Source organism: Macrobrachium rosenbergii, chromosome 34 (genome assembly GCF_040412425.1).
Source record: "Macrobrachium rosenbergii isolate ZJJX-2024 chromosome 34, ASM4041242v1, whole genome shotgun sequence".
NCBI classification, from domain to species: Eukaryota; Metazoa; Arthropoda; class Malacostraca; order Decapoda; family Palaemonidae; genus Macrobrachium; species Macrobrachium rosenbergii.
This window is the reverse complement of record NC_089774.1, coordinates 6,539,379-6,611,467: the sequence shown is the minus strand read 5'-3', so window position 1 is coordinate 6,611,467 and position 72,089 is coordinate 6,539,379. Positions and strand designations below refer to the sequence as shown.

General features: G+C 39.1%; 4 protein-coding genes across 7 annotated transcripts in view; 2 read left to right on the top strand and 2 right to left on the bottom strand.

The window, feature by feature from the left end:
- The window catches only part of LOC136856124 (uncharacterized), a 6,026-nt gene extending 3,669 nt beyond the window's left edge, over window positions 1–2,357 (bottom strand). For 3 of the 4 annotated variants that reach the window (XM_067133776.1, XM_067133777.1, XM_067133774.1), the window contains exons 1-3: window positions 2,215–2,350; window positions 839–974; window positions 251–392 (exon numbers count right to left, since the gene is read on the bottom strand). In XM_067133776.1, the coding sequence (XP_066989877.1) occupies window positions 251–392; window positions 839–964 (268 nt within the window). In that variant the 5' untranslated portion in view covers window positions 965–974; window positions 2,215–2,350. Of the gene's footprint in view, window positions 1–250; window positions 393–838; window positions 975–2,214 lie in introns of all 4 variants that reach the window. The other variant, XM_067133775.1, reaches the window with a different exon arrangement.
- Window positions 2,358–4,965: 2,608 nt separating this feature from the next.
- Window positions 4,966–15,929, top strand: Non1 (nucleolar GTP-binding protein 1). Its single transcript, XM_067133773.1, has 11 exons — window positions 4,966–5,154; window positions 7,293–7,372; window positions 8,199–8,369; window positions 8,742–9,060; window positions 9,690–9,805; window positions 11,620–11,811; window positions 12,047–12,211; window positions 12,782–12,914; window positions 13,671–13,885; window positions 14,230–14,628; window positions 14,932–15,929. The coding sequence occupies exons 2-11, from the start codon at window positions 7,325–7,327 to the stop codon at window positions 15,082–15,084; spliced, it is 1,911 nt and encodes a 636-aa protein (XP_066989874.1). The 5' UTR covers window positions 4,966–5,154; window positions 7,293–7,324; the 3' UTR covers window positions 15,085–15,929.
- Window positions 15,930–23,761: 7,832 nt separating this feature from the next.
- LOC136856122 (uncharacterized) lies at window positions 23,762–48,405 on the bottom strand. Its single transcript, XM_067133772.1, has 2 exons — window positions 46,131–48,405; window positions 23,762–25,699 (listed from the first exon to the last, which is right to left on the bottom strand). The coding sequence occupies exon 1, from the start codon at window positions 48,081–48,083 to the stop codon at window positions 46,143–46,145; it is 1,941 nt and encodes a 646-aa protein (XP_066989873.1). The 5' UTR covers window positions 48,084–48,405; the 3' UTR covers window positions 23,762–25,699; window positions 46,131–46,142.
- A 16,071-nt stretch (window positions 48,406–64,476) lies between these two features.
- Window positions 64,477–72,089, top strand: part of HDAC6 (histone deacetylase 6) — a 37,819-nt gene continuing 30,206 nt past the window's right edge. Inside the window, exons 1-6 of the mRNA XM_067133769.1 lie at window positions 64,477–64,616; window positions 67,603–67,748; window positions 68,726–68,868; window positions 69,106–69,236; window positions 70,099–70,282; window positions 71,946–72,043. Coding sequence (XP_066989870.1) covers window positions 67,637–67,748; window positions 68,726–68,868; window positions 69,106–69,236; window positions 70,099–70,282; window positions 71,946–72,043 — 668 coding nt within the window. The 5' untranslated portion in view covers window positions 64,477–64,616; window positions 67,603–67,636. The remainder of the gene's footprint in view (window positions 64,617–67,602; window positions 67,749–68,725; window positions 68,869–69,105; window positions 69,237–70,098; window positions 70,283–71,945; window positions 72,044–72,089) is intronic.

The following is a 72,089-nucleotide window of genomic DNA, read 5'->3' as shown; positions in this document are numbered from 1 at the left end:
AAAAATCTTAGAATACTTTGTCAGAAGTTAAGTAATATTTTGTTTATTGTTTAACTGCTGTGCCTGAACTGTGTGGTTGCATGCCTGACTAACTTAGATTTCAGATAATCTGAGCACTCCAACAACACTTACAAGAATTCTCAACAAGAAATATAGAGCATTTAATCCAGAACTGAAAAGTCTATTGTAACAGTGTAGGATGCCATACCTTAAACTTAGCATAACTTTAATACAATTCATAACACTGTACCAAAAATTCCCAGCGTGGTCTCCAGTAATCTTATAAAGCCTTTGGCAGCCTGTTGATCTGTCTCGTGCTTGGAGTGGATGACGCAAAAGTCCCAGTCTTTGTGTTTGAACATTCTCTTCTCGTCTTCCTCACTACTGATGACCTGTTAAGACCAATGGGTCATTAGAGAGAAAAGCAGTTATTAATTCTGTTGCTTGCGACCTTTAAAAATCAAGGTTCTGCTAAGAAAATTAGAGCTATAGGTTGCCAGGAACCTTAAGAAACACTAGGCTGGTGGCTGAAGTGATTCTGTTGCTTGTCACCTGCCTAAACCGATAGCTTAGTAAATACTATAAATAATTTTATTACTGACGCTTCCAAACCTTGTAAGATAAAGCTCTAGCATTGCCAAACCTTCCAACAACACTTAGGAGTCTGGCGTGAGTTTCACCATGGGCACAAAACCAGCTGACTGAGCAAGTTGCTGAAACGTTAGACCAATGTTGGTACTTACCAGGAGGCAAAATAATGTGATGGGTATTCTGTGCCCTTTAATAATGAAGATTAGTTATATATTCTCAGCTCAAGACCTGTAGGAAAGGAACTCACCTGCATGTAGAGGGTTAAGAAGAAACTCCTCCATCTGTGGTGATTTGGAGGAGGGGGTAACTCGACGGGGCATTCCTGTGTGGCTGTTCTGAACTGGTCATTCTCACTCATGCTGTGAAACTCCATCTTGAGGAGGCTGTTAAGAGAACAAATTGCTGTTAAGTTGCTGTTAATCGTCAGGACAGAACTTCACAAAAACATCAGGCTTTGGAGTTCTAACCCTATTTGCATTTTGTGTTATCCTTATACCATTTTTTCAGGAGTTAGGCCTAACACTCTTTCACATCAGGTCTGGGCAAGATGAAGGTATCGAATTGCTTATTCCATCATAAAAATTGGCTCCATTTCTCACACAGCTCAAAGGTTGCTCTATTAACAGTTCTAGGAAATATATATATAACATTTTAATTATTATAACGGCATAAAGAATGAATATTGAAGTCTGCAAATACAGTATTATAGTGTATGTAATTGTGGTCTCATTGGAATGTTTATTATCTTCATTTCACCAGTTTCTGCAATTTTTCTTCACTATCTGCAATAAATATTGCATCTTCTACAACAAAAACCACCCCATTCACTGCCTATTTTATTATTTCACAGCAAGTTTTCCAAGCTTCACATCCCCAGTTCATGGATGGGGTAGAAACTGACAGACTGCCTTTTAAAATAAGGAAGGCTATAGAACACATGGAAAACAGAAGATAGGAGAGAATTCTGTAAGCTGGTGTGTAGAAGGAATTACAGATTTGTTAGCCCTACCATTGAAAATGAGCAAGAACTAGTGGCTTGGCGGACCTTACACTCTATCCTGAGATGGCAATGTACTGTTCTTTGAAGACAGTTATGTCACCCTGTTGAAAATTTAATTAAATAAATAGATATATAAATAAATAGATATATAAATAAATAAAGCATTTATTAAGGTATATGCCCATATATTACAATACCTATGAAGCTGGGAGTTTAAATAATACATAATGTATTAATTTCCAAACTTTTCAATGTCTTTATTTTTTCTTTTCAAGAGTTTTGCCCGTGGCCCACTTCCTAAATTGAGGCTGGAGGTCGTATCTCGACCTTCTCTGAGGTGAAGGGGACAGTTTTAGTCGTTATTCTTCTGTTTCTCGTCTTATTTTGCTTCTATCTGAGTCTATTCTAACGTTCATGAGTCCAGCTTAAGTCTGGATACGTGTCTGTGTGTGTAATTACACTTAAACAAAGAAATAAAGTGGCCATGTCGTGTATGTATTGCATAATCATTAGCTTCCCACAGAAAGACAGCTTCAGCCAAAGGCAGTCCATATTTTCCTACAGTATTTAAGAAGAGACTCTTTGCTTCAATGCCCATTAGACTCAATAACTCTCTTACAAACCTTCTCAGAACTTCCTCAGCTTCTCCATCAGCTCTCTCTCACTTTTTCTCACCTTCTCTTGACAGTACAGCTGAGAGAAAAATGGTGTGAGAAGGTCTCACTTCACCAGCTCACCTTGCACTGATCAGAATGTGCAACAGTATGTGTGTAGTCCTGCCAAGGTCAGCCAGCTGCTAGTGGAGGGGTTCCAGATATCCTCCATTTTTTGTCTCCATTTGTTTATTTTTCAGGGGAGACTGGTTCGTTTGGTGGAAAGTAGGTTTTCATGCGGTTTTAAAAGGTGTACTTCGCTTACGCTCATTGAATTTGATGGTCACTTGCAGTATAGGCCTATAAAATAGGTTATTTTAGATTATTTCGTTTAGGAATTATGCGTATAGGCAGTCTTTGGAATTAAAGATTATTCAGTGCAGGTTTGAAGAGCAGGAGATGAACAATTTGCTAGCCAAGAATTGTATATTACTGGCCATAGGCCTATGTGTAAAATGTTTGTTTGTTTATATATAGATAAACGCACTTGATCCCGAACGTATAAAGCAAGATGGCATTCAAACTCTAGGCCTACGAGAGAGAGAGAGAGAGAGAGAGAGAGAGAGAGAGAGAGAGAGAGAGAGAGAGAGAGAGAGAGAGAATACTGTAATGATGATTTTACTCCGGGAGAATAACTCGTACGCTCAAATGACCAAGAAGTTATATTGAAGAGTCTCCTTATCGGTCTAGGATTTTGCTCAGATTAAGTAACAAAAACATATTTATCAACAGCTTAGTGTGGCTGACTCCATTACCCTTTGGGAACGTTCATGTAGATTTTAATTATATATTGACGCTTAACTATTTGAGAAGCTGTTTGTAACTTATATACACACAGATGAACTCGGTTTTGAAAAGTGTTGGGACATAACGAATGTTTCTTTTGCACCGTAGTGTTCGTTCGTATGTTCAGGCATTAATTCATCATTCTCGGAACGAGCCAAGTAATAGATTTTAAATTCAGTTATTTATAACTCGTATATTTTTATATAACCAAGTAGATTGGTCAGCTAAACATATATTCACATTAACACAACATTACGTAACCGCTTGAAAGTGCTTAGTGTACCACCTCATAAAGTGTTGTTGTTTAAGTTTATTCCCGTGCACATTGATATTTTGCAAATGAAGTGTGATATATGTAAGTTTAAAATTATTTCTGTAACCCTTTGAAACGTATGAATTGCAAAACGGCATTTTTTGTGTGATTCACATCTAATTCTGATGGCGTGTTTTGATTGTGTTTACAAATTGTGTGGATGAAGATTCTGCAACATTAATCATATTTTTTGCTATTACATGCGATCCTATATGAATTACTAATTCAAATTTACATTCTTTATAATAACAAAGATCAAGACGTAAAAGTTTTAATAGGAATGATATGTTTATATTTTTATTACTGGTTTAGAGAAAAAAAAAGTTTGGTGACACGATTCCAGTCATATTTCAATACAATTTGAAAATGTATTTTTTTCTTCTTCAAACTTGCTTAATGTCACTTAAAGGTTACACTTACGCATTCGTGAATATAGATTCTCATTACTCCAGCTATTACAGAGATTTGTAATCATTTATACCAATTTTTTCATTATTATTTGCTTTGATATACGAATATGCCGATAACTTTCAATAGACTAAACTTCAAGACATTTTTTATCATGACACCAATTTCAACCACGAGGACAGAAGCACCAGTAATAACAAACGGAAATGCAAGTACTTTCTTTTTACAAATTTAATGGAAAACACATATAAGTTAACTAAAATAAAATAAAAAAATGCAATATAAATGATTGAGAGTAAAAAGCGTCGTGGACCAAAGGCGTGAAGACAGGGAATCAGAGATATGGTGGGAGATTTCGGTGGAGAAAAGTGGAGTGGTAAACGTCAATACGAGATGGAGCCCAGGTACTAGTAGGGAATTAAAATTTCCACTGCATTACAACCTAACAAGTTACTGATTGAATGAGGGAGATTAAAAATCATTGGACAGGTAACGCAATAGACAAAATAATAACGAAAATTAAGAATGGACAAGAGTAAGGAATAAGTTACAAAAGAAACTAAATTTATTTCACTAATTACGCTTTCTCGTTACAACAAAAATTAGGTGTTTCAACATATATTGGTTTTGGAGACGTTATAAATGCTTTGATGATCATCATCTGAACGAAACAAAGTTTTTTATCGCAATGAAAAGAAATAAAAGAAGAAGGTGTGAGGTAAAACTAATACTTTTCATTAGAAGAAAGCTTTGAGAACTAAGTATTGTAATCTAGGAGCCAAGGTATCATAAGCAACCCGAAAAAGAAGAAGAAGCAGGTCCAAATTCATAGATACAAGCAAAATAAAGCTCGTAAACAATAACACCGTATGATGAAACGGTTGTTGAGTACGTTGTTTCATTTATGAATTTATGTGGTCATTTTTCGTTCAGTATATACTTTAAAAATACATATAAGTTTTATTTCAACTTACATCTTACGTTTTTAATCGATGCATAATTTGTTTTTGTGACGCATAAACAAGCATTGCGTATGCGCATGTTTACATGTTTATAGAGGCTGAAATAAAAGCGATTGCTTTATCTAACCACCATTTAAAGCCTTTAATTGAAGTAAACATAATAAAAAATTACATAAAACTTACAACAATCACTTAAATCACACTTAAAACCTCTTTTAAACCTATAAAACCAACCCCAAACCCCAAGATGGCGGCGTCATTTCCTCCCATCTTCCACAACACCGCACATCTAAACAAATCTCACCTCTATGAAAAGCACGACAACACGAGGTAGTCGTGGTGGTTCGTCTGCTGACACGGAACCATTTATTTAAGTGTTTTAAGTGATGTGCTGAAGTGAAAGTGCTCAGTAAGTGCTTTTTAAAAGCCCGAATTACTCTGGTGAGTTAAATGTACAGATCTCGTTCTGTAGGTGGTCCTTTTCTGCCGAATTTTGGGGGGGCCTGTTGTCAGGGGTCGCAGGTGGGCTTATTTTTAACCCTGGGGTTTGTTTAGGTCTCCCCGGGGATATATTATTATAATTAAAGTTAATATTAAGTAATTTAAAACGTCTAAGTTCTAAAGGAATTTGTTTAAAGAGATAAATTTTTTTTTGGGGCTTAGCTTTTAAAGGGGCCTATCGTATGCTGCCTTATGCAAGGGGGCTACTTGAACCCTATAGGGGGTCATAGGTTTGGTTGGGCTTGCCCCTCCCTCCCCCCCCAGGGTAGGTTAGGTTAGTATTAGCTCTACGTCAGGTATTATTTTGGAAATTGACTTTTTCTGTAGTAATTTGGTTGCTTATTAATTTATTGTTATTTATTGTCTGTCGACTGTAATTAACCTTTAATTAACCTGTAATTAACCTCAGAACTAATGTATTTTTGCTCTCGCACATGCGCAGTGTCATAGGGGAACTTTTGGTAAAAAGTCTATTTTCCTTCATGGGGGTGTCTGCGCCCCTGGCTAAGCAACACAGCTTACTAGGTTAGGTTAGGTTAGGTTAGGGTTCGTAACATTTTGAACCCCAGCACCACTAGTCGCAAACCTAAAATTACTTATGAAATTAATTTATTTTAAGAAAACACAAATTTTCACTTTTCCGTAAAAATCTGAAACTTTTCTAAATCTCAACTTCATCTTAACCCCACCTGAAATCGCTCCTTTGTATGCGTTTGTATGTGTTCGTTGCAGGCTGTCTGGCTGAAATTCCGCCTACTCGCTCAAATTGTCCAAAGAATGTGATTTTTTTCCATTAGGCGCGTTTTTTGAAGTCCCTCCCAGGCTGTCGAATTCCCCCAACGGTTTTGAATGATTTCCGATGACAAGATACAATTGGCTTTATATTAGGCCTGTATTGCACTTTCATTTGAATTTTTAGATCAACGTTAATCTTGAGTATGGCTGTTGTAGAGGGCAGCATTTTGTAATGGTTGTCCTTACGATCGGTGGCTTTCATTCGCAGTTTCCATTCAAAAGTGAAGATTTTATTGAGTATTTCCAGCTCACGGAGTTTTGCCCGACAGAGTAAGTTGCCCTAATTGCAACGATATGAAGTTTTAACCTAGATTTTTTAAAAGAGCTCTTCATCAAATTATGACTTAGAAGGTAAGACAATACCGCCCCATAGCTAATGCAGGAAAATTTTAACCAGTAAACACCCCTGTGTTACGTGGCATTATTTTGTATCGGCAACTTATAAAATTTTACTCATTTTTGAAAAGAGCTCTTCATCAAATTACAACTTGTAAGACAATACGAAATGGTAAATGTTATATGCTAAACAAAAGGCAGGTGACTGGCAGGAACCAGGCCATGGTAGTAGTATTTACTTATTGTATTTTAATTCCATAACTGGACATTATGCAGATGGGTGGGTTATGATTCACTATGGGAGGGGGGGTGTGTTAGTTTTGAGGCTTGAAGACTACCTGCAATCATAAGCTTAGTCCTTATTTCCAATCTTTATTGTTACTTAGGGGGCCTGGCAAGGTCAGGGCATGGTACCCTAAGTAAGGTTAGGAAGGTGAGGTTAGGACTGGTCAGGTCAGGACACGGCATTATCGACTGGCCCCATTATGATTTATCTTTATCTTTACACGTCATATTGCCGGTTGCAGTCATGTTGGGGTATTTGATAGAGGGGGCATTTTTTTTTAAACTGTCCATTATGCTAGGCAAGAAAGAGATAGTTAAGATGTCATATAGCCCAGGGTACCTAATTGTGTAGCCAAATCTAAGATAAGCAGGCCATAGTAGTATGTTGCAAGTACTAAAATATATAATGATTTCAAAATGGATTGGATAGGCTGTTGCAGTACAGTATTTGATTATAAATATCAAGAGGGTAGGCCCCTGACCGCTTGCAGGCAGTAAAATGCAAGTATGTGATCGGTAATGATTTATCAAATGTTATTTTATATATAGGCTATAGTTTGATGCCTTTATTAGTGCTTTGGAGATGAAAGTTGCTACAAGAAGCTCAGTAGCGTATATTCTATCTGTGCGATGTTATACAAACTCTTAATTTTATTTTTCAGATATATCTGGTTAGGTGCGGAACATCGCAACCATGTCTCACTACAACTTCAAGAAGATCACAGTCGTGCCTAGTGCAAAGGTAATGATAGTTTTCGATTTTGTCGTGGAAATTTTTATGTTGTCCATTTCCATATTTTTATAGTCCCCCTTTACTTCTTTGTATAACTTAATACTTTTTCTCCACCTCCAGAAACTATAATTTACTGGTACCTTTATAGTACATACTATATAATTGAAGTTGGGATAAATAACTGGTGAATGAGAACTAAAAGAATGTTTACTGATGGCTGAAATTGTTTGTCTCATTAATAGGTGTTCCTATTTCCCTTCATGACAAAGACCTTTAATTATGAATGCTAGTGTTACCGTACTGTACTCTGTTTTTTTTTTTTTTTTTCCAGTATGAATTCCTTTGCTATTTCAACCTTTTTGTGAGGGGTCATAGAGGCCGAACCTGTATCACATTTTCGCTTATGTTCTTGGTTACAGTAACATCACTTACGTCATATCCTTTATGTTAGCATGCAACAGGTAACTTGTGATTTTTAGATAAAGATGGGAGATCTTTTTAAGTAAGGTGTAGGGTACCATACTCTAGTGATTAATGAAGAGAGAATTCTGTCAGTTTTTTGAGCCCTTTGACAAACTTGAGAGCATGGAGTTTGTGGAGTTGATGACTAAAGCTTTATGTTTTAAAACTTGACCATATATCTGTATAGTGTTTTTTCGTTGTTGTTATGGGAGGCCCCATCAGTTCTCACCTTTTGATGAAGAATGATTCTGGCTGGTTTCGTTCACACTGTCATTGCTGATTTATATGTTGTGGTTCAGTGTCTATATTTTGATGTTACCAAATACATATATTTTATTGTTGAAAGATATCTAACAGTGATTTATTCTTCCAGGACTTCATTGACATCATACTCTCCAAAACTCAGCGTAAAACACCTACAGTCATACACAGGCACTTCAAGATATCACGCATACGTAGGTTTTACATGAGGAAAGTCAAGTTCACTCAGCAGAACTTCCATGACAAGTTGACAACCATCCTCAATGATTTCCCAAAACTGGAAGTAAGTGTTAATTATTTGAGGTTATTTTTACATATGGATTTTATCTTTTGAGCTAATGTTTTAAAAACTGATAATTTTGGTTGAGAAAATGTATATATGTTGAATAAAATTGTTAAAATGTACTCTTGATTACAGTTTCGCTATCTCATTACATTAGGGAACTAACGCACAAACAGTGAAAAAAGTTGTTGTTGTTATTACTTTATTGTAACCATTTTATAAGTAACACCATCATCGGCTATTGAGAATACTATCCTAGTTTTATTAAGGCATAAAAAGCTATGTAGGTAGTAAGAGACTGCATTAGTAATACAGAATATAGTATCTCATCGTAGGGCTATAAAATTAACCTTCAAAACCTTTCGCTTTCAGGACGTCCACCCATTTTACGCCGATCTCATGAACACCCTGTACAACAAAGATCATTACAAGCTTTCGCTAGGTCAGATAAACATGGCCAAGCACCTCATCGACAAGGTCGGAAGCGATTACACCAAGCTCCTGAAGTACGGCGACAGCTTGTATCGATGCAAACAGCTGAAGAAGGCGGCTATGGGTCGGATGGTTACCATCATGAAGAAGCAGGCTCCTCCCCTCAAGTACTTGGAAGACGTCCGCCAACACATGTCCAGGTTGCCGTCCATAGACCCCAACACCCGAACGCTCTTGCTTTGCGGTTGTCCAAACGCTGGTAATTTACGGAACTTGGTTCTTACTTTGTTTAATATTTTTGTGCTGGGAAATCTATGTATGGTGCAATGTCTTGTAAAATAATGGATGTTCAGCTTTTAAAATTTAACTGTACCTTGCTCCAGTTTGTAACCTTCATTTAAAATAGTTCTTAAGACCAGCCATATTTTAGAATACTGTAAGAATAATTTGAAGTAAAAGGGGAAAATTGAGCAGGATATACTTGAATTTAAACACTTGGATGTGATGGAACAGGTAGAGATGTGATACATCTGAGATAAATTGTTTTGATTAAACATTGGTAAATGGGTTAACTAAGCTATTGAGTCACCTATGGCTGTGCATATATTTAAATGAGATTCTTTACATTACTAGTAACAGTTCAAGAGATATGTGAAAAGAACATACGTAAATTGGTAAAAGTTAGACGAAAGAATCGATGTAAATAAAGCCGTAGGAACTATGAAATTCAGTAAATTAAAATGAGTCTGTCAGTCATTTTAAAGTTATTGATTTATTATTCACGTTTACATCTGAATGATCTTGCTTTCCAGTTGCTGGTTTGACCTAAAAGATTGTAGACATGCTTAAAGAGATAAGTTACTACTCACCCTCATTCTTTCCTCACAGGTAAATCATCCTTCATCAACTTGACTACAAATGCAGATGTGGAGGTTCAACCCTACGCATTTACTACAAAATCATTGTATGTCGGCCACACCGATTACGAATATCTTAGGTGGCAGGTTAGTATAAATAGTTTAGTATATTCTGTTTTGATTATTATAAGAAACTGATCACTATATGACACTGTTTGCATGTAGCGTGTGTTGAAATATTTGCCAAGTGCTTGGCATTAATCATACCATAAGGTATTACAAGGTTCTTGCATGCAAAGCTGCTTTATCAAGAGGGCCAGACGTTTGGTGTTGGATACTGTATTTATACTAACCCAATTCCCATCTATAGAGAAATGCAATGAAACTTAAATTTCAGTTTACAGCAAATGATGAATACGGTTTTGGGTAAAAATTTTGCCTGAATCTTCAGCATTTTCATTCTGTCTGAATTTAGTGACCCCTCAACTTACCTGGTGCCATGGGGTCGGGCTTTCCAATCAGGTAAAGGCCCAATAGTGTACCCTACACATTTTCAGGATATCCTGTAGCTAACAGCAATTCCACAGTTTCTAGCATAAATTGCGTTATATTTTTAAGTGTTATGCAGAAAGGTGTTGTTATCTCAAGAGGTCCCCTAGCAAAAGAAGGTAAAATCATATTGTTGTTATCTCAAGAGGTCCCCTAGCAAAAGAAGGTAAAATCATATTGTAACTGTTAGGTACAGAATTCTCTTAAGTTGAGGAGTTTATAGAGTTCTTATGAGGATGCTCTGTAATCACTCAAGTTTGATATGGGTCACTTGATTTGATTTACAAAGACAAATCCTTTTGAACCTGTTCTATGAAAATTAAGAATGTAAGATGTTGATAATTAAACTGTTCTTTAGAGGCCTGATGGACTTTGTTAAATAAATGATCATGCACAAAATCTGTACCATTAAATTGGTATTTATCACACACTCATTAATCACAAAATTGTCATTTCCATTTGATTCTCATCTTGTTTGTGATGTGCTTTTAATTTTGTGTGTTGCAGTGAGTATTCTTTCAGACAGCAACAGACTTTTTGCTCTGCTGTTATATTTGAGTAACCTACTGCGCCTGTTTAATTTTTTCAAGTTTTCCCTTACCAAATTATTTGTTTTTCCTGCCGACATAATTTCTAGTGTGGAGCTTTTGCTGACCCTATGTGTGGGCTGTTAATATCTTTCTCCCCCTTTTCTTGTTTTGACTGGGACACATTGTTTGTACTGTAATGTTTGCTTACAGTATTCACCACCTTTTTACCCTTTACTGCAAAGGTTACCTTTGGTTTTCTACTTCTTCTCAGCATGTAACGTGACTTTGTATGCTGTGTATTTTATTTTAGCATTGTCATTCTCATTGTCGTTATGCCTCTTGTAGGGGCCAAGTTTTTACTCTTGACCTCGCATAGTTTGCATGAATTGGTCTGTTGAGCAGTGGTTTAAGTTAGGGAAAAATTGTGTGTACCAATACCATTCTCTGCTGAAGAGTCGTCAGATTCTTGTAGATAGATCACAACAGCTTCCTTATTGACCATGCTGCCTCCTCCAACTATTAGGTCATCTTGCCCTCTTAATAAGACTTTTGGCTATTTCTACTCCGAATCTCCTCTCCGGAGTTCTCACCTATGTGGTGGTCTTCCTCTCTCAAATGTTCCACATGCTGGCTATTTTATAATTAATGGGTTTGTAGAAAAACTGTTTATTCCTAAATGAATACAGACCTTTCTGTATGATCCTTCACCTGTCTTTTCTGATAAACAAATTGAAGTAACGTATCAGTTGCTACCAGCTTTTGTAAGTACAGGCAGTTGACTTAATACTTAGAATGTAAGGCTTAAATAGTTTTGGGGTATTCACGAGTGTTTGGCCTGAATAATTTATGAGGTATTTGTTTTCATTGTCTATTTCTTCACAGGTAGTCGACACTCCTGGTGTCCTGGACCGACCCTTCGACGAAATGAACACGATTGAGTTGCAGGCCATCACAGCCCTGGCGCATATCCGTTCTGTAGTCGTGTTCATTCTGGACATCTCGGAAACTTGTGACGTTGAAATCGAACAGCAAATGAAAATCTTTGAGAGCATCAAGCCTCTGTTTGCAAATAAGGTGGAGTACATTAAACGTTTGTCATATTTTATTACTCGTTTTGATGTCGAGGTATAGATGGTGTTATCCCTGCATAATTATACTTGTAAATGACTACTCTTTGGAATAATTGTGTTGGAGATATGATATCATTTAATATCCATCTCTCAAACATTAGGAAGACATAAATGAATCAAAATAACACTAGGAAAGAATCAACAGAAATAAAGTCTATTTAAATTTTATTTCCGCACAGCCTTTGATCGTCGCATGCAACAAAATTGACGTCATGAACTTGGACCGGCTCGGGAAGGAGTACCCGGCAAAGAGGGCGCTGGTCACCGCTCTGGAGAAGGAGAACATTCCTGTTCTGGAAATGTCGACGCTTACCCAGGAAGGAGTAATGGATGTCAAAAAGCAGGTAGGTTGTATTTCTGTTCAAGTTTATATTGATACATTCTCTTCAGGCTCTTTTTTTTTTTTGCTTTGTGACCCTGTGGCTTTAGTTAATACAGGTCCACTTGAGGGGTTACCGTATGGTACCAAGGAATCTTTGTAGCATCTTGGCACCGTATATGTTGCGCATTTTTACTATTCATCTGTTTCCACTGGTATTGTATATTACAACTGCCGTCCATCTTCACCTCCTGTAAAAGAGCAGTTAATTTCGTTAAACCATTTTAAACTAATGTACAATAATAAAATATGAACACAGATCTTTGCCTAATGCACAGGTTACATTGAGTTAAGCTGTGTATAATAGGCCCTAACATACCATCAACCAGTTTTCATCCTCTTATACCCACCCTAATCAGTTAATGTAAATACCCTCTTAGAGTAAGTATAAAATATGAAAAAGCTTCTGCAATACTTTATAGAGTACATTAGCAATCTTTGCTTCATACATAGAGGATAAGAATAATTTTTTGCGGCTGTTCTCAGCCATGATATTTTAATTCCAGTTACATTAAGTTTTCATTCGTCTTTTTAGGCTTGTGATCGCCTGATAGCACACCGTGTGGACGGAAAGCTCCGCACAAGAAAGGCGGATTCCATCTTGAATCGGGTTCATGTAGCCATGCCTGCACAGAGGGACTTCAAAGAAAGAAAACCGTTCATTCCTGGTATGACATATTTACTGTTTTAATATTTCAATCCTTATAACAAGGAATACCCATATTGGGCCCTGTGTTGCTTATTGTAGAGGCTACTTTTATAAAGCTTTCTTTTGGCTGGTGCTTCAATACTTTTTGCCATTTACCTTCAATCTTTTGCAGCTGTAATTTTCACAGCTCACTTGAAGCAAATTATACTCCAGTTTCCTCAGTTCATTCAAAACAAATGCTTTTGTAATTTTCTCAGTTCATTCAAATCAAATGCTATAGCAATTTTCTCAGTTCATTCAAAACAAATGGTATTGTAATTTTCTCAGCTCATTCAAAACAAATGCTGTTGTAATTTTCTCAGTTCATTCAAAACAAATGCTAATGTAATTTTCTCAGGTCATTCAAAGCGAATTCTGTTATAGTGAGTTTCACACACAATTCAAACCAAATCCTATTCCAATTTTCACAGCTCATTCAAAACTATCTTGTGCTAATTTTCACTCCCTATCCATAACAGATCCTACTTGAACTTATACAGCTTGTTCAATTCAAATCCTGCTGTAATGATCACAGGGCATCTAAAACAAATCCTACCCTAATTTCTAAAGTGCATTGCAAAGCAAATCCTACGCTCTGCAGCTCATTCAAAACAAATCCTATTGGATCAGTCTTGTGAGTCAATTAGTGTGGTAGTGTGGTTCAGTGGCTCTGATAAATATTTATAACAATCATCAATTGATTTTCTTCATCTTATTCCCTCTTGACATTTTGCAGTGGCCGTTAAGAAGGCCCGGGAGCAGAAGGGCGAAGCAGAGCCGAAGCCTCTGAAGAAGTTGGAGAGAGACCTGGAAGAGGAGCTCATGGAAGACTACACTCTGGATCTGAACAAGAACAAGGACTTGGAAAACGACGAGTGGAAGTACGACGTCATCCCACACATCTGGAACGGACACAATATCGCGGACTTTGTCGACCCAGAAATATTCAAGGTAAGTGTGAGGCCACTTACGTGCTGTTTTTATCTTGGCCAAATCCTGTGTTGGGTCCCTGTCCACAGTGTTCATTTTTATGTACATTGTAGAAGGTCAGTATTTTCTCAAGAATACGTAGAGATGACCTGCACCAAATGGAAGTTCAGATCAAGAGTGCAGAAGATTAATACCCGTTTTACTTTAAGTTAAAGGAATAAGATCTATGTGCTTATCACTATACAGTACATGTCACTTGAATTGCTTTTAGCATTTTATACCTTATCTCAGTTATATGTCGGTTTAATCCTTTCATTTAAACCCCAACACTTCCATATACTATTGACGCCTCATTTACATTGCAGAAGTTAGAACAGCTCGAAGCAGAGGAAGAAGAAAGGTTAAAGAACGGATATTACGAATATGACATTCAGTCTGACACGGAGATGGACAAGGAGATTGGAGATCTGGCCAAGCGAATCAAGGAGAAGAGAATCATCAACGCCATTTGCCGCAGGGTCGACAGAAGAAAGGAGAAGAGAGAGATATCGCGTGTCTCCAGGAAGCGCGAGAGATCCGTCTCTCGTCTGCGGTCAGAGTTCGAGGAATTGGGCGTGGACATGTCTGACGTGAGAGGTGCGAACTTCACGAGAACGAAGAGCACTTCGAGACCGCCTCTGAAGAAAGCCCGCACAGAAAGCGAAGCTCGGTCGAGGTCGGCTTCAAGGACGCCCCGTGATCAGTCGGGAGTTAGAGATGTTGAGGTGAGGATGCTAGAAGTTTTTACCTGTAGATGTGGATTTCTTGGAGGTCTTGAAAGATTTTCATGTATTAGAAAATGGAAAGATCTACAGCGGACACTTTTCAGAAGGTTGTGTCAAGATTTGGAATTTTTTCTGTTATTCTTACAGTCTTGCATCTTACTATGCTTTTTCATTTTTCCCGTGTGCATATATATCACCAAGTGCCTGTAGCCTAATATGTAAAGACTAAAAGCATTAATGTTCATTCATTGCACAGCGCATTTCTGTCTTAAGCAAAATTCCACATATCCTTTATTTTCACAGATGGCATCAAAGATGAAGAAGATCGGTGAGAAGTCAAGGACCACACTCACTAAGGTCGGCAAAGTTTCCGAAAGCGATAGACGTATCGTCGACTTGAAGCCTAAGCATCTGTTTGCGGGGAAGAGAGGTCTTGGTAAAACTAGTCGGAGATAATGAGTTAAAATTAATACTGTATATTTGTTATCGTTTTTTTCAGATAGTTACCATACTGTTGATTAATTCAGTATTGGTGAAAGACCTATATATTTGTAAAAGGGTTCGTATGAAGTTTAAATGTAACTAGGGTTTGGTACTTGTAAAATTTTGGGGCATTCATGTGTATGCCAGGAAGCGTTCCATGGATGTACAAAGTACTGTACTGTACATAGAAGAGACCAATTTTAAGTGAAGGGTATCTAAGTAGTACTTTTGAGTTCTGTAACCAAACACCAACCATCTTTTCCGGGTGATGTTTAAGGATTAAAAGAGTAGCGTATACCATCCTATGCTTTCAAATGTCAGAATTTTGGCCCTTATACAACTGCATATTGTGCTTCAAGAGGCTGTGTAATTACAATTTGTTACATACTATACATTTGACATTTTGAAATACATTACTTTAAATGGAAATAAGAAAGTTCTGTAGAAAATTATTATGGCTGTAATTTTCATCTTTGCTATGTATAATATAACTTGTGACTGGATTTTGTTCTATTAGATAAAAGCTTCTATGAAATTGTTATGGTATTGTACAACCATAAGAGGTGATGCGAAGATATTAATTTATGCAAGCTTTTGATAGTGGGTTTATGTAACTTTAAAACCACAAGAACTGGTGAAGACGAGGATTTTTCAAGCTGTTTTTGAAAGCCTGTATATTAGCCTCCTTGCTTGTTGAGCAAAGGTTTAACTGAATGCCAAATAATTCTTGAAGTTGACCAACATCTAATTTCTACCAGATGTAGCAGAGTGATGCAAGAATCTGTAATATACAGGAAAGAAAATATATAATATTCATATTCGGTGTTTTATTTGTTTACGATCAGGTCTGGACGTTTCAGAATGGTGAGCTTTCAATTTCATGGTAAAACTAGAAAATGCATTAGCCACTTGTGAATTACTAGTATCAATAAATATTCAGGTGTTGATGAAATGTGGTGAATCTTGTAACTTTGTATACTACTGTGAATTGTACTTGTAAAGTATTTTTTGTCAAGATACATAAAGAATTGGCTTTGTGTGAAAGATAAATAGGAAAATATCAATTCTGCGAATGCAGTCAATATAAAAGTTCCGCGAATGCAATCAATATAAAAGAGCTAACAAACACTTGAGAAATAAATTTTATTTCCAATTGATTTTTATAAAGTTTGGAGCCTACTCCAGGCTATTAGAAGTTGGGTAGCATTTGTAGTTGATATTTTCTCTCTGGTGGGTGTACAATCGTAAAACGGGATTCATGTATTGAGAAATTTACAAGAACCATTGAAAACATTCTTCAGCAGCTGAAGAGTCATATGTGTAAGTAAAAAAAATCAATGAAGAGCAAACGCTCAAGTGCAGAATAAACCAAAATTAATAACCTCCTTATTAAGATTCCAGAGAACAGACTACCCATATGAGGAAAAAAAGATTTAGCGAAATATGCAAATATGTATGCAAACAACTTGGTAAAATAGAAATACCAGGGAAAATATAATTATGAGAGAAGAGGAATGTACTGCAGTAAGATTAATAACACTACCACTTCCACAAGAATATGGCCTGATTGTAGCCATGTGGGACCTATTATCTCTCGTCTGGCCTTTCACCTCCATAAACCTTAGGTGAGATGCTATTCTGTCCAAGTTGAGCTTCAGCAGTGGCACTACTTGTTGAGCAGCCACTAAAGGTTTCAAGGAGAAAGTATCCAGGGACTTGTGGGCTTTGCCCCTTGAATAGTTGGGAGTAAAGGTGGTCTGGCACTGCCAAGCACCTCAGTACCTGTAACAAAAAGTTCCTCCTGAATGCTAGAAAGAGAACAAAGCCCCTGAATTTATAGCCCAATTCCATGGGAGTGGTGCCATCTGCTCACCAAATGGCTTGTATTCTTGAGGACTTCTTGAAGCCAGAATGAGATGGTGCTCTTGGGCACTTCCTTTTCGTAATTGGTGGTACTAACAAACAGTTATTGATCTTAGGTCTGGGACATCAAGTCCTGTTCAGGTAGTACAGCAACACTCGCACAGGACACAACACGATCTTGTCAAGATGATCTTGACAAGATGGTGGTGTCAAGAAACTGATCTGCTGGAAGAGGGTTCCAACCGCAGAGATACCCCTCTGATGACACTAACCATGTAGGATGGCCAAATTTGCTGAGTAGACATCTGTCAAACTCATAACATCAGCTGACATCTCCCAAGCAACCGTGCGAGAAAAGCCTCTCACAAGAGATATTGTAGTTTCCAATCATGAAGTGCAGGAGACTCTACTGCCCGGTGGCACCTTGACAAGGAGGTTTAGTAGACCAGGATACCTCGTATGATTAACTAAGCCTGCCCCTGCTCAGGGGATCATGACATGTCTAGAACAATTCCCAGACTCAATAGTGACACTCTGAGGCCAGTTCAACCCTGCTTGTACACATTTTAGACAAAGTGCATGCACAGCTTATCCCATGTTAAGTAGATCTGAGCTGTGTAACAAGCTGGGTTGACACCATGCCGTGTACGCTATGGCAAGGATGCAGTCCAAGAATGTTCCTGGCTGGCACTATGCACAGGAGTGCAGCCTTGCTCATGACAATATGGGCACTGATCGTGAGAACATCCTGGGACGTGCATAGACAGCTCCGAAAGACTAAAACAGCTCAAGTACAGGATGTTGACTCTCTTCCAAAGTTCCAAAGAAACATCAAGGAGCGACTGGGGTCATGCACTGGGGACCTAGAATGAGCAGACTCCTGCAACAGAGGTCATGGCCACTAGGCTTCTGGACAGAAGAGAAAGAGAGGGGGAGAAGAAAAACCAGTTACCCTTACACCACCTATGAACCTTAGGCTTTCTGCCCAATAGAGTAAATTGCTACAAAATTTATTGAAGAATTTGTGGGTGACATCTCTAAGGTACAAAGAGAAAAAATGGTCTGATAGCACCAGACACCACCTATTCCCATTGCTTTTGCCACTAAGTAATTCATCTTGAGTGCAAAGGATGGGTTAATAACTGACTTCATTGGCCCTTGCCCCAATGAAAAATGGTGTTCTTGGACACAACCTTGTGCCTGCCAGTACAGATGAACAGTCTCTGACACTTGGACCCAAGATGTGGAATCCTTCGCATAATACTCATGGGGTACAAAAACTTCTCGTCCTGATCCTCGCCTACAAAGTCCTGGGGGGACAGGATTGAAAAGCCCTAAAATCTCTTGTCAATGGTGAAGGATTCAGTTTTTGTCACAAATTTTAATGAACAAGATCAGGAGGCATCTTCAAACTGTATGCTGAATTAAGTCTGAGAGGCCACAAAGCTCACATACTCTCTTCACTGATCTAAGGCCTGACACTTGTTCAGCAGCACAAAAGTCCCACCCTACTCTGGAGACCTAAGTTTACAGGATAGGCAAGGCTGCTCGAAGCTCCTCATGAACAAGGACCTCTCAAATAGAGAAGAGAGGCTCATGCCCTAAAATAGGAACACAGGGGAAAGGGCCAACCAACATCCCTTTATTGCAGAGATGGTGAAGAGTTTGTCTTGTTAAGTGTATGCAAAGAAGTCCTCAACTAGCTGAATATTAGGTCTAATCGGAGAGGTATCCCTTTCATGACCTCAACAAGACGATGGTCCACTTCTGCACAGGTCTAAAAGAAAAGATACTCTTGAACCTCTTGCAGGAGCTGTTGGACAGTCTCCAGCCAAGAAGCGCAAGCTACTCCACAAACTGTTTGTACCTCATCAGATGGGGTAGCCAAAATTGGGTATGCCATGGAGGTATCTCTTGGTATCTTGATGAGAAAGCTCAGCATATTTGGACACAACTCCCTTTGTGACCAACAAGGAGCCACCAGGGTCAACCTAAAACTAGGAGTGATTTGCATATGGTTGATCACTCGATGAATCAGGCTGAATTGGGGGTAATAAATAGATCAGAACACTGGAAGCTCTCTGTTTAGCTACATGATGAGCACATTGATCACCAGCGATGCCCAAACCATGAACAGTCTTCCAGCAACGTGCAGATCTTGGGACCACTCCAGCCATAAGATGTTCAGCCACTACATTCCAGTGTCCCAGAGTGTAACTATGGTAGCTGACAGCTGGACAGCATGGAAAACCAGCCACTCCTTCACCTGCCTTGCCAACTTACAAACAATGAAGTGCATCAATCCTTGAAAGCCCTGTAGTCATCCTGAAGTTCACAGACCTCCACCAGTTGTTTTCACATTTCCTAAACGTTTAACAGGCATCCCCTACTTACGGCAGTGGGACATGAGAAATGCCTGACTCATCATCCATCTTCATTCCTCCCTTTACCTGCATTTCAGGTTGAGGCCTTACAATTTGGTTGAAAAGGCTGGGATGACACCTGGCCCTATCTCTTGGGATATGTAAGGGGCCTGGCCTTTTCCAAATCATGATGTTGATGGGACGGCCACCCTCAAAAGGCTTAGATGCGTCCGCTTCACAGACACCAAAGGGGCTTTGAAGGATACCACATGGTGGATTAAGATGTATCGCATGTCAGAACTCTCTTCTCCACAACTGTATCAACGTTACTCTTTGTAAAGAGTGAGGAGCCCAGCACATCCATTCTGCAGATACAGGACTTACTTGACAGCTTTCTCCAAAGGACCTATTCCATGCTCCCCAATGACAAGGTTGAGGCAGGCGTTCCAAAATGAACAGGAGTCACAGTAGAAGCTGCCAAAGCAGCAACAGTGGTCCTGGCAGAATAGGCCACTGCTAAATTAGGCCATCTGCTGAGGCCAAAACAAAGATAGAACTCTTGGCCATAGCAAAATGCTTTAGTAAGGCAACCTTGGATGGAGCTCCTGTTAAAACCAGAGAAGGCCACAGTTCCTTCAGGAACTCCTTGGTCTGTGGGATGCCTCTGGTTAGTGGGCAATGCAGTACAGACAGACAAAAAACAGGGGGTTTGATGACTGTAGTGGGGACAACCCCCTCACTCTGGGCAATGTCTTGACCCTGGTAGAGCAAGTGAATTGGTCATCAGCCTTCCTTTCCCATAAACCCCTGGACTAAGCCAGAGGGGAATGGTCTCAAGAGGTAGACGCTCCATGATGGGATGTCAGGAAGAACAGAGGAGTGATACCTTGACATCGATGAAGCCTACTTGGATCTCTTCCTCTTGGACCCAAAGTTCTTCCATTGGGACAAAGATCAGTGCATTTTAAGCAAGTAGAAGCCAGCAATCTTGACCCCTTCAAAAGGCATAAAACTAGAATTAATATGCTTGAGTGACATGAAACATCGAGTTACCATGTCATGCCCTGAACATCTACTGTTAGCTGATCACACTTCATAAAAGGGGAAACAGTTGCCATCACCTGTGCCGCAATCACTCTTGTTACTATCAAAACACCATGGTTCAGTGCCAAAAGTCCGAAAAGGATAAAGTAATTCCAAGTTCAACAACATTCATGTGGAAAGGGTTCAACAGCAGTAAAGACGTCTTAACAGGAGTTTGGCATTGGAAAAGCGAACTCTTATAGTCAAAGGAACTGTAGTACAGCACCCCCACACACCTCAGTCACCTATTACTGGTTAACTAACCTGTTACAGAGCTTCAACAACCAAACCAGCTTGCATTGCATGTAAAACCACATAAATGAAGAAGCTTTACATATTGTATGAACACACAAACAATCTAAAATAATTGTGGGGGGGGGTACCTAACTTTGGAGGTAAACTAATGAATTTGTAAATTAAACAAAAATTCTTTTTTTTTCTGCCAAGTTGAAGATGAATGGCTATGACTGAGGAGAACAAGAAGCTGTATACCATATAATTTTTAGTTCCTTCTGGCTACCAGATCACCTCATTTGCCAAGACTAAGTAATCGTCAAGGTCTGTGTGAGGTCAAGGTCCTCGGAAAATGTATTGACATTATAAATTACTTAAGGAGACCACAAACTCCCATATCTTAGACAACCATAAGGTCTGTCAGGATGGATCATTCGTAAGAGAGATCTTAAAAACTGGAACAAGGTTGTGTTGGAGTTGGGCAGCTAGGTGGGAAGTTAGCATACGGAACAGCGAAAAGTAAAAGGTACAAAGCCACGTCATGGGCACTAACCTCTAATGCCCAATATTGGTTCCAAGTTACAAGAAACATTAGGTGATCTAAGTAAATGAGTCCTACTAAGCAAAAGGTCCCCACAAATAACTGTCATAAAATCTTAAAGAACAACCTTCACGGCAACATAAAATACTCAATACAGTTTATCAAATTTATTTTGCAATTCCAAAATCACTTGAATATTGCAATCATTTCTGACAAGACATTTGCACTAGTTATAGACCTATATATAACTACAGTACCACATGTGCTATACTGCCAGTCATTCTGTCCGTGAAGCAATGTTGGGCTTGATCAGTGCTTGCATGGGTGGCCAAAGATGTCTCAATCTATGACGATAACGAATAACGGTTCTGGTCAGTGCTTCAGAGACCATAGGAATCTGAAAGTTGGGGCAATGGGTTACAATGGGGTCCCTAGAATTGACAGGTGGACAAAAATTGGAATTGGGAGAATTCCAGAGCTTGGCAACGGAGGAATCAAAAGAGAACCTTGCAACAAGCCTTAGTGGTCTGATGCAAGGGGTACTGGGTCAGAATGAGGCCTGAAGGCCATCTTAGCAGACACGATAGCGAGAGGCTACAGAATCGCGCAAAATGAAAATTAGGTCAGCTGGAACATGGTAATATCAAGAGACATTGGACAGTTAGGCCTAAATGGGAGGCGATGAGAGATAATGGGCAAAATTTAAAAGGCAAAAAGCATTGCAGCTAGAGGCATTAGAAGGGCAGCTGCAAAGAACCTTCAGTGATGTGGGTTAATGAGTGCAAATAGACGTTGCTAGCAGCTCGGACTAGCCAGGGAATGCAGCTTACATAACCTTGCTGGCAAGAGGCATCTCCGCACCAGCTGAATTTTAATCGGACCCTGGGGTGCCGTACTGAATCTCAATCGACCGCTGGGTTATCAGAAACTAACCCCGTGGGTATCATATGAATGTACCCGTTGTGCGTGCGAGGCATTGACTAAAAAAAATACCAAGTACTTATGAGGATTCTATATATGACATTCTGATGAATAATATGACTCTGAATGACTGAACATTCCTGAATGAATAATTACAACTGAAAAGTCTGGAATGAATGACATTGAAAATTGGAGAATGAAGAGAATGAAATATGGAGAATGAATGAAGGTGAAAGAGAAACTGCAGAATGAGAATGAAAAATGAAGAATGAAAGAGAATGACTAAAAATGAGAATGAATAATTAATTTGAGTCAGAGTCGTGTCCACAAATGGAAGATAAATAAATGAGGTTAAAACTGAGTAAGAATGAATGACATGAAAACGAGTATATATAAATGAATGAAGGCAGGGCATTGAAAGCATTTTGGAATAACAATATTCCTAGTGCATTCCAGCTCAAGTGGGAATCGAACTTTGGCTTTTCTTGATAGAACTACTTAAAGACACGTCTATTTAGGGTGGGCTACTTCTTAACCTAACCTGCCAAAGTGGCACCAAAATTTAAGTCACGATAAAAGCCACAGAAACCAAATTATGGGACATTTTCATAATAAATAATTACATTTTAAATCCTGATTAGTACAATTTAAAGTTAGTGGCTTCCTGTCTTACCGTGTTTTGTCTAATTCCAGAGATTGACGGAAACATTTCAGTCCATCTGGCAATGTTTACACTCTTACTAGCCTGACAGAAGTCACGTGACATCTGTCAAACTCGAAGTCACGTGACATCTGTCAAACTAAACGATCCTTGGTTCCTCTGACAAGTTCCAAAATATGATTTTAGGTTTTATTTCAAGGGATTAATAATTTGACGTCATTTTTTCATAATAAAAATGGTTAAATGGTGTATATTATGGCGCTCAAGATCTTAATTAAGGTGACAACTCAAAGCTAAGAGTTGCTTTCGAGATACCCTTAATTTTTTTTAATTAAGAAACTATGAATTTTATCCGATAATAGTGAAATAATGTGATATATTATAATGAAATGTAAAAATAATGCACGAATTCATTATTATTTCTTGTCATTAACAATTTTTATTTTGAAATCTTAAATTCTTAAAGTAATTATGAATGCTGACAAGTTTGACTTCCCGGCAACAATTTATTCGTTACTTCTTGTTCTTACTACTACTACTATACTACTACTACTACTACTACTACTACTACTACTAACAATAACAATAATAATAATAATAACAATAATAACGATATCAGGATATAATAAAAAGACATTATTTACATTTCCATACTTTATTCCCTAAATAGTACAGAAGGCTATACACAAAAGATTCAATAAACACTTATATACTTGGCCAAGATACTTTATAATAAAGGATTTCCGTTAGTAATATATTGAAATAAAAAATACAAACCAAAAAAATTAATATATACATTGAGCTTCAAAGGGAAAAGTCGAGGAAATGAAGGGTTGCCAGATGTACGTTGAACTATACAACTACACGGCGTTGCCAAACGTGTTTGTAGGCTGCATGCGATTATATATATATATATATATATATATATATATATATATATATATATATATATATATATATATATATATATATATATATATATATATATATATATATAGAGCTTATAAGGCGTCTTTATCTTATATTTTTTGAGCAAGATATCTCGTTAATCAAAATGCGCCCGATAATCTTCAAACCAAAAATTGCTGAACAAAAAATATATATATTTTAAAGCTTGTTCTACGTCTGTTTAATTGAGTAGTCACTTAAAAAATATACAAAGATCTCTATTGCAAGTTACGGAAAGAAAGTATATGTGAAAAATGTTTTTAAAAATGTAAATATGGTCTTTAGGCCTACGTAAGACCATGTTGACATTTTCGGCTCACGAAAGATCAGAAGAGATTTTATGAGTCTAGAGTCTATATATATATTCAAGTATTTATTTCATTTCCACTTCAATTTTTAAAACAAATTGAAGGTGCAAATTACTGCTAAATTATAGAAGACACTTCAAGATAAAGGTCGAACTTCTAAGTTGAAAATATCAAAAACAACTTGATTGGATTATGCGTATGCTTCAAGTTAGTTCACTAATTACTACCCTCATTGGCCTAATATCATTAACAACGTACGATACAAAGAGAGAAAAAATACATATTAATATTATTATTATATATACAGCGCAATTACAAAATCGACATATACGTGCGAGCCATTTTAAATTACAAAATAATCGGGCCTAGTGGCTCTCCTGCGCCATATAAGAGCCATAGAGTCCTTTCGAGTTCGAGTTCTTACGAAGGCTCGGAACGCTTCATAGACCGAACCAACCATGATTTTTTATTTTATTTAATGAATTATGAAAAACTGACTTTTAATTTGTAACTGTAGATGTATTTGTTACTTTAATATCAATTTCGATGATTACTGAGACGAAAATAACGTTATATTTATATGATCTTTCTTACAACTCGTTAAGCCTCGAACCAAAACCGAACCATTTTGGTTCAACTAAGACTCGTACTAGAAGTAAATTTCTTAATATTAATATAAAAAATGTAGTTATATGGGACAGGAGAGCAGGTTGTTAAATTAAATGGCACGGAAACTACCATAACTAAATAACTCAGTTACTCTCTAGAGTTTATTTATAATAATAATAGTCCGAGTGAATCAAAAGATGGGAGCCGATGTCGAGTGCTAAATTTTATTCCTATAAAATTAGACCCAGGCCGAATTAATTAAATCTGCTATCCTTAAACATCCTGAAATTAAAACCAAACACATTTTAATGCGCTTTTTTATCGACAAGCCTCGATCCTCCATTTAAATACATAATAAAAAAATGTTTAATCTTTTTTATAGGTCTAGTTGCCGCCATTACCGAGTATGAGGCATTTTCCCATGATACCACAACCGGTATCGGGGAATTTCTATATGAATAACTACTCTTGGAATTCATCTTTGTGGCTGGGACAAAGGTGAACCTATAATAGCTATTCTACAAAGTTCGATTTGTTAGAATTTTCTTAGTTTCGTTGCTATGGTCTAACCATACGAGATGTTCCTGATAAAGTGTACTGCTTCTTTTGCACCAAATTGCCATATTTTTTCCAATATGGCGCAAAATATTTATCATATATGCTTTAAGTGGTGATATCACACAACGAGGAATGTTAATTTTTGCACCAATATGAAACAAAATTATTATTTGACGTAACAAATGATGATTGGTGCCAGCAACTTGAAAGCGTAACTCGGCTATTCTCTGAAAACTACAAATTTAAAAGAAATTACAAAGTAATTACGTCTTCCCATTTATCTATTTCGTCTCTGACCAATTCTCCATCTTTCGACACACTCCATATTCACAAGGAGACTGCATTTAACAATCTCGTTTCGCTTAAAAACGATATACATATATAAAATAAAATCATTTCATGGTTTGAGTAGGTCTACTGGTAGACCGTTGATTGTCATAGTAGTACTGTAGTAGTAGTAAGTGGTTCACTCTATGTCGGCTCCCCCACACATTAAATTCTGAAAATGGAAATGAAACTATATTAGTTTTTTATCAAAAGCGACATTTCATGTTATGTAATGCGTCAAATTAATAAATTAAGTGTGTATCAAAGGGTATAACTGTAGGATATTACAAATAAATAGATATACACCAACAAACATTAGATTTATATAGTGTACAAACAAATACCTTTGTTATAGGCCTAGGAAATGTAAAATAACACTTGCTAGGAATACCGTTACGTAATTCCAGGAAAAAGGAATAGAGAATTTCGTTATATAATAGAGGGACGTTGAAACAAGCATTATATTAGGCCTATTATATTGTTTAAAGGTGTTTTTTCCAGCTAACAAGCGTTCTAGGCCTATAGGCCTATGTCACAGGCACAGCGTACGTCAAAACGAATGTGGATGACTTCGTTATATAACGCAAAGACAAAAAAAAACATTACAAGAAGCGTATTATAGCCTATAAAGTTGTTTTTTTCTGTAAAGACCGTCTTAGGCCTATGTTACAAGCACAGTATATGTCAAAATGAATAAGTGTATGCCACTGTTAGCCTTCAGTGTCACAAGACTTTCAGAAAAAGGCCTGACGTGTTTTGTGGGTATGTGGCTCGTGTGAAGAAAGTAGTTAACCTTGGGCACTGTTAAAACTGTGTACGGGATTTTACCCATGCCCACTGCACCCCACACTCCTGTACCCCCAATGCCAATATCCCTGCTTGGACTCTTTTTATGCGTTTTGTTTCCTCTGTAAAGTGGGAGAGAGAGAGAGAGAGAGAGAGAGAGAGAGAGAGAGAGAGAGAGAGAGAGAGAGAGAGAGAGAGCATCAATGTCGTTAGGCATATCTGTTTTTCCTGGTCATAACTGTATAAATACAGCTGATTTTTGGTGCAGATAAAGTGCCGTTATGACAACTGGGTTTAAAATTACAGTAAAATTGCTACTTCCTGTTGTGATAACATTTCAATTATATTTTAAATTAATAATAATTAATATTATTAGAGTTTACAGTAAGACTAGGTCTGGGTTAGAGTATAAGTCCAGTTTCTGTTTAACATTTTGTTTCCTTTGAAAAATCAAACTCTTGGAGGACACAGTAAAGTCCCTGGTACTTCTATGAAGCCAGATTTTCCTGGTATCTTGTACCTGATTTCCTTGGTGGTGATATTTGCAAATACAAGATGCAGTTTTTGGACGTTTTTTTATTCGTTTTTTATCAACAAAAACTGTTCAAACTGTTTTGTGCATCATAGTACTATAAAACTGTTTTGTGTTTCATAGTACTACACTCTCTTTTGAACTGTTGTTTATTTAAGGGATGTTTTATTTATAATAAATAATGTAGTAATGTGATTGTTCCTCTGTTTTGAAGAGTATGAGAACGCCAGTGAATAAAATCTATAAGAAAAATGGCCAAATCATGTTAAATCGTTACACTGGCACCATGCGAAGATTCCTCTAAACTGTTGCTTTTTGACAGCAAAACCTGAACTAAAATTACACTATTTTGCCTCTATTAGCTTAAATTTCAAGTTACATAAGCACGCCCATGAACAAATGCAGCTTTCCCACCCATACTAGGGTACACGGTACGAAGTAATCGCAACAATATATACTTAAAAAAACAAAAAAGAAAAGTGGAGTCTCACACATCTGAGAATCTCACGGCCGTCAACTTTATAACAGGAGCCACCAGGTATGTTGCTCATTATCATTCTCTGGCGAAACGTGCTGCCCCTCCCCCCCACAAAAAAAGGCAGAGCAATCTAGATTAATGCATTGCTTTGCAAACCACGTTCTTTGCATTATGGCAAAGGGGGGCCAGGGGGGGGCATGGGCCCCACAATCATAAGAGTGGCCGCTAAGAATGGCGTTCGAAGACCTATACCCCCACCAGGAAGCTACGTACCATTGTTAGCAGTTAGTTTTTGTTAAATTGTTTGCAAACAAAGCTTTGAATGGTGGCTTTGTTAACTTCAAGGTGTGCGAGTTAACCTGACAAATAGTCTTGTTACTACTACGATCCATTATGGCTGATATACGAGGAGAAATTCTATAATAAAAAAAAAACATGAGTCTAACATCAAAAGAAAGGCCGTTTCTTTAAGCATGACCTCGGGGGCTCACCTCTTCTGCCGATCCCTCCCCTTTCGTGTACTGAAATAAGGAGAGAGAGAGAGAGAGAGAGAGAGAGAGAGAGAGAGAGAGAGAGAGAGAGAGAGAGAGAACGCCTGATTACACCTGGGCAAAAACAAACATGAAAAAAACATTTGCAAACACGCTAAGTGAAAGTACCATTTTGGTATAATGGTCAATCGTGCTAGATTTAGTCAGGGGTCAATTTTCTCTCAAGGTCAATCGAGGTCAGTTATCCAATACAGTTAGACAAGACGCTGCTTGAGTCTATGTAGGTATGAAGGGTTTCCCCCTCGCTCGGAGAATCGAACCCTGGATTATTTCAAACACCATTCACGTAGACAGTACTAAAAACTCTCTCTCTCTCTCTCAGAAGAATTCCTAACTCTGTACCTCTACACACACAAAGATGCGCATTAATTCCTCTCTCTCTATCTATCTCTCTCTCTCTTCCAGTTGTAAAGAAGATTGGATATGGTCAAGATCTTCTGGGAGGTAAACGAAGAGAGAGAGAGAGAGAGAGAGAGAGAGAGAGAGAGAGAGAGAGAGAGAGAGAGAGAGAGAGAATGTGGTTCAAGTGGAATCACCTGTATTTGGGTCTAAGCCAGCCCTCAGGTATGCAGAGAGAGAGAGAGAGAGAGAGAGAGAGAGAGAGAGAGAGAGAGAGAGAGAGAGAGAGAGACCCAGGCGGCAGCGGCAGCAGACATTACCGTTATGATTCTTGGGAGTTATCTCTCTCTCTCTCTCTCCTACCTGCATCCATGACTTTTGCGTGCTTGCGCGCTTGCTACTTATAGACGGAAGTAGCTTGTAGCATGCGCTCCGAGAGAGAGAGAGAGAGAGAGAGAGAGAGAGAGAGAGAGAGAGAGAATTGTGCGCGTTTGTGTGGATGTGATTAGACCAGTCCCTTACGTAGGCCTAAAACCATACATAGCACAACAACTGTCTATTGATGGTGCATCCTAAATACTTCCTCTCTCTCTCTCTCTCTCTCTCTCTCTCTCTCTCTCTCTCTCTCTCTCTCTCTCTCTTATGCCGACCTTTGATGTGAATGTCATCAATGGATAACTGTTTTTCGGTCGCTAGATCAGGTGTTGCGCTGAGAGTGGCACCTGGAGGAGGAGGAGGAAGAGGAGGAGGAGGAGGAGGAGGAGGAGGAGAACAACCAGGTCCCCTCCAAGCCCATACCAGGTACCTACCAGGTCCCCCCCTCCCCTTCTCTCTCTCTCTACCCGAAGAACTTCAAGAGTCACCCTTTCTCGCCCGCTCCTCCACCTTACGGAGAATATACAAGTCTCTCTACCTCTCTCTCTCTCTGTCTCTCTCCCTCAGGCCCTCCCTCAACCCTTCCCGTGCCTCCACCCCGTCCTCAACCACCTCCTCCTCCTCCTCCTCCTCTCCCTCCTCCATCTACACACACACAAGAAGAAGAAGAAGCAGCCATCAACATTGTTATGGTGTGTTGCGGGGACCGTCCGATTCTTCTTAGACCATGCTGCCTATATAACTTCCCAAAAGCTCTCTCAATGGGGTGGTAGGGGGTTTCTCTCATTTAAATATGTGTCCCAGAATACTATATAAGATATTGAAGGCGTCTTTTATGTGTCTAGAAGCGGTTTATTCATATTATTTAATATTAAACTTAATATTTTATTTGTATAGATTCACAAGAGGTGAACATATGAGTCTAAAAGTATTTTTGGGATGAGGTATTTGGGACAATGCCCCGTTCAAGGGGAATTCTTTGCCACATGCCTGTGGTATTCCATGATGGCTACCCATCCAAGCATTGACCAGACTTACCCACCAACTGTCAGATTCGCTGAAAGGATGACCAGTGACCCAGTATAGCTGAATTAAGTGGCATTTAATTATTATAAACTATTAAAGGATAATTACTTATGGTGGAGTTGAAATCACCTGATAGGTGTTCCAAGCCCTTTGCTACCCAGGGTAGGAGAGAGAGAGAGAGAGAGAGAGAGAGAGAGAGAGAGAGAGAGAGAGAGAGTCATGGTACAAAAATTCTCAAGAGGAGAGAAAGAGAAACAACACTCACTCATGCCATCACATCACGTGAACTTTTTTTTTTTTTCCAACTCCAAAGGTCAAACCAGGATCCTCCAGAGAGGTGTAACCCCTTCAACTGAAGAGCTGGTGTTATATCCTGTATCGTGAGGAACAACAACAAAGAACAACAAGGAAAACAACAACAATAACAAGAAAACAACAGATTCCATCGTAATCATGTCTAAATCTCACGGCTTTGGTGAAAAACAATCTTCGTTGAACTTTAACTATATCTTCGTATAAAAATAAACTAACTGACATTTGTTTGCATTTGCCGAATCAAACGGTCGAAGAACAACACAAACAAGAACAAGAACAACACAAAAAACGGAAATAAACAACAAAAAACAGCAAATAACGGAATAAGACAACAGTCATGCCTAAACCTCACGGCTTTGGAAGAGCTCAATCTTCATAGATATCTCGTGCAGATCCATTGCCTGTTGACATCTCCAAGCGTCCGCCATATTGGATACTGAATCATCAAACAGCTGTGGCTCGTTGTTTGCCACGCGGGAAGACCAGAAACATCCGGAATACTGGAAAATGAACAGAGATCTTTGAAGGGAAGATGTACAAAACGAGCACCGGGCGGGGAAACTTTACCAAAATTGAATGACAGTAAAAAGTCGTATGCCCACTCACGCGGAATTCTGGGTCAAGGCTGCACCCTGCAATGCACTTTGCAACGATGACCCAGAAAGCTTCGTTAACGTGACCTTGAAGAGCCGAATTTTAAAGGGGGTGGGGTGGGCCATGATCTTAAAACAAATAGACTAAAATGTAGGCCTAATAGTTTCTCTCCTGGTTTACAAATGAAATCGCTAGGCCTATTATACCCGCCCAATCTTGCCCCTGACCCCCCAACAGATGCACACCTTAGGTCAACAGAAGCCCAATCTATTCTTCAAGAGAGAGAGAGAGAGAGAGAGAGAGAGAGAGAGAGAGAGAGAGAGAGAGAGAGAGAGAGAGACGGGCGTGTCAGGCTAGGTAAGGTCACCCCCAATCAGTAACAGAGTCTTCTTATGCAATGCCATTCTCTCTCTCTCTCTCTCTCTCTCTCTCTCTCTCTCTCTCTCTCTCTCTCTCTCTCTCTCTCTAAGCAATCGTCCGCAGACCGATTTCCCAAGTGCTGAGGCCTATTGCAAAATACAAAAAAAAAAAAAAAAACACGCACAAAAACGTGTTTTTATTTTAGCCACGAGCAGTTTTATTGCTCAATGTTTATGCTGCACAAAAAACGCATGTTTGTGTGTGTGTTTGTGTGTGTTTATTAGTTTGTAAGTTTGTTTCTAACTGTCATTGGAGTTTAGTTCATAAGTTTATGACGATTTTGTATACGAAGAAACTTTATATACAAGTGTGACAGATAGCAGATGCATTCACTGCATAAGAGCAGTGTCGACTATGGAATGGTAGATTAGGGCACGAAATACAATCATGGGTCACAGCGAGGCATGAAACTAAAGGAATCAGCCATAACGGGCCAAAATAACACCCCCCCCCAAAATCGCACTCCATTGGCTGGGGGGGAAACCAGATTTCGGAAAACTTCAAAAGGTCAGAGGAATTATGGGTCTGTAACGTCATGGCATCATAACAGCGCAATGTCACGTGGGTTGCGACAGGTATGATACGAGGAAAGGAGAGAGAGAGAGAGAGAGAGAGAGAGAGAGAGAGAGAGAGAGAGAGAGAGAGAGAGAGAGAGAGAGATTTTTTCCCAGTGAGGCCTCAAACAATTGTTCAATTTGAGGAAAAAATGATTCTCTCTCTCTCTCTCTCTCTCTCTCTCTCTCTCTCTCTCTCTCTCTCCAGGCAACCATCATGCATAACAATAAAAGAGAGAGAGAGAGAGAGAGAGAGAGAGAGAGAGAGAGAGAGAGAGAGATTCCATTTCTGGCAACGTTCATGATGAACAAAAACAATTGTTCAATATGCAGTGGAGAGAGAAAGAGAGAGAGAGATTGTTTCCCAGTCAGTAAGGCCTTAAACAATAGTTCAATTTGAGGGAAAAAAATGGGGATTTTCTCTCTCTCTCTCTCTCTCTCTCTCTCTCCAGGCAAGAATTACACATAGCAGTGGCTTGAAACACCATTACGGTGCAGAAAATAGGCAAAAGATGACGTAACGTGTAAAGGTCATAGGAGAGAGAGAGAGAGAGAGAGAGAGGAATTCGACATCCTTACAAAACCTGATTTCGATTGAAAAAATAAGAGAGATTTTGAGAGAGAGAGAGAGAGAGAGAGAGAGAGAGATTATTGCGTCGTAAGAATTCGACATCCTTACAAAACCTGATTTCGATTGAAAAAATAAGAGACGATTTTGAGAGAGAGAGAGAGAGAGAGAGAGAGAGAGAGAGAGAACAAAACCTGATTTCGATTGAAAAATAGAGAGAGATTTTGAGAGAGAGAGAGAGATTAATATCCTACTTGGCAACCGTCCAAGATGTACCCTTTATTTCCCTGGACGTTAAAAACAAAACAAACAAATAAATGGGTCTGGTTATTTTCCGGATGGGTTACCACGGTAATTCTACGTTTTCGAGTAAAGTAAATACCATTTGTACTGTTTATGCTGGTTACAGGCGAGCCTGTATGTTAGTGTACACGGGTCCCAGGAAGCATGACGGAGCACCAGCAGAGAGAGAGAGAGAGAGAGAGAGAGAGAGAGAGAGAGAGAGAGAGAGAGAAGGAAAATTGGTATTTTTCCCTGAAATTCATGGAACAAAAACTGTAATTTTTCAAGCAAATCTTCTCAAACAATTCCTGAACTACACAACAGCAGAGAGAGAGAGAGAGAGAGAGAGAGAGAGAGAGAGAGAGAGAGAGAGAGAGAGAGAGAGAGAGAGAGAATGCGCATTTCCCCCCTCCAATTCAAGGAAAGAAACGGTACTTTTTTAAGCACATCTCATTTTTAAACAATCTATTCCCACTTCCAACCGATTCTGACCTCTATTCTGGGGTGACATAAGGTCCTTTTTCACCCCAAAAATCGCCTGACAGAACCAACCGCAGATATGGCAAGTGTAGACACGCTAGAATGATCTCTGAGAAATTTCTGCATTTTTGGCAATTTTGGCCCATAACTTTGCACCAAGAGTCAATTTTTCGTGTATTGGTGGCAAAGCTGTTTCTCATTTGTCTTTTCTTGCATAAAATAACATTAATTAAGATTTATTATTTATATTTTTGGGCTAAAGTTGGGAAATGATAGATATATTGGTGTTGCATTTGACTGGCGATCACACCAGCTCACGTGACGAAAACTTCCCAAAAACGATCGTCTTCTGGCCCTATGGGCAGGTTGGCCCTAGGGTCAGGTGGGTCTCTGGGTCGGGGCAAGGCCCTTGGCACTTTTTGGAATACCCTCCCCCGGGTAGTGATGTCACTGGGTACCTCTAGAGGCAGTAAAACTGCCAAAAACATTCCCCAGGGCGTGGGAAAGCCAGAACAGAGTTGGCATGCCAGTCACGCCTTAAGCCCCATTGTGACCCATTACCATCCGTAATGTTGTTGTTTTTATTAAGCTGGCTTTATGCTAGCACGGGCTCTTGCTCATGCAGCAGCCCGTGATGCCACTGGTATTTGGACACTAAGGTTTGTTGCAAGCTACAGAGAGCCTTTCCACATTGCTACCTAAGACACAGCTGACTGAATACCAAGTACATAATTCATTGCTGGAATCAGCAGAGGAACATCTTGTCAATTCAGAGAGAGAGAGAGAGAGAGAGAGAGAGAGAGAGAGAGAGAGAGAGAGAGAAATGCCTTTCACAAGGACAGTAAGAAGGTGAGAGAACTTCTCTTGCAAAAACAACCCATGGGAATATTCATGACCTTCTTCAGAAGCTCCGTCACGACAGCATTTCCCCTTCCGAAGGTCAAAGAAGGTCAAAGAAGGTCACGGGTTTGAAAAACTTTCAAAAGATAAATTCCATGAAAAACTATTCGTTGATTTTTCGCGAAATTTTAATATGATTTTGATATTTTCTCGGCACAAAGATGAAATTGTCTATGATGTGGACTCAGTTTTCCGATGAACCCCAATTCAGTTGGGACTCTTGGGTCCCGTTTTAGTGGTATGGCTGTTAACTGACTGTTGAGGGTTACAGCAGCTTTCGCTGTGTGTGTGTGAGAGAGAGAGAGAGAGAGAGAGAGAGAGAGAGAGAGAGAGAGAGAATTGTAAGACGTATATGGTCAGTATTTCTTCAGGATGGGGCCATCACATAACTAGAAAAAGTCTCCTCCTCTCTCTCTCTCTCTCTCTCTCTCTCTCTCTCTCTCTCTCTCTCTCTCTCTCTCTCTCTCTTACACGCACGCAAGCACGCAACAGAAACACCGCCTTTTCCGCATATTTTCAAAGAGAGTTAAAAAAAATGAAATATTTTTTGTACGCCGGTCATTTCCCAAAATAGACCCGGGCCATATTTGACTCTTTAACCAGCCACGCCTTTCCTTCCCTGCTTTCTCTCTCTCTCTCTCTCTCTCTCTCTCTCTCTCTCTCTCTCTCTCTCTCTCTCTCTCTCTCGTAGCCAGGCGATTTCAACTCCATTGTAAGTAATTATCCTAGTCCCGTCAGTGAATTTGACAGTTGACGAGGCTGGTCAGTGCTTGAATGGGTAACCATCTGAGAATGTCTTACGGCAGTCAACTGTATCAAAATATTTTGATTATTTATCAAAGTCTAGTGTGGACCTACGGTTTTTACCCGACCCAAAAGAGACGACGGTACGTTTCACACTCACGCCCACATCAATCATGCGGAAGAAATCGGCTGCACCGTCGAGCCGTCCCGTATTAATGTCTGACCGCAAAAAAAAGGCCTTATTGATCTCTGTTTCGAAACTTTCAAGTGCTGTTCGTCAATCAAAAGTGTTTTGCAACTTCAGAGACATAAATCTCTCTCTCTCTCTCTCTCTCTCTCTCTCTCTCTCTCTCTCTCTCTCTCTCATGACTGTTTAATGACAGATAATATTCCTTTATGCAAATGGCCCAAAATTCCGGGGTACCTGACATTCTGGGGCTAACCTGGAAACTGGGGTCAGACCCTTAATTTTTATGACCCCTGGGACCACATATCCTTCTCTTTACCCTTAGGATAACCATTTTCCTTCTTTGGACCAGTGGTCCTTAATTGGTGGTCCATGTTGAGTGTTTGGGGTCCACAGTACGTTTACTGTACCTAAAAAGATGGTCCACGAGTTGATAACCTCTGATTTGCGGCACTTTTTGGGGTATTTCAAACTCGCCTGGGGGTTTATCACCTCTTCCCTAACCCCTGGGTGTCCTACACAATATCCTTCACCCCTAGGGTAACTCCTTACAACCACTGGGTGTAGCTCATGAGTCTAAACTACAAGAAAACAAGAGTCGATACAAACTGCGGGTAAGCAAGCCTGTGTCAATAGACCCATTTCAACCCCCAATTTCCTCCACCCCTGGGGGGCCTAATTCCCCCTATCCCTCACCCCCTACAGTTCCCCTGGGGTCTAACCTAGTGGCCTCGATTCCTTAAAACTTCGGAGGAAACCACAGCAATTGCCTATGCGGTCTCTCTCTCTCTCTCTCTCTCTCTCTCTCTCTCTCTCTCTCTCTCTCTCACGTAACAATAGAGGAGCAACTCGTCTCGGCGATTTCCTTAGACTCTCGTGATCTGCATTTTATTTTTCTCTCTCATTTTTTATTCTTTAATGTTATTTTTTTCTCACAGTTACGTCGTGTCGAAATGAGATTACGTCGCAAAGCCTTCTCTCGAAATTGCGTTGCTCGATTGATACAACGTCGCAAAAATAGTGCTGCTTTGGTACTGACGATTCAGGAATCATACGAGTACATTGCCTGCTAAGCCTGTATCTTCATAACACGGCTGTTTTACGGAATTACATCGTCTAAGAGTAAAATGACCTTACAGCTACATTTATCTATTAAATATAATCGTCACTGCATCGTCCAGAAACGATGACATAGCTACAACATCTATAAATAGAGGTCCACTTCTCAAAATAGATTGGCGTCGCACCTCGTCACTCTTATAACCATTACACGTCGTTTCTCACGGAATTACGTCATTTCGAAGTCGTGATCGGACGCGCCATCGGTGTAATTCCTCGCCTGTCATTAATACGCTCCCCATAAAGTGAAAAAAAGAAGAAAAAATGAATATAACGTGACTCAGCATCTACGAGAAGAAGAAGAAGAAGAAGAAGAGGCACCGGTGCGCTCAAATGTAAACAATGGTGTCTCGTCACTCCTTTCAGTCAATCCTGTATTTTCTGCTCATGACACAACCCTGGAATGTGTTACAGTCTGATTCAGAAGCCCGAGGCCGTGCTGGTATAAGGCCAGCTCAGTCAGCTACAACGAAAACAACAATATCAGATTGTTGTTGTTGTATATGTTGTAGAATTCTTATAAGAAGGTTGTGGAAACTATACAGTACACATTAAGTTTTCAGAAATTGAGAACTTCAGTAAAGCAATGTAACCTACTATTCAGAGCCGATGAAACACGGTTTTTCGGCAACAACTTTTTACAAAAGCATCGAATAAATGTGAAAGTTGGCATAAGTATATTTTATAACACTACCTAGTTTTTGCAAGTGTTATTCAGCACCTAAGTTCGATAGTTTTGATATATATAGCGTCAAATGAAGTCGCCGATGCCGAAACCCAGAAAATCACAGACAAGAATCCTAAAACAAATCGTGACGTAAACGCAATATGACGTCATGAGGCTCCGCCCACTCACCAGGTAGGCGGCGAATGGATAATGCTGATGTTTACACAGTGTAGGCTTCAACAAATTCGATAATGGCCGGCAGGATATGCAATTGTCCCTTGGTTGCAAGACTGCAGTTGTGCTTACAGCTTGCCACTTTGCATACAAGCGAGAAGACTCGAGGCAAGATTTGCTATAGCGTGAATAGGTAATTATTCCTATAGTGGGTAATAGTTACTTGGCCAACCCCAGAAGAGTGACGATGAAGACATTTTGTAAATAAATTACGTATAGTGTTAGACGTTTTATTTGTACATCTAAAAAACATATTTATTAAAACACAATGATTATGACAATATGTTCCTCATTCAAACTAATTTCAATATATTTTCCTTTCCACGTGTTACATTCGACTGATATTAAGTAGGTGAACAATAGCTTGCCCTCAAAATCTTGACTCCTGCCATTACATTTTATTTGCAGCGAGTAGGCTATACGAGAGCTTATTAGGGTGCTGTATGATAAAAATAAAAAAAAAAAATAGCAATGGTTTACATTAACTGAAATAAAACAATTGGCGTTGAACCTTTACACCTCTAACAATTAAAAGGAAATGAGGTATCATTGCTTTTCGTTTGAATAATACCTCTATAAGAAGTCGTAACCTGAGGTAAAACAAAACGGATGGTCTATTCGTATTCCCGCCCTGAATAAATGTGGATCTAACAAATGAATTACAGAATGGTTCATTATGTGGATGAATTACATACATATCAAGAAAATGGAAGAATTTAATCCCAATGAAACCTCCACAAATAATAATAATAATAATAATAATAATAATAATAATAATAATAATAAAATTGTCGAGAATGCTCGCCATCATTGATATCGCTGAAACCTAGGATGGGTACTAATATTAGTGAATATGTCATCAGCAAGTGGGCAGAGCCACAATGGAGAGACGTTTTCTCCATATGCAAACTTCTCTTCAATGTGGGTGGAGCCTCATGACCTCATAGGTTAACGTCATTATTGTGTTCAAAAACCTTCCCTGAAGTTTTGATGCCTCTGGCATAGGAAACAAACTTTTACACTGATAAGTACCAGTTTTACTCTGAAAAGTACCAGAACTGTTGAACTTAGACACTGAATAATACTTGCAAAAATTAGGTAGGGTTATAAAATATACACTTGCCAACTTCCACTTTTATCCGATGCTTTGATAAAAAGGTATTGTAAAAACCCTTTAAAAACCAAACAGAGAAAGACTACAGACACCAGGAACTGTAAAAACCCTTCAGAAACAAAGCTGTGCAACTGACTACAGATACAGAAACTGTACAAGCTCTTGAAAAAACAAAGCTGTGGAACAGACTACAGATACAGAAACTGTACAAGCTCTTGAAAAAACAAAGCTGTGCAACAGACTACAGATACAGAAACTGTAAAAACCCTTGAGGAAAAAAGTAAGACATTGAAACATAAGTTCAATCTTTTACGAAATAAACCAGTCTTAAAAGTTTGTATGAGATTAGCAGATGGTTCTGCCCACTTCTTTCCTTACTACTGTAAGCATTTTCCTTTTCCATTCCCCATGTTCTTACTCTTAATCAGCCGACTGGCTTCAAGCTACAGTTAGACAGAGCCAGGTTGAATCTAGACCTAAAAAATCCAGTGAACTTGACAAACTTAGAGATTCTTCTACAATTAGAGCCAGGGCAGAAATAGACCTACAAACTGAAAACCAACTATTCAGCCTACAAAACACAAACCAGGAAGTGTAAATAAAAGCGAATAAAGATAAACAACAACAAAAACAGCTAGACTTGAGGAAACTGACCAAAAATAACGACCTGTGACAACCAGCAATCTCAATTAGTCAGCTGGAGTCAGGTACGTTCCAAGGTAATTGCCGAGTGACCTACCAATCTCCATTAACTGCTGCTGCGGAATTTTCGTGTCCTGCCACATTACGTATTCGCCGGATCCCCATTCGCAGTACGCATGCGTAATTTAAATTCCTCGAGAGCCTGAGGATTGGCTTAGCCAAGCACCGGAGTCGCCATCTTTAAACATGGCTGATTCCAGCTTTTGACGGAATTTACCGATTTTATACAGATAAAATGAGACTGTTTTGTATACAATTTATATATTTAGTTCGTAAACCAAAGACCTATAGAACAGAAGAGAGAGAGAGAGAGAGAGAGAGAGAGAGAGAGAGAGAGAGAGAGAGAGAGAGAGAGGCCTAACCACGCGGGAAGTGACAGGCCTATCCTTTGAAAATTCGTTTTATAGGGTGATAAAGTTGGGCCTGTGTCCGCGAGAGAGAGAGAGAGAGAGAGAGAGAGAGAGAGAGAGAGAGAGAGAGAGAGAGAGAGAGAGAGAGAGTTTTATTCAGCCATGAATTATGATTCGTAAACTGGATTCTTGAGCCTCATTTTGACCTATTATAGCTAGCACCAGAATCCCAAGGTCTGATGCACACTCAGCAATTAGACTGGTGTTTCTTACTGATTAATAATAATAATAATAATAATAATAATAATAATAATAATAATAATAACATTGGCTATCCCACAAGCCTTTGCTTTTAAAAGACAACTTCCAAAGATTGCCTGGAAATGCCGATGGTTATTCTGGAAGACACTGGACCACAGCGTAGGCCTATTTGTTGCTAACCAAGAATTTTATGCTCCTGTAACCCCTCTCCCCGCTCCCTACTCAAGAGCAGAATTCTGGAGGCCACTGGAACAGAGATTAGGGCTGCCTGGAAAAGCCTTTTGGAAGCAATATCTCGCCCTAATTCCATTCCAGAAGTCACTGCAACAAAGGATAGGAATTTCAAGACTTTTGGAAGCAATCAGTCTCTCCCATTCCATTCCAAGGACTTTTCTTTCACGGAATTTTGGAATCCTTTCCCTTCCAGAAGTCGTTGGAAGAGGTTGGCTTTCATGCAAAGCTTTCAGAAACATTCTCTCTCCCATTCCATTCCAGGGGCATTTCCTTAGTGGGATTCTGGAAGCTCTTCCTTTCCAGAAGTCGCTGGAACGGAGGAATTGACTATCTAGAAAGGCTTTGAAAGCATTCCCACTCCCTCTCAATCCTATTTTGAAAGTTCCTTCCCTTCTAGAAGTCGCTGGAAAAGAGGACAAGACTTCCAGGAAATGCCTTTGGAAGCATTCTCTATCCGATTTCATTCCAGGGGCCCTTCTTCCATGGAATTTAGAAAGCCAGGTCCCTCCAAGAAGTCTGAGGAACAGAGGAGAGGACTCCCTGGAAAGTCTCTTGGTAAAAACAATCTGAAAGCCAGTTGACCATCCTCATAAATACTCCCTTGAAGGCCTGGAAAGTACCTTGAAGTCATTGAATAAAATACCGCCTGTCTCTTCCAAACTCCCAAAGAGTCAGGTCCATTTCTTAGGCCTGGAAGGAGCCTGGAAGTCACTAGATAAAATACTTCCTCTCTCCCCCTCAAATTCCAGAGAGTCAGGTCCATTCCTAAGGCCTGGAAGGAACCTGAAAGCCACTGGATAAAATACTTCCTCTCTCCCTCAAATTCCAGAGGGTCAGGACCATTTCCTAGGCGCATTTCGGCGTAAAGAAGGCCTTCCAACATGGCCTGGATCCTGGAAGTCACTGGACCACCCTCCGAAGCGGGTGCCAGTCACAGGGGAACTCAAACGACTGAACGTAACCGTAACCAGTCGTTAAAATAAAAAGGTCACTTACGACTGACGTAACATTTTCACAAGGACCTGAGGACTCAATTCGGTCTATCCAGTCCAGGAATGGCGTGTTAAGTCTGTCTGTAAATATACTGTCCTCTATTTGTAAACGTTTCATTGATTCATGGGATCTTACCCTGTGAAAAGGGATGATAATAATAATAATAATAATAATAATAATAATAATAATAATAATAATAATTATTGTTATTATTATTATTACCATCTTACCAATCCAGTCAATTATTGACAATTTTCTCCTGTCTCCTTAGCTAACAGAATTCACAGCTCAAAAGAGAGAGAGAGAGAGAGAGAGAGAGAGAGAGAGAGAGAGAGAGAGAGAGAGAGAGAAACAAATATGACTCAACGAGGACAAAATCTGCAGTGTCATTTGCTAAAGACAATGACACCCAGAAAACAAGGTCATATCAGTGGAAAAAGTGCTAGGTGCAACTTGGAAAAAGTGCTAGGAGCAACCCTCGAGAAAGTGCTAGGTGCAACTTCGAAAAAGTGCTAGGTGCAACTTGGAAAAAGTGCTAGTAGAAACCCTCGAGAAAGTGCTAGGTGCAACTTGGAAAAAGTGTTAGGTGCAACTTGGAAAAAGTGCTAGATGCAACCTCGAAAAAGTGCTAGATGCAACCCAGAACAAATGGTAGGCACACAAACCATAACAGTCCAAAGCACACAACCAGGTACCACCAGGTATAAGCTAATTACAGGTACACCTGGGACGACACAATCAAAAGTCCCAGGTAAGCCAATTAACATAGATACACCTGAGTAAAAAGGGGGGAGGGGGGGGTGCCCAAATTTGGCAAGAGGTCCCTGAAGAATTTGGTAGAATTCTGAGCGGTTAAGGACTTATCAGAAGCTACGGGCATTATGGGCCATACCCAAGGGCGTGGCTACTCTTGCTAAAATACCCAAAGAGATATGAAGACACCAAGTACCTTGAAATGGTAGCAACGGGCATTCAAGGGCATTTAAGGGCGTGCCCTATTGGCACAGTCTTGCCCCTGTGCAATGGAAGTGCCCAAAGGTTTTTTTAAAAATAAAACTGATAAAATGTTTTTTGAAAAATGTCTAGCTTAAAGTACTGATTTGAATTTCAGTGCATTATTATTATTATTATTATTATTATTATTATTATTATTATTATTATTATTATTATTATTATTAGTCAAAGTAGGTCTATGTACTTAAAATTACTATTATCTTCTTTTAAAATTTGCTTCTAATGATGAGTTTTTGTTACAGTAAAAGATTTTTTTAAAAATTACAATTTTTTCCCAAAAAAGTCTATAGTTGTTCCTTTAGTATAGATTTTAATTTTAGCGCATCATCATTATACAAAATAGGCCTATGTATTTTTAATTTCATTATATTGTCATCATTACCATTCAAACTTAGCCCACAGACTAAAAAGTCTATAGGCCCACGTACCTAAAATTACTGAAGAAACTCTATATCAGAACGACAAATGCCACAATAAAGTGGAAGAAGAAGACGCCTATTTCCGCCCCCCGAAAAACGCCGAATCCAGCCGAGTCTGGGTGAGTGAGAGTGTGAGAGTGAGTGAGTATTCCGACAGGCCATTCACTCACTGCAGGGAGAAACTGAATGAAGTCTGGTTTGACCTACATAGGTCTAGCCACTCTATGCGGCTGAGAAAACCCAAGACCAGATTCTTGGCCCAGACAAAGCTGTTTGGTTCGTTTAGTTATTCACTAATAGCAGTTAGTATTAGCGGCAGTTAAAGTAGTGATAGCAGTGGGCTAGTAGTCTGTTAGAATACAGACTACAGAGCCGTCTGCGAGTGTGTATGTGTGTCTGCGAAGAGCCATCTGAAGTACAGTAGTATACAAATCTGGAGCAACCGCTGACCTGGTAAGTAAGTCTGTGTCTGCCAATAGCTATGTAGACAGACAGACAAACAGAGAGATATTTATACAGATAGATAGATTAACAGATAGATTAATAGACAGGTAGATAGATAGATTATCTGCTAGAACACTCTGTCTCGTTATCTCTTTAAAATGAGGCAGTTTAAAGAGATTAGGCCTAGGCCTAATTTCCTGTCAAGTTTTGACAAAGCAGACTCGATTAACGTTGCCGAAGGCTGACAAAGTAAGGCTTGTCAAGTGACACAGTTTACGTGACACAGTTTCAAGACAAAGTTCGTGAGTTCTGACAAAGAAAATAGGAAAAGTAGACAATAAACTGGAACAAGGTCTGACAAAGATACAACTTAACACAACATAAACCGACAAAGTTTAAGCAACATTGACAAAACACAAAGCCTGTCAAAGAGAATATGGCATACAATACAGTCTTATAGGGCCCACTGTAAGCAATAGCAATCTGGATCATGATTATTTGATATAGACCTAAAAAAACATCTCTGGAAATCATAATATTATTATTTCAACGCTCTGATAAGCGTGTATGTAAGTTAATATGCTTTCTATTTGCATACGTTTAAGACACCTTTCTCTCTCTCTCTCTCTCTCTCTCTCTCTCTCTCTCTCTCTCTCTCTCAACCGACGAAGAACCGCTATGCAGCCCAGCGGAAGGAAAAGAAATGGACCTTTACCACTGACCTACAAATTACTTTTTTTTTATTTTATCTTTTTTTCATAACGGTTCAGTGAAAGTTTCCGTCCAGAAGAAGAAGAAGAAGAAGAAGAAGAAGAAGAAGAAGAAGAAGAAGAAGAAGAAGATAAGACATAACATTACGAGAATAGATAAATTATTACATACACAAAATGACGTATCTAGGCCTATCACAGTCTCTCAAAGCAGTTTGCGATTTTTTTAGAATGACGCAAAACATTACCAGTGGACTTAGACGAAAATTTGGCCAAAAGTAGTCCACTTGCTTAGAAATGATTCATTAAATTTTGGGAGAGATACGACTGTAACTTTTGGGGGAAACGGGGCTTTCATTTGCAAGGGGGCGTGTTTCTCAGCCTTGTCGGAGATTTGCTGTCTCGGCAACCCTTCCGATTTAATATAATTTAATTGAAATTATTAAATAATTCTTCTTACATGACAAAGAAAATATAATATTCTTTGATATTGCAAAGATCACAATTATAATTGGTTGTTGAGATGTGATATTCGGAGGTTAGAAAACACAGCAGCTCGCGATGGTCTGGGCATGCAGAGAGAACGGAAGAGGAACAACTCGTCAGAAAATTATACTTCTAGGCATTTGGAATGAGGCTGCTAGCCCATGCACTTCCAGCCACAACCTACAGTCCACAATAGTCGACTAAACCTTAGAGAGAGAGAGAGAGAGAGAGAGAGAGAGAGAGAGAGAATTCCAAACACCGGAAGTGCATGGTACGGAAAATTAATCAAACAGACTGACCCCTCTCTTTGTGACGCCTTCAAATCTAATTTAATGGTGCTTTAAATCATATTCTCAATATAGCAAACCCTATTGTTTATATATATATATATATATATATATATATATATATATATATATATATATATATATATATATATATATATATATATATATATATATATATATATATATATATATATATATATATATATATATATATATATATATATATAATGTATAATCAAGGCCACCGAAAATAGATCTATCTTTCAGTGGTCTCGGTATAATGCTGTATGAGCCGCGGCCCATAAAACTTTAACCACGGCACGGTGGTGGTATGTCCTATATCGTTGCCAGACGCACGATTAGGGCTAACTCTAACCTTGAATAAAATAAAAACTACTGAGGCTAGAGGGCTGCAATTTGGTATGTTTGATGATTGGAGGGTGGATGATCAACATACCAATTTGCAGCCCTCTAGCCTCAGTAGTTTTTAAGATCTGCCTCATTAAAATAAAAAAAACTTTTAGGAAACCGAGAATAAAACACGTGTCTGATGAAATACTAATAAACATCTGTTAGACATCTGTCGAGCCAATATTAAGGACCCTTAAATTTAAATTAAGAGGAGAATTTGGTTAAGAATTGTTTGGCTAAAAAGCGGTTAAGAATTATCTAAAAACTGGTTAAGAATTGGTTAAAATTGCTTAAGAGTTGGTTAAGGTTAGGTTAAAACTGGTTAAGAATTGGTTAAAATTGCTTAAGAATGGTTAAGGTTAGGTTAAAACTGGTTAAGAAATGGTTAAAATTGCTTAAGAATTGGTTAAGGTTAGATTAAAACTGGTTAAAAAATGGTTAAAATTGCTTAAGGATTGGTTAAGGTTAGGTTAAAACTGGTTAAGAATTGGTTAAAATTGCTTAAGAATTGGTCAAGAATTGGTTAACTGTCTAAAAATTTGTTAAAATGTGTTAAAAACTGGTTAAGAATTGGTACAAAATTGGTTGGAAAATGGTTAAGAATTTGTCCCTGTCGGCTAGAGCAGACCCACTCACCTGTAGGGAGCACCTGCGACCCCCCCCCACCTCCATCCCCTTCCTAAACCACCCACTTGTAATCCCCAGGACCCGCTCTCGCTAATCCCCTAAAGAATCCTACTAAAGAATCCTACTATCCTACGACCGCCACTCAGGACAGGTCGAAGAGTCCTAAGGCTGCTGCCCACTTTTCTTATTCCTATTAAAGTGAATTAAAGTGCTTTGACACTTTTTTTCTTTGTTGTTGATCTTACTGACAGCACTTGGGTAATGACACTTGCTGTGTTTTACCAACAGCACTTTGAGATGATGGATCTTTTTGTTCCCAAGTGGCATTTGAACACTTTGGCAAAGTGCTCATGTCAATAGCATTTGTAAGAATCTCTCTCTCTCTCTCTCTCTCTCTCTCTCTCTCTCTCTCTCTCTCTCTCTCTCTCTCTCTCTCTCTCTGGCCAGACCTTCACTCAGGTATGTAAACGCACTGCTAAGGAGAGAGAGAGAGAGAGAGAGAGAGAGAGAGAGAGAGAGAGAGAGAGAGAGAGCAAAATCGAATTAGTTATTTTTATTAAGAACTAATATAGCAACATTGGACTAAGCGTCTTAGGGACGGTACATAACATCCCTAAGGAAAAAACTGCAACGTCACATCAGTTACAGTTGCGACGAAACTGTCAAACTGTCAAGCACTGACGTCGATCCATGTGACGTTTGACAGCTGTTTTTGACAAGCGGTTCGAAAGCATCTGTCAAACCAATGGATGACAGTCGCTTGTATGTATGTATGTATGTATGTATGTATGTATGTATGTATGTATGTATGTATGTATGTATGTATGTATGTATGCATGTATGTATATATGTATGTATGTGGAGATAGATACACAACAACGAATACACATATACATACATATAAGAAAGAGAGAGAGAGAGAGAGAGAGAGAGAGAGAGAGAGAGAGAGAGAGAGAGAGAGAGAGAGAGAGAGAGAGAGAGATGTCAGATGCTTTTCAAACGTAATAACCAAAACGGAATACTCAAAAAAGTATTAAATCAATTAGGCCTCTGGTCCCAATCTATATAGCCTATCTATACATCATCCATTACAAGCCCCATTAGAACCCTTCCATTACACTGATAAAAAAACTCAATTAAAATCTTACAATTATGGTAGTAAATTATTCATTCATTAAGTCCAGTGACGTCAATGTTTGCCTGTACTATTATGTAGATCGTATGCATTATTTAAAGTCTTTTATTGCTTTCTGGAAGAGATTGAAGAATGAAATCTGTCTGGATAAGAATATCAAACGCTCGTAGATCGGGTGACCTTCATTCAAGACGCTCATTACCCGAGATTACCTGAGATTACCTGGTGACGTGGCCCTCCCTCCCCTCCTCCCTCCCTCACTCACCTGTATACTTCATTATCGGCGTGAGGCTCTCGACAGCCTGGAAGTTATGGTGCCGGAAGCCGAAAGCCGATCGGAGTGGGGCGGCCGGTACACGCCGGGCCGAGCCTCCACTCTCTCCAACTCATCGCCGCTCAGGTCCAAGTCGGCCACCATCTGCAAGATCTCCCTGTCCTTTTTGCTCATGGAGTCCTCCCCGATCCCCGCCAAGGACCCGTAGGACCTGGACCTGTGCTCCTCCCGGATGCTGTAGGAGAAGGCCCTCTCGTTCAGGTGGCCCTTCCTCCCGTAGATGTCCTCGTCCGACTCCTTCTTCCCGGAGGAGGACCCACCCTTCTTCTTCTTTTTGTGCTTCGGCCTCCCCGTCGTGGCGTACTGTTGCATGAGGTACTGCTCGTGCGGGAAGTGCCCCGGTTGGTACGAGGCCGTTGGGCTCAGCGGGCGGGACGAGGGCATGTAAATGGGTTCCTCCAGCACCCGAGAGGGTGGGCGGCGACCTGGCCCCGAGGGCATTGGGCCATAGGGCCCCAGTGGGGGCGACATCATGGCGTGTGGAGGCGGACCAGGCGGACCCATCATCTGAAGAGGAGGTGGGGGGCCGTGAATTGGCATCATGTGTGGCGGGGGCATGGGACCCATGGGCGGGACCATGGGCGGCGGGGGTGCCATCGGTCCGTGGAATGCTGCAGGAGGCCCTGGCGGTCCAGGATGATTATGGGGCCCGTGGGGACTCGGGGGACCCTGCATCATCATGAAGGGAGGGGGCCCTCTCATGCCTTTCCCCTTTCTGTCGGACAAACTGCTGCTGCCCTGGATGATGCCCTTGGGAAACTTGCCTCCTTTGCCCTTGGGAGGGGACCCGTGCCCGTTCATGTGTCGAGGGAGGCTCCCGTTGGTGTACCTCATCCCCCCGTTGGCACCGTTGACCAGACTTCCAGGTCGAATGGGAATGCCTCCGCCGTTGGTGATTCTGCTCATCTCATCGTCGTCCCTGCGGGTTTTCCCCTTCAGGAGCTTCTTGCCCTTCTTCTCCTTTTCTGGCTCAGAGGGCGGGGGAGGCGCTACGGAGGGCATGATCATCTGGCGAGGACGGGTGGGGCGCCTCCCCCCCGTCGTCCCGTAGAGAGAGGAGGTAGAACGAGCCGACCGAAGGGTACCGGAGGAATAATCGGAGTAGATGAGTTCCGTCTCCGATTTGTGAGGTCCTGCCCACACCTTGTGGTTTTCGTCTCCGTTATAGATGGAGATCTCGTCGCCCGGGGAGTCCTGGGAGGTGGGAGAGGCTGGCACCTCCTGCGTGGGCGACGACCCTATGGAGGCGGGGATGATTTCCGAAGCGGAGCTGCTGAAGTCCTCGATTTCGATAACCCTCTCCTCCGTGGCGCGCCCTCCGTAGACGGAGCCGTACTGGCTGTTCGTCCCCCCGCTCTCCAGGCTGCGGGCGTACATGGAGTCGGCGTAGGCGTGGAAGCAGCACCTGACGAGGGCGTTGGCGGGGGTCTCCCTCTTGCAGATGAAGGCGTGGCACTCGAGGACTTTGATGCCCGTCGTGCGACGCATGATGCAGGCGAAGAGCGGCGGGTGGTTGATGTTGGGGTTGCGGGCGAAGGGCGAGTCGAGGGGCAGGAACCGCGGGACGGTGGCCCCTTCGCCGCCAGCCACCACCACATACCTCACCGCGGCGCAGTAGTGGAGGGTCTCGATGGGGAAGAATCGCGTCACTTTCTTCTGGTTTTCGTCGACGTTCTCCAGAAGCAGGCCGTTGGACCAGACGGAGAGCCACGAATCGATGCCACGGGCGCTGACGGCTCCCTCGGCTGGGTAGAGCTCCCTCAGGGGTTCCTGGATGCCCTGCAGGCCGTCTTTGGTCACCTGGGGCACGGAGGACCCCAGGTAGAGCACCCGACAGCGGCAAATCGGCGTTGGGTCAGCGCCCCCTCTACGGGCCATCTTCATGGTGATTTCGATGCACTGGCAGAAACGTATCCAAACAACAAAATTTATCACTTAAGAGACTCTTTCCCGAAAATGCTCCTGCACCGTAAAATGAGATTCTCTGTGAAGTCGTGGCCAAAGAATATTTCAACCACCAACCACGAACGAAGCTTTTTAAGGCTTCAAAAGCCTCGATCACATATTGCACTGGCTTCGACTGCTCTTTTCCAACCTCTGCCTGGTTTCTCGTGATAAAATCCGACGCATAGAAAAAGATATGCGGTAAAAATATGGAGACGAGCGCTGGAAAGCGCCTTCTCCTTGCGAATACACTCAGAACACTGTCTTCAGGTGAGGAACTGCGAGAAGAGATGGTTCAGATGGCGGGAACAAACGTACGAACGAACACATCTCTCTGTCACACACACAAACACACGTACACACAAACTTTCAGAGTTAAGGTATGCGACTCGTCACTGAGCATGCTCGGCCCCCATCCAGAAACCGTCCCCGCAACACACATGGTTCGTACACACAAACACACACACACACACAAACACACACCCTAGACGTGGAGAGGTGCCGCTAGTGGTAGGAGAGAGAGAGAGAGAGAGAGAGAGAGAGAGAGAGAGAGAGAGAGAGAGAGAGAATACCACCTCAGGGCAGAGGGAAGACTGTGGCGAGATTCGATCATTCGACGCATTCCCTCTAAGAAACTGGGTTATATCGACGGCGTTCCATTCGACATCGGCCCTCTGGAAACGACACACACGTACATACACGGGGTCTGGACAGAAGGTCGAACTTTTGGGGGGGAGGGGACAACGAGATGACCTATCACGCTGCGAACAAGTCCAGAGAGCAATCGGTTTTTTTATTATTATTTTATGACTCCTTCTACAGCTATCTAAAATTACTTTCTTTTTTATTATAAGTTCCGTAGTTTCTCAAGATTCCGGTCTGTTTTGCATTCCATATGGTTTAAATGCTAAGTTTAGTTTCTGTGGCGATTTTAAATGCTTTTGATTACTTTTCCATCTAATAGTTTTCAAATATTTTTGTTGACAAACATTTCAATTGCATTCCTTTATTTAAAAAAACAAATAACTTTAAATATTTCTGCTTAATTTCCCATTCAATATTTTGAATGCTTTTCATTTTCATTACTGTAGTTAGATTAAACGCTTTTTTCTTCCATTTCATAATATTTTTTTAGCCTCGTGTTCTCTTCATATTTTAAAGGCTTCTCATTTTTGCAGTCCATAGCTTCCAAACTTTAGCTTTGCCCGGTATAGATATTTTAACAAGTTTTCTAAGCGTCTATACCTTTTTTCAGTTTTATCCCTTATCTTTCAAAATATCTTTTGACTGAATTAAATACAGAATTTTGGCCAGAGGCCAAGCTATGGGACCCAAGAGGTCATTCAGCGCTGAAACGGAAACTTACAGTAAAAAGGTTTGTCAGTTGTTAGTTGAGGGTGGAAAGTAAGATGGAAGAAGGAGAATATGAAAGGAGGTACAGTAAAAGGAATGAAAGGGGTTGCAGCTAGGGGCCGAAGGCACGCTGGAAAGAACCTTAAGTAATGCCTACAGTGCACCGCATGAGTGCACTGATGACACTAGCCCCCTATGGTAAAAAAAAAAAAAGCTTTTTCAAAACACTTCAATTTTGATTTTTTTTATATTTTTAATTTTTTTGGCATTCCATGATTTTTAAAATTTGTTTCTTTCGATAAATGTTTCAATTTTGATATTTTATACCTTCTAAATATTCTTTTATTAATTGATATCTATTTTGAACTGAATAACAAATGAATAACAAGCAAAGCCAAGCCATTAAATAATTACATTTTATAATAAAACACAATGTGCATCATATGTCTCATTTTCTGTGTGTAACTTCAGCTGTCCAGCCCGGGTGGCTACGGTTAGGGGTGGAGACAGGTAATTCATTGACCTTTAGTTGTTCAGCGCTTGTGGGATGAGGCTGATAGCCCCATTCCCTCATATTTGTGGCCCTGGTTGCGGCTACAACAACAATCGTCTAACTGTCAGGTATCTAACTCATTCCGTAGGTTAAGCAAGGCATTTTAGTGAGAGAGAGGGAGAGAGAGAAAAGAAAAATTTATGTCAATTTCGATCCCTGGCAAAACCAACTTTCGCCATTCTAAAATCTACCAAGAAACGAATTAGGTAATTAGTTGGTTTAGATTAATCTGGCCTTATGTCAGCATAGGTCCTTATCTGGTGTGATACGTGTGGTCAGGCGTGAAAAGGAAGCAAGAGACCTGGTGTGGACCTATGAACTCTGATCTGACAACGGAGACAAAAGGATTTAACAGCTAGGGTGCATGTGGTAGCTGAGGTTTCAGAGGAATTTCCGGTCGAAGAGAACGCCCCCGTGTAAACAAACAGATGCTCTGTTTTGTATTCACGACTATATATGGGCGTAGTGGTGGTGAGAGACGTGATTTTTCTACAGTAAGTGGTTTCCCCCTGCCAAGGGGTGGCGCCGGAACATACACAGGAAACGATCACTGTCACATTCACATTTTATCTGGTGAATCGTGGATGAACCCTTGGGCAGAATATGTCCACAAAATCTGCCGTTTTATACACCTACATAAATGGCTTGTTAGACCATCCTAATGTTTTTTTATTCTCTCCTTCCTACTAACTCTTCTAAATTATACACTTTTGATCTGAGGCCCTCGATTCTTTCCACATGACCACACCATCTCAAAATACTGCACTTAACATTTTCACAACTTCTGACTAAGTAAGCATTTCTCACCATTTCCATCGAACTTCTTATGTCATGTATTCGATGCAGACAATTCAGCATTACAAGTTGTCGCGTTTCTTTCTTTCACATTCAACATCCATACATCACCGTCACAGAGGAGAGTTGGCTCAATAAACCCTTTACAAATTCCACTCTCATCTTCCATTCTTTTGCTCACCTTCTCATCTTTCCTTCCTCACCTCCTGTGTGACTCACGCCCTCTCACTTTCTCCCGTCAGGAACAAAGGAGTCGATTGACAGCACACTTTGCTTACCTCTTCGTGGATGTTATTTACGTCACGGCAAATTGTTAAGAAAACTCAGTATAAAAGCAATTCTTCAGTATCCCATGTTGAGACTGTAGTCTGTTTGGGCCAAACAACTACAGGATTGTGTGTACAAACAAAATAGCATATATATATATATATATATATATATATATATATATATATATATATATATATATATATATATATATATATATATATATATATATATATATATATATATATAGTGGCGTTCCTGAGGGGGTGTTTGAAATCGCCCCCGGCCCCAAAGTGAGGGGGCGCCAAAATGCGAAATTTAACCATTGCTGCTATGATAGGATAAGCTAAATTTCTGAAATTTGCATTTACAAGTGCCTTGAAAATGATCCTACAATTGCTCATATTCTAAAAATTTCCCCCGACCCCCCAACTGCTTTGGCTCGCTTCTGCTCGCCCCACCCCATAAGAGGGCCCCAAAATGTGACTTTGCCCCGGGCTCCAAAATGTCTAGGAACGCCTGATATATATATATATATATATATATATATATATATATATATATATATATATATATATATATATATATAAACACTTGTTTCAGACATTATAAAAATGCCAAAATGTAGAAAACAAAGTATCATTTATGTGGATTTCACTATACCTTGGGAAACACTTGCATTTTTGGATGTAAAAATATTACCGGTGATATTTGTGGCTTAACATTTGAAAGTATAAAAATTCACGTGTATAAGTGATATATATATAATAGGCTATATATATGTATGTACAATCACAGACCTATTCATTTCCATGTCGACAACATGTCCCAAACCAGCATCATGATCAAACTGACAAGCCTGTGTACGTTAAGAGAATGCAAAAAAAATGTTAATAAATCTGATTTGAAACTGGCTACTGTAGCCTACTTACACCATAACGATTGTTTATCTATTCAACTACTAATAGAATATATATTCAATTTTTGACACTTAGGTTGTTAGCGGTTGACGTACGCGAATAATGAGCCTATAAGCCCTATGGTTGAACTGATTACCTATCGATACCCTAAGTACCAGAAACCTTATAAATATGAGTCCAGTACTCACCATATTCTCCCTTAATCAGTTTCTTTTATACATACGCCATAAAATCACGCTCCAACAGAAGCACTACACCTATTTCTACAACACACTGCACTATATCATATAAAAACATTGCTATTCAACGCGTGGAACTCATTTAATAGTGCTGAGGAACCAGGAAGTACCGACGTAAACAAACAGGGACGTCACAGCATGATACGTACGGGAGCGGTCTTTACGACTTTTTTTTTTTTTTTATAAAATATTGCCAAAATTTAAAACTTCTTATTATAGAATTATACTTAAATTGAATTTATGTTTTTAATTAAATCTCTAATATTAAAATGATCTTAATTTCTGTTATTAATCACGAGATATTTATGAAATTGCGCTCGTGAGCAGAAATATGGCACCATGAACGAACGGTGCGCAAGAACATCGTCGATGCAGGCCTGTTTTCACAATCATTTGCAGCAGAAGAATGCTGTAAAAATAACAGCTTCGTAACAAGCTGAGTTTACAGCGTAACGGATCGTACTGATTGTGATTTACTTGTGATTTTCTTTAATTAATAACGTTATCAACTCAATACTTACAAACGGCACCTTGCCAGGGAGAAGCCTGGCTTCAAATCCCGGGTTAGTCCTGAATTAGTATCACTGTAGGACCAAGTGGTGAATGAGGCAATATCTGGTGGTGGATGACCGCCCGGGGAGAGATGGGTATGAGGCTAGCAACCTCATCCTAGAAATAACGGGATTAATAGAAATAATTGCTGAAAATCGGAAGTCACTTATCTTCGGGAAAATTATTATTATTATTATTATTATTATTATTATTATTATTATTATTATTATTATTATTATTATTATTTTTAAGGATTTGCAATAATAATAATAATAATAATAATAATAATAATAATAATAATAATAATAATCACTTACTCTGGCGGAAAAAATAATGGGGGTCAATTTATCTCTCTCTCTCTCTCTCTCTCTCTCTCTCTCTCTCTCTCTCTCTCTCACACACACACACAATCAGGAAAATTAAAAGGCTCGTTCATTCTCTCTCTCTCTCTCTCTCAAAACGAGTTCCCCCAAGGCTGTTGCTATCACCCCATCTTGTCTGAGACCTTTAATACTTCTACTACTCTGCTATCACAGAGAGCAACGTTACGCCATACTATAAGTCGATCTGGGGTCCGTTCTCTGTCGATATTCGATAAAAACTAGAACTTTCGAAGGATTTGTCTCAGGAGTGACCCCGTGGAGTGGTAGCCCATAATTCTGGCTCTGTTTATGCCCGTCAGAGTAGGGTAAATATTCTGATTTTGGGTGGGCCATCTTAGGAGATTGAATTAGAGTTAGATTTTGAAGGGAAAAGTGGAATAGGAGTGATATGGCTTCAAGACGTGGGCAGAATTTACTCTTCCTCAACATGGTCTATAGAAATGTCGCTTCTGTGAAGACAGCAGTTCAGTTATAGCCCCTTGGCTCTGTCTGTTCGTGACTGTCACAAGGATACGACTGCTGTCTTGACAAATCTGTCTGACCAAAAGTGTCTCACAGCAAGACGTCTAGTCTTGTACACCTCCCAAAAAAAGTAGAGGCCGATTCTCGCACTTTTTCGAAAACTTTTTCAGAGAGGCGCCGTTAGACCTATGTCATCTGGTACGCTACAGAGTGCTTGAGTTTTCCTTTTCACCAACTTTATTTTTAACTCCGTCCCTCGTCACGATTCAGATTCGAGGTTTTAGATGTTTCCTGGTGTTCGTATCTCGCTTTTTCTTTTAGTTCTTCAAACTTTTTCTGGGTCGGGACGTTTGTAACTGACTCACACTCTTCCTGTTTGTTGCGGAGGGCGAGATTCAGGATGGTTTGGGGACGGGAAGGGTGTTAAAATGCCTTGCAGATCTGGTGCAAGGGGCAGTGATTGACACTGAGGATTACTGAAACTTGCTATCGACAATGGGTGACAATAAGGCATGACTCTGTGTCCTTACAATATCTATATAATTAAACTATAAAACTCTCTATTGAAAACTTTTTATAGACAAATTCAAATTTTCGTCTTTATATCTTTCTATTCTTGAAAGATGAGAGACTTCACAAACAAATAACCTTCATTTTTTATATATAAGAAAAATCATCATCTTATCACCCACCTTAATTTTTGGTGGCCCCCACTTGGCCCATTTCGTGGGCCACCAATTAATCTGTCAATACTAAGCCAAAGTTATTTGAGATAATTCTTTCTCTCTGTCGTAACTTGTTTTATATTGATTAGAATCTTATATGTAAATGATTAATAAATCATTTTTACAGTATAAAAGATTGGCAGGTTCATTTTCTTAATGAGAAAATGGAATATTTTGTTTTTAGGGTGAATATTTATTTTTTCTTATTTGACAAGTTTCTGATGGCCAGTTCAAAAAAGGATATGGCATACATTATATACGTTTAAAATAGGTGTATTTAATGAAAAAGTATATTTAATGTTTGGCTGTTTCAGCAATGTATGTATTAGTAAATAAAATTTACATATTGTTGTATATTTAAGTAAAGGTATTTTTATTCTGTTACATAAAAAAACAGTTTGAAATATTTTTAATACAAGCAGAAATGATTAAAATAAAATAAGCATAAAAGTATGGTATATATATATATATATATATATATATATATATATATATATATATATATATATATATATATATATATATATATATATTAGTCATGGCACTAATAGACACGTGCTATTTTAAGAGTATCTGCCCTGGGCAGGATTCGAACCTGTGCCCTTAAAGTTTCACATAGAGGATTCAGTGACAAAAAAGTGTTACAAACTTACCAATGGGTTCGAATCCTGGCCAGGGTAGGGATACAAATCTATAAAACTTTAAGCATAAGGTATCCCCCAAGGTAGGCATGAGTCTAGACGGGAAATATCTTTAGTTATGTGAACATAGACCATTTAGCTTTCATCCCTTCAAGCAAACGGGCTTGGCCTCTGCATGGACGGGTGACCTAGCTTGCACAGAAGCCCCCTGTGTCCATCCAGCTGTCAATTGAGGAGGCGGGAAGGGGCATGACTTGGGGCAGCTGAACATACTGGGGATAACAGCTACGCCGGAGTCTTGCCTCTTCCGCACCAACTCTGTGTCTTCTTCTTCTTCTTCATGAATTCTGGACTAGTGATGATCCTCCTTCGTTCTGCAATGAAGATAAGAGTGTTTAGAGGTTGTTCATTGACTATTTTTGCTTATTTTCGCGTTGATAACTGCCCAGACATTAAAGGAATAACTTGTTTGTTCAGAGGAAGTTATTGTAAACATGCACACATGGGCTTAAAATGTAGTGAAAGTCTATAAACTCATTTTGGTTCCATATTGTCCTGACTTCCCTACATTGTGGGATACAAGGCATTGCAAAAACTAGCAACAAACCTAAGTGGTCTGGTACAGGTGGCAATGGATCATAGTTTAACTGCAATTTCAAGGGTTTTTCTGTGCTTTCAAGAGTTTTCCTGTGCTTTCAAGGGCTTTTCTGTGCTTTCAATGCCTTTCCAGTGCTTTCAAGGCCTTTCCAGTGCTTTCAAGGCCTTTCCAGTGTCTTCAAGGGCTTTCCTGTGCTTTAACTTACACAAATCTCCACTCACCTCCAGCCTCCCTTCTTAGAGTTACCAGCCACATAGGTCTAAGTCTTCTAAGCCTACTGGTGCTCACAAGAGACAAGCTAACAATCATCTAGCTATGGAACGTCCTTAATGTATTCTTTAAATTACTTCTATCTCTATCTTGCCATCTGACTCATAATATTCTTCTTAAAAGCTTTACTCTCAAACTGACAAAGTCTTTTATATATATATATTTATTATAAAACAATGATTCATGGCCGTATAGCAACACAGATCGTTCTAGGCTTATATTGCTATTTTCAGTCTATTTTTTCCCCTATATCTTGTTCAGCCTGTCCATTGTTAGACTGTTCGTGTGTGTGTGTGTGTGTAAAAGTCTAAAGTCTACTTCTTCTACAAAAGTCTAACAATACACCAAGACCAGAGGTTGTTGACAAGCGTCTTCCCCGAAGTGTGAACACCACCAGCAATCAACTGGCTCAGTGTCAAAGTTACAGCTGTAACGGTGACCGCTGTAACGGCCAGTGTGAACCGCCTGCTTCAGGAAACTGACTGTAACCATCTGTAACAGACCATACAGTGCGTTACAGGTAGGTTAAGTACAGGATACATTAGCATTGTCTGAGGTGTGAGTCTAAATGCAAGGGAAGCCTAGACTCATGTGTTGCAAGCTCTCTCTTTCTCTCTCCCTCTCTCTCTCACTCTACAAGAGTCTCTGGTCTTACTGTAACCCATAGCCACTTGCACTAGACTCCCAGTGTCTGTTATGTACTATTTCACTCATTCCAGAGGCTCTTTGGCCTCACTGTGACTCACTGCCGGTGATACCAAACCCCTGGAATGAGTGAGCAAACTTGAAACTTACTAAGGAGTCTTTTACGAGATTTAATAGTTTACAACAGTCCCTGGAACGAGAGAGAGAGAGAGAGAGAGAGAGAGAGAGAGAGAGAGAGAGAGAGAGAGAGAGAGAGAGAGAGAGAGAATTTTTTTATTTAAATATTTGAATGGTAACTGCAACGTCATTCCTTCAATTTCCAAGACACAGGTCACAAGCGCATGCGCGGTGGACGTGAGAGATGTCATGGAATAAATAACACTCGTTTTTCTTAATTGTTTTAATTAATATAACGTGGTTAGTATATATGTCACTGATTTATATTGTTATTTTGATTTCGTTATTAATAATAACACTCACTGTGGTTATTTTCATGCCATAACGGGATTCGTAGGCTGTCAAAATATAAAGAAAAATGTCAAAATATCGACGCCAGTTCCTTCAACGACTTTCTAAGAAGAAGAAATCAAAACAAAGCTTCCTGACAGGAGGGTTTAAAGAGGCTAATTTCTCACGTGTTTATGCCGGGACACGATTGCGTTGCCTCGAACAAAGAACGTATTTTGTTTAGTTTGTGTCTTTGTTAGAATTCAGTTTGTTTGTCAGAATTCAGTTTGTATGTTAGCTGAATTCAGTTAGAGTTCCATTTGATCATTAGCATAATTCAGTTAAGTTCCATTTGCTTGTTAGCTGAATTCAGTTAGAGTTCCATTTGCTTGTTAGCTGAATTCAGTTAGAGTTCCATTTGCTTGTTAACTGAATTCTTTTAGAGTTCCATTTGCTTGTTAACTGAATTCTTTTAGAGTTCCATTTGCTTGTTAGCTGAATTCAGCTAGAGTTCTGTTTGCTTGTTAGCAGAATTCAGTTAGAGTTCCATTTGCTTGTTAGCTGAATTCAGTTAGAGTTCAGTTTGCTTGTTAGGAGAATTCAGTCAAAGTTCCGTTTGCTTGTTAGCTAAATTCAGTCAGAATTCCGTTTGCTTGTTAGCTAAATTCAGTTAGAATTCCGTTTGCTTGTTAGCAGAATTCAGTTAGAGTTCCATTTGCTTGTTAGCAGAATTCTGTACCTTTGTACCAGAATTAGCCAAAAGGTTTTTTGTGAATTCTGACCAGAAGTGGACCTTGTGGCTTAAACAAATGAGCAGAGATTCGGGGAGTCCCGATTCTAGACAAGGGTCCTTTTGTGTGGGTAGGACCCAGGGATTTGGTACAGTCGATCAGCCTTGCTGGAGGTTTGCGGTCTCTGACATTCTTCTTATCCATCGCATGCACACATACACACACATACGAATACGCGTATGTGCAAAGTCACTGATACGCGTGATAATATATATGACCGCGTATGTGTCCACTGACAAACATCACTGCAAATATAATAGAAAATTATATATCATAACTTCACCAAGGAAAGTGCCCGAGATCAATCCCCCAGCGGGGCAGAGTGATTTGTATCCGGAGAAGGCCTATTGCGCCTCTACTGACCTAAGTAGTGACTTTTGTACCTGATGGTTAGTCAGCTTATGATGGTAATTTCCTTACCAGGGGGAAGGGTATAGGGCTAGCAACTTCATCCTGTAATGCAATGCATATTTAAGAATCTGGGTGTGGTAATGGGTAGCACTGAGGCTTAAAAGCAGGCAATATACATTAAGTGTTCAAACTTAACCAGATATTTTTGTTCAGTGGGTCTGCCCCGTCAGTCAACTTCCTGCAGCAATTCACTTTTAAACACCTTATAAAAATATTTCCACAGTTGTTGCCTGTAATGTACAGTTCTTTATAAATTAGGAACCCCAATTTCATGTATTTTGTAAACTATAGACACACCTGTAACACCTGTTTTTCGAATCACTACACAAATGCCGTTTTCAGCTCCTCAAATACACTTCATGAACGCGCACCTGTTTGTTTACATTCGTCATAATTCACTATAATATTTCCATAACCTCTTCTTCACTTTAGCAATTAGGAGAGCAGGACCCCAGAACTCTCCTTGGGGATCCTTTGACGTTCACTGACGACGCCTTTGGAGAAACGACATTTGAGAGAGAGATTGAGAGGGAGGGGGGGGGTGAGAAAGAGTGAGAGAGTGAGAGAAAAGAGAGAGAGAGAGAGAGAGAGTGAAGGTGGAATAATGTTAATATTTGTACTCCACTGAGTCAACGTCTCGTCAGGAGATGATGATTTTCCCAACTCGTTCCGCAAACGTCTTATTAAAGTTCGTCCGCCAAGGACCTCGTATCCCCAGACTAATCCCTCTGTAGGAGCTGATCCGCAAGACCTGTGCCCTGCAGCCGCATGTCCTACGACGCACAGGACACTGGGACACCTCCTGAAAGTCCTACCTTGTAATTAGAGACGCAAATAACTTAAACATCACCCGAATCTTCGTCTCTCCATTCGCGTAGATCTTCTTTCGCAGGCGTCTGAGGTGGACCAGTAGAGTCATCCCCAATTGTTTGCTGTTCGGCCCCACGGTGCAAGTGCCAAGTCATTTAGGCAAACTGTGCTGCTTCGCGCCCCGAGTTGCAACGTCTCTCTTGCTTCGTGCAACTTCCTGTAGGTAGAATTCAACTCCCTGAGTTAACGTCGAGGTTAATGAAGTAAGGTTTTAGCTGTTTATGAATAGGTAAAATCCTTAGGACCAGTTGCATCAACTCAGACTTACATATAACCAGACAATCAAATCTTTAACTTGATTTTGTACATGGCTTTGTGTCTGGGTTGTTAAGTATAGTTTTTCTTTGTAATTAATTCAGTGGTTTAACTGTTTAGAAACAAGAAAATTCCTTATAATCAGTTACATTAACTCAGACGTCCGTATAACCTGACAATCAAATCTTTATCTTGATCCTGTAATTGCGTTTGAGTCGAGGCTGTTAAATACAATTTATTGTAATTTATTCAATGATTTAACAGTTAAGGAACAGATAAACTCCTCAGAACTAGTTACATTAATTTAAACATGTGTATAACCATGCAACGTTTTTCTTGTCTTTTGCAACTTCCTGTAAGTAGAATTTAACTTCCTGGGTTAATGTCGAGGTTAATAAGTGAGGTTTGTTGTGCTTAATTCAATTATTTAACTATTTATAAACAGCTAGACTCCTTAGGATCAGTTATATTAACTTAGACTTACACATAACCAGTCAGCCAAATCTTTAACTTGATTTTGTATATCTGTTTGTGTCGAGTTAAATAAGCTTAGTTTCTTTGTACTTAATTCAATCATTTAACTTTGATTCCTCAGTCAGAAAGTATTTATAATTACTTAAATCAACAATAATTTACTTAATATTCAAGTTTAAAAGTATATTTATAAAAAAATTGAAAGGAATTTTACTTTATTTTATTTTCTCCGAGATTCTGCAGTGACACAAGTCAGCGTTCTGGAACTTTCTTCCACCGTCGTGGTCCCATTGTGCTGCCCATTTTGAATTTCTGCCTTCAAGAGGCGAGTCTCTATACTGGGCAAGTTTCGAGTGGTTTCTTTCCCACTGCTATCAAGCTTCGGGATTCTCTTCTTCCTCTGGTTTTCCTGTTTCTTATTGCTTTGTACTCTTTGCAGTTAGGCTACGTTCTTCTTCTTCTTCCGCCATCTTGCTTTCTTCGGTCCCGGGCTGGAGAAGGACACTTGGGAGCCTGTATTTTCAGTTATGGTTTGTTAATATGGTCTATAATCTACCTGCTGAGTCTATGATCTACCTCCTGAGTCTATAATATATCTCCTGAGTCTATAATCTACCTGCTTAGTCTATAATATATCTCCTGAGTCTATAATATATCTCCTGAGTCTATAATCTACCTGCTTAGTCTATGATCTACCTGCTGAGTCTATAATATATCTACTGAGTCTATAATCTACCTGCTGAGTCTATAATATATCTCCTGAGTCTATAATACATCTCCTGAGTCTATAATATATCTCCTGAGTCTATAATCTACCTGCTTAGTCTATAATATATCTCCTGAGTCTATAATCTACCTGCTTAGTCTATAATATATCTCCTGAGTCTATAATATATCTCCTGAGTCTATAATCTACCTGCTTAGTCTATGATCTACCTGCTGAGTCTATAATATATCTACTGAGTCTATAATCTACCTGCTAAGTCTATGATCTACCTGCTGAGTCTATAATATATCTACTGAGTCTATAATCTACCTGCTAAGTCTATAATATATCTCCTGAGTCTATAATCTACCTGGTAAGTCTATAATCTACCTGAGTCTTAGTCTATAATATATCTCCTGAGTCTATAATATATCTCCTGAGTCTATAATCTGCCTGCTTAGTCTATGATCTACCTTCTGAGTCTATAATATATCTCCTGAGTCTATAATATATCTACTGAGTCTATAATCTACCTGCTAAGTCTATGATCTACCTGCTGAGTCTATAATATATCTACTGAGTCTATAATCTACCTGCTGAGTCTATAATATATCTCCTGAGTCTATAATCTAATGCCGAGCCTATAATCTACCTGCTGAGTCTATAATATATCTCCTGAGTCTATAATCTACCTGCTAAGTCTATAATATATCTCCTGAGTCTATAACTACCTGCTAAGTCTATGATCTACCTGCTGAGTCTATAATATACCTACTGAGTCTATAATCTACCTGCTGAGTCTATAATATATCTCCTGAGTCTATAATATATCTCCTGAGTCTATAATCTAATGCCGAGCCTATAATCTACCTGCCGAGTCTATAATATATCTCCTGAGTCTATAATCTACCTGGTAAGTCTGTAATCTACCTGCTGAGTCTACAATCTACCTGTTAAGTCTATAATCTGCCTGCTGAGTCTATAGTCTACCTACTGAGTCTCTAATCTACCTTATAAGCCTATAATCCACCTACTTTTAGAACTTCCAATATAAAAGCCTATGGAACAATAGACCTATCCTTCAAAGTTATATATAATTAAATAAAGAAGAATGAACATAAATCAAAGGTTTAGGTAAAAAAGTTGATCATTTATTTCATATTTCATCGTTTTGTAAACAGAATTTGGGACGCCATTTTCAAAGAATTTTATTTATTCATTGTTTATATAGGCTGTCGCAACAGGTTCCAAGTTCAGATGTTTACAAAGCTACTTCTTCTTCTTCTTCTTCTTCTTCTTCTTCTTCTTCTTCTTCTTCTTCTTCTTCTTCTTCTTCTTCTTCTTCTTCTTCTTCTTCTTCCTGATTCGTCGGTTCCGGAGCTACGACACAGTTCCGGGCAAACGACTTTTTTTTTTTTACTTTAAATATGTTAAATCTACTTTTTTTTTTAAAACAATGATTTAGCTTTTTATTCGATGGTTTACTTTTACTTTTAAGATTCCGATTTATTTATCACATATTTTCTTGATCTGAACCGTTTGCGTCGATTCCCAGGAATAGTCCCACCACTTAGAACTGATTCCTTGTAAACAACACTTATCCACCCTTAAAATCTCATGTACTTTTTCAACTCCACTTAGAAAATTAGCGTTTTTGATAATGGAAATTGCCTTGTTACTGCTATACTCTATTTTCTAAGTGGTTTGCACTGTAGGCCTACATTTAAAACCAGCTTTTCCCAGGCTAATGTATTTATTAACTCTCATGGCTAATTTTCTTAACATGAGAATGATATTCAATTTCAGTGTTTCTTGTAACGATTTTTTTTTAAAGTTAAGTGATATTTACATTGTTTATACGTAAAGTTGTTTACACACACGACTCTTGTTCAGTTTTGTAAGCAAACAAACCTAAGTAACGGAGATTTGTAAAAAAAAAAAAAAGAGAGTTCATTTGTATATATAAGCCACAGAGAAATGTCTTTCATGCTCTTCGTATATAGGCCTACTCTTGCAAGACTCGAAAGGATATTTGTTATTTTGATGACAGAATGTTTCTTAGGCCTAGTTTATTAGTTCATTAACTATATTGAAGCGATTTTAAAGCTAAATCAGACGATGAAAAACATCATAAAGTAATTTGAGGACATATTTACAAGATCTGGACCGACAACAGACCACAATTCTGCCCATAAGAATTCGAAAAAATCTCAAGAAGAAGAATCAATGTTTAGCATATTACTCGAGTCGAATATACCAGCGACCCATTGGAAAAGCTTAAAAAAAACATTAAGAACTGTAAATAAATCGTTCATTGAATTTAAATTATCTAAAGGAAATGAATTTTGGCATTAATGAAGGATTGGACACGAGCCAAGGATGAAATCTTCTTCTTCCGTAAATACTCGAGAAGGAAGGATCGTCTCAGTCTGGACAAGATTAAATAAAACATGCTAATTATTATATTGGAAAATCAATAATACGTGTATGATAATAACAGAAATTGGTTTCTTTGAGTTTACCATGAATTGAAATATGCATTTTCCTTAAAAGTTCTGTTTTATGTTAAACGAACTGAGTCTAAATTTCATTATGGTTCCGACATCTTGTTTAAAGCTTCTACGAACCTCAGTTTATTGATGTCTCTCCTTTTCTCTTACTGAAGTCTTTTCAAAATCACAGTCTTTCACAGTTACAGTTCTTTCACAGTCACAATCTATCACAGGACAATCTTTCACATTCATAATCTCTCACAACAACAGTTACCATTTTAACCATCTTTTCATCTTTCGAAAGAAATATGTCACCACAAATAATAAGTGCCAATAAGTATGACTTTTTTATTGATTCTAAGTAGCATAAAGTGCCAACTTGTGTTACTTTTTCTTAATTCTAAGTAGCATAAAACCACTTACAACCTCCTTCCTACTGAACGCGATAAATGTCGCCACAAATAAGTGCCAATAAGAATGACTTTTTAAAAGTAATTCTAAGTAGCAAAAAATGCCAACCTGTGTCACTTTTTTATAAATTCTAAGTAGCATAAAGCCACTTACAAGCTCCTTCCAACAGAAACGCGGTTATTGACACTTTATTGAACGCTACGGATCGCTTTTTCGTCGCCTTCCGAGATTGAATGACTTCCGGTAACGTTCAACATGTCGCCCAACTTCCGCTCTTTGAATAGTTTGAATAACTTCGTTTGTTCTGTCGGCGACTGTAACTTTCCGCCTTTAACTGTAATAACTATTATTAATAAAGTTATTTGAGTTTGAAAATAATTGTTGAACGTTAATGGCAGTTTAATTTGTCGAGTGCCACGCCTCCTAACGATGCACGCCCCATAGAATTTGAAAGATGTCCAACGAAGTCAGGGGATGTTTCAACATGCTCAACGGAATTGGCTTCGAGATATTTAATTTATTTATTATAATAAAATAATTGAAATGAACCTCACTTTATATAATAAATTTGCAATATAATTAATTTATTGTATATTTTTAAAATATATTATGCAAAAATTGTTGACATATAACTTAAAATTGTATTTAATTATGAATACAAAGCCAGTTACAATGACAAAATCGAACATTAAATAACATGACGGTTTAGAGCTTTGGCTACTTGCCTTTAAAACAACCCATCGCAGTATCCCAAGTTTGCCTTACAAGGAGAAGGAAGCCGATTTTAATACTTTTCGGCAATTATTCTAAAGAAATATGATAATAAAATATAATACAATGAAATATTGAACTTTATTCTTATAGTTTAATATATAAAAAATCAAATCGACGCATTTAATAAAGAGATATGAGACAAAGAGACGACCCTTATTTCACCGCTAATATTTCGGCCACCGCGAAGAATTAAGTGGGATGAAAGACTAAATATGAAAATTTAATGTCTGAAGAATAAAATACAATACACAAAACACCAAAAACACCAACATTCCAACAAATAAAGCGAAAACAAAATACATATTGCCACCAATGGCTGCCACCCTCACCTTTGTTTACCTTCCTACCCGGAGGGAAGAAGTCGACTCCATGTAAATAAATACGGACTGAAATGACGTCTGTGATTGATCTCTGGTGATTATCCGGCTCTGAATTACACGTAAGTGATTAATTTAATCGTTTTAATCTCGCATTTAAGGTTAAAATCGACCTGGAGGGCGTGTAGGCCTAGAGCCCATAGGCCTAGGGTTGTTTACCTTACGTAGGCTTTTAATTGTTTACCTATGGGTAATTTGGTCTATATTTACCTTTAATATGTATTTTTTAATTGTATTTAATTCAAAATTAATCTCCGTTTCGAGTGACTTGACGAAATTCCTTATTAAGTTAATTTATATCTACGTGGGAGGTTAGCCTAGGCCTATACCGAGGTTAAGCTACCTATCGCAGATTTTAGTTGTATTAATTAATGTTTTTGTCTATTTTTCGTTGATTTATAAAGTAATAGGCCTACTACATCACTCAGTGTCATTAAAGATCGTAGGGCTAGGCTATAGGTGACGTTTAAGAGTGGTAGGCCTAGGCTAGGCCTACCTATGGTAATCTATATATATATGTTTGTATGTTATGTTAAATTGATGATTTTAATGTATATTTAGAGTTATATTCGCATTTTTGACCAATATTTCTTTGGATAGTGAAATATGGCGGAATGTGGGTTGACTATGGGGTTTTTGTAGGCGTGAGGTTCGGATCATTTCGGGTTATTTTTGCCTTAAATGAGTCTTATTTCTACTAATTCTAAATCAAAAATACTTCAAATCACTTTAAAAACCTTTTAAAAAGCCGCGTCTCAAAGTTCGGCAACGGCAAAGTGGCCCGCGCGGCGAAAGAGAGGTTTTCCGTTTAAAGAGAAAAGAACAGTCGAAATCGCCGGGTTGCCCCCCCTTAGGGGGGGTAGTAGTGCCCTCAGTCCACTGTGGGCGTTACTTAATAAGGTTCTTTGCAACTTCTTTCATTTCTTTTACCGTACCTCCTTTCATAGTCTCTTTCCCCCACCTGACTCTCCTCAACCTTAATAATTGATTCTTAATGCAGCCGCTTTGAGGTTTTCCTCCCGTTACGCCTTTTCAGACCCTTTACCGTCGATTTAGGCGCTGGTCGACCTCACAGGTCCCAGCGCTTGGCCTGTGGCGTAAATTCTGTATATTCAGTTCAGTTGCGGGGTTGCGTACCTTGGCTAATGTTCCCTGACCTAACCTGACCTATCGCAAGGGCCGTAGCCGTAACGCGTCGCGTTTTGCCTTTTGTCGCGAGAATAACGGGTCCTTGAAGGCGCAGCCAATCCCAGTTATTCTGTTAATGTAAAATATCTGATTATTTGAAATGAATATCATTATAGGATTGCTGATGGAAGTAGGATTTCGCCTCATTATATTATAATGTCGGCCAAAAGCAGAAACTATATGTCTGTCTTGACGATAAAGTTCAATTTTATTTCTCGCACTTGACCGATGTTTTCAGCGTGCCGCGGGCTTATAGATTTTCGACGAAACCGTCGCTGTCTGGATGAAAGTAAATAGAAATTCTTTAAAGTTTAAGAGATATTGCCAAATAATTTCAAATTTTAAAGTATAGCTTGCGGCATTCAGAGTTCCAAATCCAGAAATGTAATATTTCAGAAACAGGGTGCTTATTTCGTATGCGTCGGCTAAGAAAGTCATGTAACGCAGTACGTGAATATCACTGGACTTCAAGGAGTGTGCTTAGAAAGTAAATTGACAGACTCTTGAAAATAATCGTGAACGGGCAGGTGTACTGTTGAAAGTCAGGATCCTCGCATAGAAATATAGATTCCAAGTAAAAATGCATTACTTTAAGTTATTAACAGCAATGGAGTTGAAAATAATGACGTTAATGTAACTGGAGTTGTCAAAATAGTGACGATCAGCTTACGTTGTCAAAAATCTTTGAACGTATCGATCAGCTTACGTTGTCAAAAATCTTTGAACGTATCGATCAGCTTACGTTGTCAAAAATCTTTGAACGTACGTTGGTTGAAAATGCATTATTACGGTCAGCTGAGTTGACAAGGCTGAGGAATTACGAGATATTGAAGTTGGATAAACCTACTAATTTCATGTGGCCGGATATATCGACACAGGTCAGCTGTGTACTGTAGGGTTGCGACAGTATTATACCTGGTTGTGGACTGGCCGTAGGCTATGCATGAGCAATGCTTGCCCGGTCTGGGAACAGTTTTATTATTTATGCAGTTTAAGTACGTTATTCAGCCGCAACTTTAAAGGCTAGAAGAAAATAATGACAAACTAAAATGACAACTTTGGTACACTGACATCTGTGTTTGATGATACACTTGTGTCCAGCAGTTCTCTTTTATGACTGGTGAGAAATCTTACATTAAAAGCATCAGCGCTTCATAGGATTTAGTCCTAAAAAGAGTTGGTGCTTGCAAGCACAATTTTAACCACTGTGAAAGAGCACGGTGCTAATGTATAGTAGGCTAGGAATCATTGCCATGAACAAATGTAACCTAAGGTACTGTATCGACAATCAGGAGTTAAGAGTATTGTTGGTGTTAATTGTAACATATATCACCAGGATTTCAGTCAGTTTCATTCCATTTTGTATTGTAGAAAACATCTTTTCAATCAGCCTACCTCAAAGTAAGGGGTTTTTATTTTTCATTTGTTTAATTTGATAGAGATGTAGGTCTGTGCATTGATAATATTATAAATAATAATATAAATGCATTGACATAAGTAAATTTCTAACTCACATAGGAAAAGTCTATTTTCATAGTGGCCTACAAGCATAAAATAAAATTTTATATATGAGCTTAATTGAATAAAGAATAATGCTCTAGGTAAAACAATTCAAATTGAAACTTGGAATTGCTAAGCCACGCAGTGAAAAAGTGCGTTTTATATGCATTACTATTAAAGAAACTTATTTATTCAGTTCTTAAAGTCCAAAACCTTACAGTATACTGGTACATATTACGAATGACAACCTTTGGAAATCATAGGACATAAGCAAAACTGTTTTTAGCATTTCACAATTTTTGTTCAGCATTTCGGTTGTTATTAATTTGTGTCTCATTACTTTTGAATTACGACTTCCAGACTGCCACCCAGGTGGCAAAGCATCACACCAAAAATGAAGGACGAAAAGCCTATACCTCAGAGGAAAAACTCAGGGCGGAAGTTGTCGTCTGACAGAGGGAGCGGAGGCACTGGAGGGTCGGCACCTGGAACGACTGATAGCAAAGGTATTCGTACTTTCTATTCGATGCCTCTGTCAATAAGGTTTGTGAATTTTTGTCACATGCACCATGCCCTTATTTATGTTCACAAACATTTAGCTAAAAATGTTGTTTGATATCAAAGTAAGTTATTACCAAGGGGCCTCGAACCACTGGACGGTTGGGGAACGACGACCTTTCAATTCCTCTTGGGTTGATCTTATTCTGAGGCTGGGTGAATTTTATATTAAATGACATTTGTAGTTTAATGTTTGTGGATATCTCTTTATTGGTGTGTTTGTGCTGACAAAATATCTCAATAATACTGAGATTGAGTTTGATGAAAATTGGTGAAGGCATGTACTGGGTGACCCTCACCAAATGATGAATGTTTCTTGGGGTGTCAGTGTAGATTTTGGTGAATTACTGTACTACGACAGAAATCATCCAACTCGGTGATATTCACGGTATTCAACATCAATAATAAGAGAAGTATTGAGATATTGTACATTACAGTACTTGTAGTTTTTTATTTGGATATGTTGATAGGCAGGAATCTGATAAGGTATATGAAGATAATAAGTTTGATCTAAAGAGCACTTTTGTTACGATGTGTGAACTAACCCATTGAAAGCACAGTACTGTATGCCTGTAGACAGTATACAGCACTGCATGTACTATAGATCTTGTTATTATCCCAGAGAACGTTATGCGATGAATGTTAGTTCAGTGCTGCACATATATACAAGATTGAGGTGATTAGCTTCTCAATGAAAGTTCACTTGCACCTTTTAATATGTAAAATAGAAGCTTAGCATATTTAGAACTAATTTCATGAGTCGATTTTTACGCACTACATCCTGGCGTGTTTGTCGTACTAAAGCCTTTTTTTTTTTAGCAAGTTTAAAAGATGATTTTTGTTAATCTTTTTATGTAAAATTGTCCAAAAAAAGTTTCACGTCTTCTGAGCTTCTGAAGCATTCAGTAACATTTTGATTTTTCAGGAGAAACTACCGCAGCCAGGCGGAAACGAAGATTGGCTGGGATCCGTCCAAGGATATCCATCGAAGAGCTAAGGAACGCCTTCAAACGTCAGGCTTCCGTTCCCCAAGATGACACCGAGTGTGTGTTTGATCCCATGGCGAAGGTGGGTCAATTATTGGTAAATTCACCTTGTGTTTGAATCATTTACTTACATTTTTATCTATTTATTTATTCATTTAATTTTTGACAGCGTAGTCACTCGTTTCGTCCTCAAGGAGCTCTGGTAGACCGTGGAGGGTAACTCCTTGAGGACTCAGCAGTGACCACAAAAAACAGGTTTTTCCTACGTCAAAACCTGTTTTATTTTTTCTTTATAACTGACCTCTTCTGAATTCCACAGGCCCAAGAGAGTAAAACCGTCATCCGTGGTAGAACAGGTGTTGTTTACGACGAAGCTATGGCCAAACACAAGTGTCTCTGGGACGACACGTACCCAGAGTGTCCCGAGAGACTCCTACATTGTCTGGATAGGTGAGTGAAAAATCATTCTTTTGGTTCTTCTTGAAATGTTTGTGGTATATTTTGAGGTGTTGCTTCTCTCATTACCATCAATGTTGTTATGTCAGATTTTTCGTTAATGTGGTTCAGTATGGAATGACGCCTTGCCATTGTCTATGTCTCGTTGGATCATTCATAGCACTGAGTTCCACACTAGCCCTCATACAGGCTGCCAATTTCAAGGGCCCATTCTGGCATAAGGCCGACGTAATCTATACCAACCAACTAACTGTCATTTACATCTGTCTTGTTCTCTTTCTGCCTGAATGCACCTCTGGTCCAAATCCTCATTTATGTCCTCCTTGATTTTCTGATCTCTCCAACTGGTTGTCTGACTTACTGCTCGTCACCACATAGTTGTGTATTTATAAAAGACTGTAGATATCACTAATTGGCAGGTGAAGTTCTGTTGCTGGGTGTGTTATCGTATCACTGGCTGTGTCCAGCCACCTGGACTTGCATTGACCTGAGCAGTTCACATTAGGTAGAAGTAAATAGCAGGGAGTTGTGATAATGTTGAAAAGTCAGTGGAGTAAGTAATAAGATTTGATGGTAAATTGTCAGGATTTTCTCTTTATGGTATTAGACGTGAAGTCAGCTTCTTTCTCCGTCATTTCCTTGGCATTCGTACTGTTCTGGTATATCCCTCTACAGACACCACCCTACTTACGAACGTACAACGCACGTCTGGAACGTAGCATGTTCATAAGTAGGGAGGTCTCTACTTCTATATCTACGGCTCTTCTGAAAAATCATGATTCATCTCTCTCATTGTCATAACTTTCAACACTGTCCTTATCTTGACCAAAGTTTACTAATCTCTTCAATTCCACAGGTGCAAGGAACTTCAGTTACTCAGTCGCTGTGAGACGTTAGAGTCGAGAAAAGCCACAGAGGAGGAAGTTGCCAAGCTTCACTCGCGGTCAGTGATTGATCTTCTGTGCTACACTCAGAAAGAAGAAGATGAAGAAGCCTTTGAAGCTTTGTCATCCCATTATGACACTGTATACTTCAACCCTGTAAGTTTTTAATTTTTCATCTGTACTGTAGTGTGTTCTAATTCTCTGTGCTTTGTTTTTCTCTCACCATTTTACCAAAATGTGGTCATGCTATTCATTAGAAGCTTGCTTAGTGAGTTAATGATATTATTTTTGCTCTGTGTGAATGGGTGCTCATTTTGAATAATAATAATAATGGTAATTATTATTATTTGGGATGAATCTTGCTTATTGTTAAAGATAGTTTTTATCTCCGTGCTGATAGGCGAGCAGATATAAGGTATCTTTAAAACTAGGTAAGTGTCCAAATAATAATAATAAAAAATAATAATAATAATATAATAATAATAATAATAATAATAATAATAATAATAATAATAATAATAATAATAATAATAGTAATAATAATAATAATAATAATAATACTTTTGCAACTTTTCTTTATTTTCCAATAATGTTGTGGACAATTTCATGTGTGTCTTAATAGCGAGAAGGTAACTGCTGTAGGCAGGCAAGGGTTGGGGTACCACCTACTCCACCAAGTGTTAATGTCCACTGGAAAGAATAGCATCTTCCTCAAGGTTCACAAATAGTTTAAGGTTGGAATGAAGTGAGAATGGCGTGTGTGCCTTTCCTTGTCTTTTCCTTCCATCTGACAGCCCAAGTCTTTATATGTGTTCGTCTGGCCTAATACGGGTGACTTACTCAATACAGCATTCTGTCTCAGACTTAGTTCGGAAGATGTGACCTCTTCCGCCTCTCTTTTAACTAGGAGGGGGAATTGGTAGAACACTTATTGTACTGAGCTGGGTCTCCTGTTTCTCCGTAAAGGGAATTTCCTTTTCCTCTGTTTCCTAGAGTAGGGTTCTTGCGTGGCCAAACTCTAGAACAGGGCCCAGTCAGCTTAACATTGCGTATGCCAGGCTGTACAGGCGGTTGCAGGAGTCATCCCTCTCTTGTGGGGCTAAATGGCCTTCGTAGCATCAGCACCAAGCCATATGACCCAAGTTTCATACGTGACTGGTTGTAGGAACAATACCAGTCATGTTGCTTGGATAATGTTCCCCATTAAGTAGTAAGTCTCTTTATAAATGACAAAGGTTTGTAGGGACAAACTGCAGTTTTAGTAATAAATTACCTTTTCCCCAGATAAACAAATCTTAAGTCTTTTACAATCCCATCTCTAACCATCCCAGCATTTGTCCTGTTTACTGAATAAAAAAGTGAATGCTAATAATATATATACCACTATATATACCACTAATAGTCAGCTTTGTTACTAAGCTTCAATGACTGGACCATCTTGTGCCAAGAGGTACTGTGTGTTGATATAAACGACATGAGGTTTTGATATTAAGAAATGCAGTTTATCTTAAAAACTTGTAATATTTGCTAGATTTTATTTCTGTTTGACATTATCATTTTGATATCTTTTTTCTTATGTACGTTTCAATTGTCACTCATTTTATTACAGTGTTGGTACATGAGAAACATTTTCGATCAGAATACAGGCCTAATATGGCCCTAATGAAAGACTTAAGTAACAGACATGAATACTTGCATCAATTTAAATAACTTTCAGTTTTTATGTCATACATTATAAGTGCATAGTACCTTTTAAGATTGCTGTAAAATTCAGGTAACTATTGTAACCATGAAAATTATCACTTTTCGTGAATTACAGCATACGTACGAAGCAGCGATGCTTGCTGCTGGAAATACGCTGGTCTTGGTAGACAGCATCGCTTCAGGAAAAGTGCAGAATGGGATGGCTTTGGTCAGGTATGTATTTCATTGCCTAAACATGAGAGCCTGATTAGAAACTTAA

Bases quoted from the DNA above. Each gene is read 5' to 3' on its own strand.
- Non1 (XM_067133773.1), top strand. From the start codon at position 7,325: ATGTCTCACTACAACTTCAAGAAGATCACAGTCGTGCCTAGTGCAAAG. The intron at 9,061-9,689 runs GTAATTTACGGA...CTTTCCTCACAG, and splicing joins TTGCGGTTGTCCAAACGCTG to GTAAATCATCCTTCATCAAC. The intron at 12,915-13,670 runs GTATGACATATT...GACATTTTGCAG, and splicing joins AAGAAAACCGTTCATTCCTG to TGGCCGTTAAGAAGGCCCGG.
- LOC136856122 (XM_067133772.1), bottom strand. From the start codon at position 48,083: ATGAAGATGGCCCGTAGAGGGGGCGCTGACCCAACGCCGATTTGCCGC.